Source organism: Artibeus jamaicensis, unplaced genomic scaffold (assembly GCF_021234435.1).
Source record: "Artibeus jamaicensis isolate MK-2021 breed Jamaican fruit bat unplaced genomic scaffold, CSHL_Jam_final contig_2259, whole genome shotgun sequence".
Taxonomy (NCBI): domain Eukaryota; kingdom Metazoa; phylum Chordata; class Mammalia; order Chiroptera; family Phyllostomidae; genus Artibeus; species Artibeus jamaicensis.
In genome coordinates this window covers 3,420,926-3,472,556 of record NW_026521468.1, presented here as the reverse complement: position 1 = coordinate 3,472,556, position 51,631 = coordinate 3,420,926, and the positions used below count along the sequence as shown (strand labels likewise).

The following is a 51,631-nucleotide window of genomic DNA, read 5'->3' as shown; positions in this document are numbered from 1 at the left end:
AGAGCTCATCAACCAGTGTCAGAAAGGCCCTAGTCACACAAACACAGGTATTATCTACAGATGACAATTGAAGGAACACAGAGATCTGTCACAGGTCAGGGTCTGTTGGTCACAGTGACTCCAGAGGGTCTTTTGGTTGTATTTCATGAGACAAGGAGTTTACTTCTTATGCCTTGAACTTAAACATCTGGTTGATATCACCAGGGCCATACAGAGCAAAGCAGAGCAAGCTTCAAAGGATACAATGTATTTATCAGGCTTGATTCCCGTGGGGACCCTCATGCTTCCCTCCCACGTTTTTACCTGGTTTTCCAGGGAGACTTACTAGCCCCTTTTGGGGCTTGCTCTCCAGGGGCCACAGTCTCAGAAACCAAACAGAATGATTCCCAACACTTACTCTTAGATGAGTCCCTTTAACAGTTCACAGGACGAGAGCTTGGTGATGATACACTGCTTTAACTTGACCTTATCTGGGAAGCACTTTACCTGCCCTTGGGAAATGCACTTTTGATTGAAGTTCTGTTTGCTCTTGATCAGGCCCCGGACTTTGTGAGATTACATGTGAACTTACCAATTTCGGTCAAGCACAGAGGCATGTGGTGTTTGTCCAGTAGAAAAGACAACCCAAAAGTTACAGTTATATTGTAATATTGGATATTAGTCGGTTTTTAACTAAGTTCCAGAATGCCATTCCCAACCAACTGTGTAAAGCTCTGTTCCTCGGATGGTCTTAGAATCAGTTTTATGGTTCCCTCACTAGTGGGTCAAGTACATCTTTCGTACACATTGTGTCCATCGGTAGTTGAATGAGTCATGTTTTTACCTTCTTAAAAATGATTTTCTGATGGCTCATTTTTAAATAAACCACAAATCCAAAGCCCACCAATTTCTACATTTTTTATTCTTCTTCCAGTTCAACCACAGTCAAATTGGGTACTTTTTATTGGTGCACAGTTTTTACAAGGAACAGAACATAATTGCTGCTTTAGACAAGAGAATTCAGGCCAAGAAACTCCCCAAAGGTGGGAGAGTGGAGGTGGGCTCGTGGCATCTAGTACAGCTTCTTCTCACCGACCGTTTTCTCGGTGTTGGCTGAGGCCAACTTCGTAATGCATTCCTGGACTCCCTCAGCACTGGGGTGGAAACAGACCTCCTGCCCACCCCTGGTTTTGAAACTGAGAAAGAAGCGGGAGAAAGATTATACAGTGAGGAGGGTTCTGCAAATAAGGATGAGGAGCCCCATCCTCCCAGCCCCTGGGCTTCCCTAGCTCAGTCCATCTTGTTCCCCCCTTTCTCTGCTGCAGGGTCTCAGGGGGTCTCCTCTGGGAGACCCTGCCTCTGGCACCCTCTCAGTGACTCAGGGGCGTGTCCCTGAGCAGCCTTGGTCCTGCTCTCTCCACCGCTCCATGGCCTCCCCCTTCACTGGGAGCATCTTATATCTGATGCTGTGCAGGATCCTAATGAGGACACGAACCTCTGCCGACTTCAAAGCATCCAGAGGGTGAGACTTTTCCGGACCTCCGTCCATCATCAGATCCCCAACCCAAAGACATGGCCTGTAGGCCTGGGACTTACATGACAGCAGCCTTGGAGCACCCACTGGTTGTTAGAAAATAATCCTTCATGATTTCACATCGGATACTTCGTGTGGTGTAGGAGGGGCAGCAGTCAGCGGGACGGTGCACACCTGTAGCAGGGGAAAGGTCCATGTAAGGACAGAGCCTCTTTCTGAGGAAACTACATCCTCCCCCCTTGTCTGCAGAGCACAGGGGAGGGTGTGAAGGGGAAGAGCTCCAGGGGTGCTTCCTCCTCTGCAGCACCTGCTGGCATGTCCTTGCTCCCCCCCCACCCCAGGGTTGAGCTGTGCACCCAGGCAGGGCCGGGACCCCTTCTCCCAGAAGGGGAAGGTGCGATGCTGCAGGAGGTGTCAGGGAGGCCCTTCTCCCCAAGGTGAGCAGACTCCAGGACAGCCAGGTGGGAGAGAGGTCGTGTGTGGGGAGGGACCCACAGTGCACCCTGGTCCCCCTTGGAGATGTCCCCTCCCCCTTTCCCCATGTCCTGTAAATGAGGAGGACTGAAGCCACTGAGCAGATCTGTACCCAACAGCCGCCTTTAAATACATGCACAATGAAACAACTCCTTGGTCTATTAAGGATTGATCCCAATCATATATGGCCAACTCGAGTTCTATTGGGAGACAGAGACAAGGAGGGAAGAGGAATCACTGGGAGGCGGCACCGTGTCCGTGTCTCCACCTGTGTCGCCCCCCAGCCCAGCCCTGGGGGAGGGGGCGACGCGGCTGCTGGACACTGGGCGCCCGTCTGTGTTCTGGGCTTGCCCCCTGGCCCGTTGTCTCATTGGTGCCCTGAGATTTCTGAGGGGACTTCTGAAAATGTTTGAGCCATGAAAACGTTCTATCCACTTCCTTTCTTTCCTGTTGACTTTAAATAGAGAGAGCAAACAACAAATGCCACATGGATAAATCAGTCACACAGCCACAGCAGGTGCCATAGCCCACAACATGCTCCCCACGCATTTCTGGAACCCACAGGGCCCTGGAGACCAAAAGGTGTTCTTCGTTAAGTGATTTGGTGGCACAGAGTCCCCCAAAGTGAAGTGAAACTATAGTCTTTGTCCCATTAGCATAAATATTTGTGTCTGTCTGTGGCAGAAATGTTACTATTTGATTCTAGTGTGCTTCCCAGAGTCAGCTAGGACTGTTAAGAATGTCCAGTTATATATGTTATCTCTTGAAAATGTTTATTTTTTTGAATGTGTGGTAAAATACACATAAGTATACAAATGTGACCTTGCTCTTCTGTCTCAGACTCTGACTCAGGGCCCTGCAGGGATCAAGACCCGAGAAGTGCATGCTGGGTGGGGCAGAAGTGGGTTCACAGGTGTTAGTGTGGGAATAGTTCAACAATAATTAACAAATTACTACACAAGAGTGAGCTCTGTGTTTCCCGTGTTCACAACTGTGAATACACTTTTATCACACCCCGTAGTTATCAGGGGAATGAATGGCAAAGAGACCTGGTGGGGACTGGAAGGGCTCAGGGATCAGATAGGACAAGGCGGAAATGCCATCAAAGCCATAAGAACAGTCACAATTCTTTGAGGCTCAGAGGGAGCACAGAGCTGTGTACTTTAGACCAGACTGAGCAAATGCTAACCATTTTCCAATGTGCACTTTAAAGCATGAAGGACATTCGTATCCTGTGCAACTGTAACCACAGACTATCCACGAGGCTTTATTCATCTCGTAAACTTGCACCTCTGTACCAGCTGGCAGTCACTCCCCACTTCCCTGTCCCCAGCCCTGGGCCACCACCACTCCACACTGTGTCTCTCTGACTTGGCTGCTTTGAGGGCCTCATGTCAGTGGAATCACAGGGTGTTCACCCTGCGTTATTGGCTCATCTCACTTATCATAACGTCGTGCTCAGTGTTCCTCCATGTGGTGGCACGTGTCCCAATTTCTATCCTTTTTGGCTGAATAATATTCTATTGTGTGCACAATATATCCCCCACTTTGAATCCATTCATTTGTTGATGGACACTTGGGGTGCTTCCCCCCGGGGTGTGTTAGGAATGGTGCGGCTGTTAGCACGGGTGCACCTGTGTCTCCCAGGTACCTGCTTCCTGTTCTTTCGGGTGTGTATCCGGAGGTGGAGTTGCTGGTGATATTGTATCACCTTTTCAAACCTCTGCCTTTCAAAGCCTCTGCCTTCCAAAGTGCACCCGGCCCCTGTGTTCTGGGAAGGGGACTGTAGGCCTGCGTTATGCTGGTTAGGCGAACGCGCTGAGCTGTTGGCTCACTTCCTATGCAGTTCCCCGTGAGTTATGTTTAATGAGGCACGTGGGTACCGTCCAGTGTGCTCGATATGATGTGTGTGGGGCTGGCAAAGTAAAGTCTTAAATGGGTTGGTTTACGTTTCATAACAGCTTTCTAGCTAAAGCGTATCGTAACTCTACCACTTACTGGCTGTGGGATCTGAGCATGTTATCCAAGGCCTCTGTGCGTCAGCTTCTCATGTGTAAAATGAGACTAATAATAATACCCCCAAACCACCCTGGCTGGAGTAGGTCAGTGGATTGAGCATGGGCTTGCAAACCAAAGGGTTGCTGGTTCGATTCCTACTCAGTCCTCCTGTCTGGATTAGGGGCCAGGTCCCAAGTAGAGGGTGCACAGTGGGCTACCACACATGTTGTTTCTCTCCCTCTCTTTCTCCTTCCCTTCCTCTCTCTAAAAATGAATAAATAAAATCTTTAAAAAATACTGAAAACCATGCCCCATGCTGGCCGTCTGCTCCACAGGGTTGTCAGGAGGGTTCGGTGCATCAGTGTCTGTGAGACAATGGCAGTGGTTTCTGCTTGTACAAGGCAGTGGAGGTTTTCCCTTGTTACTAAGTCAGTAGGACGGTTGGGGGACTCGGGTGAGTCACCAGCCCAGCTTGTCCCATCTCCTCTTCAAACTGATAGTCTGCACTGCACGGGATACACTAGTTCAACACTGGAGGCGACTGTGCTTTTTTGCCCAGTTCACAATCTGCTACAATTCTTTGGCTCAAGCTCATAATGGTCCCATATGAGCTAAGGGAAGGTATCAGATAATTGTGGCCATGAAAAGGGAGGAGAACTGTTTCCCGAGTGGTCTGTGCACTTTCCCCAGGGAACAAAGGCCACAGGGCAAGGTCCATACCCTGCAGCTGCTGCTGCCTTTAAGCAAGTGCCAAATCCACCTCCACGGCCCTCTGTCTCCTCCCTGGAATTTAGGTTACCACCAAATTGGTCACCAGTGCAAAGGCTCGCTGACTCACCATTGCTCAGGGATAGGGATCCACCCCGGCTGGCTCCACTGGCCGGGCTTCCAAGGGCAGCAGCGAGGACGAGGAAGGGGAGGGCAGCTGTGAAGACCTTCATCCTGCAGGTGTGAGGGCAGAGCTGGCCTGAGGACTCCGGGCTCTCTGCTCCCGACTCCCTGGGACCCCAGGCCTGCCCTGGTGTTTATAAGGGGAGGAGAATCAGGTAGTCACAGGGTAGATGTCAACAGGTTGCCCTTTGGCCATATAGTGGCAACACATTTCTCATAAGGGAACCAGTCTGGGAGTGCAACAGGAAGTTGAGGGCCACGATGACTTAGGGTTTTCTCAGCTGTGCAGTGGATGTAGGCAGAAGTGTGAAAATTTCAGAGAGTGGCCTCAGCCAGGACAGGAGTCAGAGGACCCTGTGCAAGGAGTTGTCCCATCCTGTGAGGGTCATGGAAGTGCCACAGGAAGAAGTACCTGTAGGGGTACCTGCCTACAGGCAGGGGTACCAGGGAGCTCTCTGGGTAACTTCTTCTTCCCCTTGTGAAGCATCTGCCTTCTTCTTCTTGCTCTGTTTGTAAATGTCATGTCTGCAAGCACCAGATTGCGATGCTTATTTTTACCCAAACGAATCCTTTTTGTGGAGGGAATACCCAGTCGGATTTTTGTTTATGGTAGACAAGAGTGACCATATGTTATTTTTTTAATCTCACCTGCAGATATATTTATAGATTTGCAAGAGGGTGAAAGAAAAGCATTCCCATGAGCAAGAAACTAAATGATTGCCTATCTCGCACATTTCGACTAAGAATGGACCACGCAGCTTTTTGATGTGTGGGTCAGCTCTCCAACCAACTGAGCCCTTGGCCAGGGCTGAACTCATTTTCTAACAATGGACATGTATGTGTGCTTGTTCTGATTCTGGTTTTCATCCCAATTATTATTGCTTTCATTAGTTTAGATTTTATATTCAAATTAGCAAACGTTTCTGGTTTCATCTCCCAGTGTTCCATGGCATTTATATTTTTTCTCTTAGCGTTTCTTGTTAGGTCATTTGTAAAGAGTTATAGCCTGTAGCAATGACTCAAACACTGGGCAGGGTCCGTGAACATTATTGTTCCAATAACATCAGATTCACTTCTCCTATGAGGTCGAAATTGCCAGTTTAAGGAGTTACTTTACTTCCAAAACGTATTTCTCGAAAGATCAGTGTGATTTGTATACAATAGGCTATATATACACACTCACTAACATTTACTGAGCAGCAGACGAGGCCACGAACATGGCAGAGGCTTCACGCGGATGGACCATGACCTCTTCCTTCCTGGGTCCTCCCGCCCTGAGTCCCCAAAAGGCCGATCTTAACTTTGACCTCCATGGGCGAAAAGTTTCCGGCTCTTGCTCTCGATGTCATTGGGTTCCTTTAAATCAGCACCATTTCTATGATGATTGTTAAACTTTAATTCCTCTAGAATTGGAACACATTTCCCTGTTTTCCCAGTTTTTCAATACAATTATCTTGAGAGTTGAGGTTTGGGAAAACATCTGATTTCCTAAGAAGCGCTGGGAAGGAATTCCCCCCGGAAGTGCTAGTGGATGCCCGGGGTTGGGGGTTGAGGGGTGGGGGGGTGGGACCACAATTCCCTTAAGGCCTCAGGGGAGGCTGGCGGGGTGCGGGGAGGCTGCCATGGCCAGAGGACCCGAGCCTCTGCCTAGGAAGCGGGAACGCTGGACTTGTCCTTGTTTCTGCCCCTGGAAGGTGCGTGACTCCAGACAGGACACTCCACAGCCTTTCTGAACCTCTGTCCCTAAAATGGCAAATAGCGTTGATGGGGCAAGTAGCGTGGACTCTGATCCGTGTACCCTTGATTGTTTTGTGCGATAAAGGCCTTGTTCCTCCAAGTGACAGATGAGGAAGCTGAGGCTCAGGAAGCCTGCACGGGGCATGGCCGAGGCCTCAGCTGACCGGTGCAGAGCCTCCAGGCAGCGGCTCCCCGGCAGCAGACGTCTGTGTTCTGATGCATCTCTAGATTCCAGGGCATTCACTGCAGGGGTGGTTCAAACTGGGCTTTTAATATACACATTTGTGGGATGAACGAATGTGAATTCAATTTGAACTTGCGTCTCTCTGACTGTAGAGCCAATGATTTCTCCATTTTGTTTTGCCGTTCTCTGGAGAAAAAATCAAAAGATTCCATGTTTTAAGTCTCTGCCATAGGCCTGGTACAAGGCTTTCTTCCCGACTTATCTGCGGTCCTCACGACAACCCCCTGAGATGGCATCCGTTACCCCGTTTGCAGGGGGAGAAGTTTCGCAGTGGTACCCAGAATTATGGGAAAGCACTGAGGAGCTGTGTGGCTTGGCCGAGGTCAAAATTTCTGGAAAATAGCTCTCATTCCTCGGAGCAGCAGGGATGCCCAATGAGAGGCCTGGGGCCCAGCAGGTTTCCATCTCTGAATTTGGTTGAGATTCAACTCAGGAGAGTTGAGATTCAGGAAATGTCCTCCCAGGACCCCCACCGGGCCTCTTTCTCCCCTGGCCCCAGCCTCCAGCAGAGAGGCAACCAGGCCTGGTTAGGGCGGGGAGGGCAGGGAGCTGGGCATCGGGCACCTGGGGTCACCTGGTGACTCCCCTTTCAGAGTCACCTGCTGCTTACTCTTCTTGTGTCCCACAGACGTTTATTGAGACTTTCTACCTGCCAGGAGGGGGAATGTGCCATAGTCACATCTGGACAGATCTTAGAGGGGAAGGAGAGAGGCTGACACAGGGGCCCCAGGCTCACATGCCCGCCAGGCCAGGAGGACAGCTGCGGGGTGTGGCCTGGCAGCAGGGGCTCCTGGGCCCTGGGGAGGGTGCCCCTGTCCACAGGGACAGCACTGTCCTCCTTAGTTAAAGGTTACCTCGTAGAAACTCTGGCTCAGGCCTGCTTGGCTTTTCATATTTGCAGAAGGAATTGTCACTGTAGACATTGTAAATGTTTCCAATCCTTAAAGGTTGGCAACTGAGTCGAGCTTGTAAAACCCCATCTGAGCCTCAAAGACACCTCCATCCTTTGCGGTTCCTTCTCCCCTAGTCACCCTTGGTGACAGGAGCTGACATGTGGCTCCTGTGTGTCCCCAGGAGGTGGCTGAGCAGATGTTCTGGAAGGCTCTGGATTAGCTTCTCTGTGGAGAGACCCCAAGGGCCAGCTCCACAGGGGGGCAGGTTTCCCTCTCCCTGGAGGAGAGAGAAGCGAGTCCTGCCCGGGAACGGGGTGAGGCTCCTGGCGAAGGTGCTCTATGTCCCCAGGGGCCCCCGGGCTAGGAGAGCCCGGCCGACCCTCATCCTTCTGGTGGGTGACCAGCTGCAGGAACGGAGCCGGGCCGAAGACTCCTGGGCTCTCTGACTCCTTGAAGTCTGGGCTCTGAGCCTCCTTTATGTGACAGGTTGCTGGTCAGGAAGTCACAAGATAGGAAAATCCACCAGGGTTTTGTTTGCTGAGCTGTGACTGTTGACACAACTAATACTGGTTTCATCAAAGAGAACCAGGAGGCAGAGAATGACCCTAGGTTTCACATTCCGTGTGCACCGTGAGGGTGGTAGTGGGGGAAGCCCAGAGACCAAGGGCTTTGTGGGGCAAGCGCCCTCCACTCCTGCCCCTCCCCAGAGAACATGGTTAGGCCTCTACAGTGAGCCCATCCTCAGGTGCTGACCATGGGTTCAGAGGCCTGGTCCACTGTGTCAGGCTTAGCAACTCCAGGCCTCAACAACATAGGCATATGGACTCAGGTCTGATGGGGGCTGGGAGCAGGGAGGAGGGTCTGCGGGGATCCTGGAATGGACGGGCCTCCCAGCCAGGATGGACTGGAACACCTCACCTAAGCTGACAGCCTCCGCCCCTGCCCAGCACCAGGAGCTCGGCCAGGTCCTTAGCAACCAAGAAAGGTGCACAGGGCTCTCTGCTCCATCAGGACTGCACGGGGGCTGAGGGACGAGTTCCTTCTGGGTCAGGCTAGAGGAGCCAGAGGCAGGACAGTGAGGCTGTGCCCTGTGGTTTATGCCGGGACAGGTCATAGGTGTTTTTCATCCCTTCCCTTCTCTGGAGGTGACTAAGGCCAGTACCCACGGACACAGCTCCCGGGGTGTCATTCACAGGCAGTGGTCAGATCTGTGCTGCCTGGAGCACAGTTCCATAGAATACAACTGTGTCTTGTCACCCTCCAGTTTGGGCTGCAGGGTCCCTGCACAGCGACACGATGGTTTGGTGACTGGGAGGTAGTGTGACCCACCATTCTCAGTTGCCTGGGATGAAGGCAGTTCCTGGAGTGTGGTGTTGCGGGAGAAACCTGGTTCTTCTTGCCAACACAGGACAGAATTATAGATCAGCAAGCCTATTAGCATGCAAGCAAAGTTCACTAGTACTATGTTCTCATGGAAGAGAATGGGCCTTGCCAACGCGGGTGGGGGCAGGGGCAAGAGCAGGGGTAGCAAGAGCAAGGGTGGTGAGAGGCCAGGGTGGCCAGAGGCCAGGTTTTTCCTGTCAACAGCAGGACTTTCAGTGCTGACATGGAGAGGAGTCGGTCGCCCCGCTGGGAAGTTGGGTAGATGTGACTATTTGCCTCCTCCACTCCCACCAAGTTCAGATTAAGCAATTGTGGGTTTCTTCTCCAAAAGCATCCATTGTGGTAAATACACATCATATAAAATTTATCGTTGTAATTATTTTTAAGTATACACTTCAGTGGCATTAAGTACATTTATCTATTATGCAATTATTATTGCCTAGCCACAGAACATTTTTCCTCTTGCAAGCTGAAACTCGATAGCCATTAAACCTAACTCCCCATTCCCCACTCCTCCCAGCCACTAGAAATCTCTGTTCCATTTTCCATCTCTAGGAACTTGACTATTCTAGGTACCTCATACACAAGTAGAGTCACACCGTATTTGTCTTTTGGTGACTGGCTGATTTCACTTAGCCTAATGCCCTCAAGTTTCATTCATTTTGTAGCATGTGTCATAATTTCTTTGCTTTTAAAGACGGAGTAATATTCTGTTGCACATATACCCTCTCGTATACCTGTTCTGCTTACCCATTCATCTGTCGATGGATGCTTGCGTTGCTTCCCCATTTGAGCTATTGTGAATAATGCTGTTATGAACAGGGATATACAAATATTTCTTTGAGACCCCTGTTTCCAGTTTTTTTGGGTACATATACCCAGAAGTGGGATTGCCTGGGTCATATGGTGAATCCGTTTTTAAGTTTTTGCCCATTTTCCACAGCAGTTGTACCATTTACATGTCCATGAAGAGTGCCCAAGAATTCTGATTTCTCCACATCCTTGCCAACACTTACTATTTTCTGGTTTATTTTTTAGTAGCTATGCTAATGAGTGTGAGGTAGTATCTCATTGTAATTTTGATTTAGGCCTCTGTGGTTTTTTTTCATCATTTTTATATAATGGGGTTTTAGGTAAGTTTATTTGCAAGGAGAATGTTTTTCCACAGAAAGAAAAATTGAAACCTATGTTTTAATGGAGAGAGCAGGAACTTTTGAGCTAGTGAGAGGCATGGTCTTTAGTTCTGAAATCCACCCCTTATAAGCCATGGGAACATTTGAGTACTGTGATTAAGCTTTTCAAGTGACGTGTGGTTACTGAAAGGAATATGTAACATAAATGCTCTAAGTGAGTGAAATCTTCCTTCTGTGTCCATATTGAGACCTCCCTTAGGGCAACATTCATTCATTCGATAGATGTTTATCGATCTTTTACTATATGCCAGGTACTTTCTGGGCCCTGGGGATACAGAGACAGACCAGAAGGGCAAGGTCCCTGCTCTTCAGGTGTTCAAATCCCAGTGGGGGGGGACAGACAAACAAGATAGTAGAAGATGGAGTTAAAAGCTAGGAAGAAAACAACCCAGGGCGATGTGATGGAAAGTGCCCGAGGGCTGGGTACGAGAGGGAAGTTGCTTAATGAGCCTGTCAGGGGAGCCCACTGGGAGAGGGTATCATCTCAGCTAGAATCTGAGTGTGGAGAAGGAGCCAGACTCGCACAGATCAGCAGAAGTTTGTCCGGGTAGAGGGAAGAGCAAGGGCAATGACCCGGAGGTGAAAACGGGCTCGGTGCATGCGAGGAACCGACGGAAGAGGAGGGAAGGGGGTGAGGGTGAGAGTGATGAGAACGAGGTCCGATGTCCGGGTCCTTTGGGTCTGGGACTGAACAGTTTGCCTGCCGTTTCACCACCGTCCCATTCACACGGGCACGGCAGCGGGGACAAAGCAAGCCGGCGTGGCTCACACTCCAGTGGGGCCCCAGGGAGTGTGTCCTGGAGAGTAGACGGGTGGATTTAACATGGACTTTTGTCCGTTGCTTTAAGGAAAAACAAGAAAGAAAAGAGCATGGATTCTGTCCTCCTGAGACTTCACTCTCCTTCCCCCCAGTGGGTAGAGAGGGGCTGAACTGCCTGCTTTCTCCCAACACATTAAGAGCATAAGAAGGGAGAGGAATTGACGGCTAGATGGATGCCTCTGTTAGCTGTCTCTCTCCTCCCTGCAGACTGTAGGCCACTGTGTGTGTACAAGGCGGGGGGGGGGGGTGGCAGACAGTAGCCTTTGTCTCCTTGGCTAGCTTAGCAGAACATCAGATGTGAGGGATGCGGGAGACACACATGGGCAGGAGGATGGAAGAAACTGACTCGTACCATTGCCTGGGGCTCTCTGGGTCCTGGAACCCAACTTACTGATGACAGTGAGTCATCTGGGTTCTGGAATCCAACTTACTGATGACAGTCAGTCATCTGGCTTCCAAGCTTTGGTAGGCAACATGCACCCTCCTTCTGGAGTGTCATTCTTTTTTTAAAATTATATTTTACTGATTATGCTGTTCTAGTTGTCCCGATTCTTCCCCCTTTGCTCCCCTCCACCCAGCACCCCTCACTCTCTCAGGCAGTCCCCCCACCCTTGTCCATGTCCATGGGTCATATGTGTAAGTTCTTTGGCTACTCCCTTTCCTGTGCTGGACTTTGCAGCCCCAGGGCCATTCTGCAACTACCAATTTGTACTTTTTAATCCCCTCACCCCTTCTCCCAGCTCGTTATCTTCAATCTTTGACATTTCGATCCGGATGTGTCTTGGGGTGGGCTTCCTTGTGTCTATCTTGTTTGGGATTCTCTGGGCTTCCTGGACTTGCATGTTTATTTCCCACCATTAAGTTAGGGAAGTTTTCTTTCATTATTTTTTCAAATAGGTCTCCAATTTCTTGCTCTTCCTTTTCTCCTTCTGGCACCCCTGCATGGACCTTCGTCTTATTTGCTTGACTCTACTTCCCCTATTCACAGGAGAAGGGGTGCAGTGGGGGAGGGCATCTTGGGGGAGATTAAGGCTCAAAGTTTGTTTCTGTTTTTGCACCCTGGCACGTACAACAGCGGTGCCAAATCATGACAGATTGTACAATGGTTTCCTGCGCGCCACTCTTTTTGTGTGCAGTCCCAGGGTGCTTTTATTAGGTGCTGAAGACCAGCTTGTTTGTCTATAGCTCATTCCAGTCCAGCTTTCCTCAGATGTTTATGCTGCCAGGAGGGAAGTGGGTCTGTCCATCCTGACACACCCTGGCTGTACCCGTGCTGACCTGTACCCGTGCTGACTTGCAGTGCACACTTCCTTTTTAAAGTGCCAACAAAGGGCTTCCTACCAAGAGTTGCATGGGTAGAGAATCTTGCCCAGAACAGAGGTGGCTGACCACTTTCAGGTGTATGGAATCTGTTTTCTTTTTTTCTTTTTTTTTTTTTTAAAGATTTTATTTATTTATCTTTAGAGGGGAAGGGAAGGAGAGAGGGAGAGAAACATCAATGTATGGTTGCCTTTCATGCATCCCCTGCTGGGAACTGGCCTGCAGGGAACCGGCCTGCAACCGGGTATGTGCCCTGACTGGGAATCGAACCGCGATTGTCTGGTTCGCAGGCCCGCACTCAATCCACTGAGCTACACCAGCCAGGGCTGGAATCTGTTTTCTTTCTCTCTCCCTTTTTTGCAGAGCTGGTTGCTCTGTGCTTGTCTTCGATATTCTGTGATCTCTCTGCCTCCCAAGCATCCAGGACTATCAGCCTCTACCTGTACATCATCTCAGTGGCTAGAAATGACTTGGTCCAAGCAAGGAGTGAGATGCCATACAATCTACCTTCCCACGTCGGGCTTCATTTTCTTCTGAACTATGGGGGTTACGCCCTTCGTACATTGTAAAGGACGGAGAAGAAACAAATTGGAGACCATGTGTTCTTCCACTTGTTCCATTAACACTCTGCTCACTCATTAATTCCCTCTTTACTCATTCATTTATTCCAATAATTAAAAATAAGCCTATGATGGCCCCTCCACCTCTCTTCCTGACTTGACATCCCAGGGTCTGTTGCTTTCTCAGAAATCAGAACCCATGTCAGAGGCCCCAGTTTCCCTGAATATCTTGCGGGGATCTCCTCATACAAGTTCCCGCCCGCTGCCACTTCCTCCCCCCTCTTCTGTACTTGGCCAGCTTCTCCTGACTCCTTGCTGGCTCAGAAGACACCTGAAGGTCTTTTCTGTACCTGTGATGGGTCCCCAGGTCTGGATATTCCCAGGATGGGGCCCATTCCACCTCCCTATACCCGTGGAGGTTGCTCCCCTCCCGGTGGTTTCCCAGTTCCTCATCCCGGAATGGGCAGGAGGAATGGCCTTCACACAACACGTGGCTTAGAGCACTGGCTGGGGCCTCATAAGAGTCTGCTAAAACATCCTGAGGGATCTTCCGGGGGGTGTGAGAGATGCAGCAAGAGGCTAGGAAGTCAACACCAACTGTAGGAGAAGGCATAACAAGATATGGAGCCATTCAAAGCCAAAGAAAAATCAACTTCTCTTTGCCCTCCAAAAGGTCAGAAGGACTTAGAAAGACATAGCATTTCTTAAAGTTGGGGAACTCAAATGAACTGGGACATGCACTATTTTCCTAGAAATCCTCTCTCTCTCTCTCCCCCTGATTTTATTCTTACTCTTTAAAGAACTTAACTCGATAAAATGCCTTATCTGGTCTCCCATCTTTTGGGGGAGGAAAATTCATCTACCCCATGATGTCACAACTCACCAGAGGTCAAGGTGGAATATCTCTTATGTCTCCAAAACAACAGGGATTTTGGAAATAGCTAAAATAAATCTAAACTTACCTGCAGTAATGGCAAATAAATAGACCAGAGTATGCCTCTTGCCGAATATTTTATGAATTAGGCCTCAATTGTCGTATCTATAAAGTGGAACCAACCTCTTTTGCTCTCTCTCTCTCTCTGGGCTATTTGGTAGAATGTGAGAGTCTAGACTCTTGGAGGAGAGACCTGAGCGATTCAAATCCCCACGTTGAGAGCTGTATTTTCACTCAGGTGATCTTTGTCATCGGGGCGTGTTTGATATAACTTCACCTGGGGCCAGAGAAGGTGACATCTGGGAAAGGCAGAATGGAGGACAGGCTCCCGTGGTGTTGAGGGGGGTCCGGGAGCAGGGGCACGTGGTGAGTCCGGTGCATTGGCAGAGCTAAGACATGACGTGGTCCCTGGCGGCTGGGCCCCCTGCCTGGGTTCGAGCCACTGCTTCTCCCCTTTACAGAAGGTCTCACAGTTTTGGAAGACAGAGACTGGAGGTGATGGTGTCATGCTGTGGCTGGCACACCCCAGGGACTGCCCACACCCTTTGGCCACTCGAGGGGTTTTGGAGTGGCATCTGCAAGAAGAGCTCAATTTCTCCATGGGTTCGGGGCCCTTATGAGGAAACCATCTCCTCAGCTCCTTGAGGTTGTTTTGAAGAAATCGTTTACCTTGCTACTGGGTGACCCAGAGTTGGTATTGCCGCGGGCCTCTTTGTAAGGACAGCTGCGTCTGAACTATGAGCTAGGGGCTGGCGGGTTCTCCCCACCGTAGAGCGGAAGGGGCTGATGTTTCTGCTCTGACCACACAGACGTGCCATAAATGATGTCACAGGCAGTTCAAGCCATGAACGTCGCCCTAGGGGCTGGAAGGGGCACCTCTAAGACGGCTTCCTCGGTCTCCTGTCTGGTGCCTGAGCCGGGGCGGTGGAAGGCAGGCTCGGCTGAAGCTGTCAGTGCAGTGGCCTACGTGCGGGCCTTCCAGGACGGCCGTCTTGGGGCTCAGTGACGAGTGTTGCTGCTGAGCCAGATGCAAGCTCCGCCCGCTTGCTCCGCTGCTCACTTGAGGGGACTGATCATGTGCAGAGGTTTTAGACAGTGAGAGGAGCTGTAAGTACGTGGAGAGATCTACAGATGAACGGTCCCTCCCACAGGGCCGATACGATGCTTGCTACAGCTCTTCTGACCACCTAGGGTAGCATCTGCGGTGATGCCACAGCAAGCCACACAAGTCACACTTAAACCACGCCCTGGGTGAAAAGGGCCGTTGCTTCATCATGAAGGGAGAGCTGCCACGGAAGTGATTCAGCAGCGAGGAGGAAGCCGGGGGTTGTCATCGCCAGGGTACCAAGCGTTGCTGGCTCCTTCCGCCATGAGCAGATCTATCTGTGAATTGTGCCTTTTCCCTTCCACACAGCACAGATGTCACGTGTTCGCCACCTGTGTGACACATGTAATGAGCTCACAGAGCTTCAGTAGCCTGAGCCATGTTCGATCCAGACCTGGATGGACAGGGTGGAGTTGGAGAAGCCTGGGCCATAGGCTGGGCAGGTGTGATGAGATCAGCCCTTTAATCGCTGCAACGTTCACCTGGCCTTCGTAAGTCCCTAGGATATACCAGCACCAGGTTCAACAGTTGGGAAAAGAGGGTGCACCAGATGGGGTGTCTGTAGAGGTTAGAAGCCTGCGTGTCCTTACTTTCTGACCCAGGAATTCTACAGTTAGGAAAATATACTATGGAAATAACATCACTCATGGAGAAAGTGTTATGTATATAGATGTTTGGTACAGTTTATTATAACAATTAAAAGTGGGAACCAGTCCAAATCCCTCAGTAGTGCGTGATAATACTAACACACTAGGCTTGTGACAGAATGAATTAGACAGCTCTTTAAAATGTTGGAATGACTTGGAAAAAGTCTTATGATGTCAAGTATAAATAAGAAAAATGCAAAATTACCTCCATATTGTGACTACAAAAGTGCCCCTCAACTCACAGTAAGAAGTGGAAAAAAAAAAACAAAAAACAAGAAAAGGAAGCAAGTATCATAGCCTAGAAAAAAATGCACTTGAAAGAAATAACCCAAAATTTTGTAGTGGTTAAGTTTTGGTAATAATTTTTTTTACCTTCAAAGAAAGAAATTTTACTCAGATTATGCCTCAATAAGACAGACTTCAGAGACACCACAATAAGATAGGAAAAAAGTAGAAGAAAAGCTCCCACATCCTTAGTTGTATGTACTTTATATATATATTTTTAATTGGCTTTTACCACTTTGGGGAACAATCTACAGTTCATATTTCAAATCATGTAAAAAAAACATTGAACTGAAAACACTAGTAACATTGCTTTTTCTCTGCTCCTAAGACATTCCCTTCTATGCCTGTTGGTGAGATTTTGTGAAGACGTGATGCCTGAGCAGTAGCAGCCATTTTGTAACTATGAGGTGACAAGCCCAAAGAAGAAAAGCCAACAAAATTAAAGGAGGGAAGGGGGTTGTCTTAAGAAATGAGTCTTTAATGATGTCATTGAACTTTCAGACAAACCCTGGGAATGCCATTGCGATTTTATAATAGAAAGCAAAATGTTCTAGGATATCTGAGAATCAGGGACTTTCTTTTAAAATTCATTTACTTTCTCAGTTTTTAAACACGAATTATTATTACAAGAGGCGAATGTACTACAACTTATTTCATTGTAGGCCACCTTTTGGTGGCCGGGGACTAACACCGTGATACATATGACTTTCTTCCTCTTTGTGTTCATGTCTCTAGGATAGATTCCTGGGAGGGGCTTTGGTGGGCAAAGGGTAAAACCATTTCTAGGCTCCTCATTCACATTAGCCCCCAGCGGGCCTGGCTAACCCAGGGTCCAGCCGTTCTGTGCCAGTCTTAGCCTCCATCCATAATGAGTCCACTGCACCCATAGACATGCCCTGGGACAGGGCACTCGTGTGTTTTCCAGACCTGAGCCCACCGTGGGCGGGATCAGCCTTTGTGGTTGTATAACGATCACGGGCCACACCTCAGTGACCACCTTCGAGGGGCTGTGAAAAGGTGAGGTGTGTGACTCCCAGGTCCTGGAGGGTGCACAGCAAGCCTGGGGCCCCACCCCAAGGGTGAGACCAAAGACAGCGCAGGCCTGGGGTTCTGCCTGTACTGGGGTCGAAGTGGGTGCCTCGGGTTTCGTGGATTCACTCTTCGTTGTTGAACTTTAAACACAGGAGTGGGAATAAAAGCTCAGAGAGGGAAAGCCAGGGTCAACCAAGTGGTCGCTATCTAGGCCACCCAGGGCCTGCCAAAAGGTGAAGCTCATCGGTGGGGCCGCCTGGGCCTTCATCTAGTTGTGTAGCTGGACGGTATGTGTATTCAGGATGGAGACCTTTGACATGGTACCTCAGCAATCAAAAAGCTAATGTCAGGCACCGGCATTACCATCAGACGCTCTCACTGTCAGGCACTTACACTGCTCCACCGACCGGCGGATGCCGCGGACTTTTGCTGAATGAGCTGAAAGGCCACCCCGTCTCCCCGCTTCTGTAGCCGAGGCTGCCCCAGTACTGCGGTCGCCGGCAGGGTGTGGTTTTAGCTTTTAGCTCGGATGGTGCTTCTCCAGACTCTGAGGCACTGTCATCTCCGTCGGGTCTGTGCCATTGGAACAGCTGGGGTGGAGGTCAGAGGGTCGGCTCTTTGGGGGGATTGCTCGAGCTGCAGACTGCCCTTGTGCGAAGGGCCAGCCGGCCTGTTCTCGGGGTCACGCCAGCATCTCCCCGCCTCTCACCGTGGAAACCATACCCTTATCGAGGGACCGACTCAACTGTCCCCCAAGTAGCCTGGACCCTGTGCTGACCCAGTGCTCTCCTGGCTCATGCAGCTCATGGCAGGACGACCAACACCGTGATGAAAAACCTCCCCCTCGACGCGGACAGTGCAGAGAAGACGTGGCTTAGACCCCAGTGAGGACAGGTCCCCCAGTGCCCACCCCTCGTGGCCTCCGCTGGAGCCCACGCTCTGCTGCCCAGCGTCAGGGAGCCCCCCGTGGCTGCCCTTGCTTGTCCGGCTCCTCAGACCTGCTGGGCCTCTGGCGGGTCTGCCCTCCCTTCTTCCTTTTGCCCGATGCCCCCCACTCTCTGGCTGTGACGGGAATCACAGGGCCCAAGTCTTGGGCCTGAGACCCTCTACGTAGAGAACTTCAGGGGGCTTCCGCGGTGATTTCCTGAGAAGACTTTTCCTTCCGAGGGGGTTTTAGCAACTCTGTTCTGCTCTGGGAGACAGAGTGGGGGTAAACCCCATTTTACAGGTGGGAGAATGGAGGCCCGGCTGGGGCTTGGACAAGAGGCAGGGCCTGTGCTAAGCCGGCTCCCAGCAGGGCGGCCTGGACCTCACGTGAATGCCCGACAGACGTCCCGTGAGAGATGGAGCAAAGGAGCACTTTGTTCAGAAAACTAAGTTCCCTGTGGAGACAGAGAGACCCAGCGCTGAAGCAGAGAATAGAAACACGAGAGAAAGAGGAACACAAATAAAAATATCAAGGAGAAGAAGAAATGCCAACTTCTCCTGGCTGCCTTTGTCCCCACCTCCCTGGGCCGGGCAGTGCTGTCCCCTCCCACTCCCCCCACCCCCAGCCCGTTGAGGAGCAGCTGGCTCGCCCTTCCTTCTGGACACGACTGAGGACCCTTCTTCCCTGTCTCGCGGTTCACTGACACTCTGACCTCCGGCTTCTCCTTTTCCATCTCCCGGCAGATTCCGCACAAATTTGCGGACAGCGACTGCAAGGCCACAGCTGGCGTGCCATGCCTGGTGTCCTGGTATCATGGAAGGGCCAGTCTTCCTGCCCCGCCCTGGGACAGTGCCTGGGGGGGTCTGGGGCTCCGGGACCTGTCAGAGAGCAGGTCACCTGCTGTGTTTTCTCATCTGCTCTGGGTCCTGTGCAGAGTCCGGGGGACCTGCCCCCGGGGCGAAGGGAAGAGAGGGGAGGAGGCATAGGCTCTGTGAGGGGGACCCCATGTGAGGTACAGGGAAGGTCTGTGCGGTGTCTGCGGCAGAGAAGGGTGGAGAGGCCTGGGGGGGGGGCAGGGCGCCCCTGCTGGGTCGCTCACCGTGTAACCCTTCCCCTCCTCTCCACAGTTTCTGAGCTGGAAGAGGCCGGCGGGTCAGTGGCGAGCCCGGGAGGCCTGGGTCCAGGAGCGTGTCACCGACCCGAGTGGCCTGGAAGCTGTAAGGAAGGTGTAACCTCTCTGGGTAGATGGAGGGGCAGGCACCGGGGCCAGGCAGTCACCCTGGGACTCATCTCTTCTGTGGGTCGCAGCCCCAGCCCCGCCAAGCTCTGGGGCCCTCCTTAACCTCAGTTTTAGTTTACGTATCCTGTTATTTCCTTCCTGGTGGAATCGTGTGATGGACCAAGGATCTCCCCTGACAGCTCACGGCACCCCCACCACGCCTCCCTCTTTATTCCTCCTCGTGCTCAGGAGGTGGACCAGCCAGTGTGGTCGGCTCTGTCCCCGCAGAGGTCGTATGCTCTCGATCAGACACCAGATGCGAGTCGGATGGTTTTGTCCAGCACGGTGTTTCCAAATATTGAAGGCGCTTACATAAATGGTAAACCAGCCTTTTCCTGGTGGTGACCTTATTGATTTTCTTTTCCCAACTGATCAGAATCACAGGGTGGGAAGGAATACAGGGGGGAAGAGCAGGGAAATAGGAAGAGGGGCAGAAAGTACAAGAGAGGTGAGTCCAGCGACCCTCAAGCTTTCCCTGGAGAGTCTGTCCTGGGACATCGAAACTGACACGTCCCCTTGTCACCAGTCATGATTGACACGGTCCAGGGAGCTTCTCTACCTAAACCAACACTAAGGTGGTGTACTCTGTGACACGTGTCTGTGTGCACAAGCTCATTTCTGCAAGGAAAGCTTTCGGCATTGACGGCGGCTGTTTGCTGAGGGCTTGCCCAGCAGGTGCAGCTGTGTGCAGATGCCTGCGTTGGTGACGGTCTGGCTAACTCTGCCTGGCAAGGGCCACCTGCCAGCTGGAGGGCTGGGAGCCTTGGTCACTGTCCCCGTTGTTCTGTCCTCTGTGTTCTCTGGGAATGTTTTTCATAGTTACACCTGAGGTGAGGTGGGGGGGCTAGAGTAGCCAGAGCCAGCAAATAAAAACACAGCATGAATCATTTTTAAATGAAAGTGTGTCCCATGCAATAGGTGAGACATACTTGTGCAAAAATGATGTCGTGTGTCTGAAACTCGAACGTAACTGGGGATCCTGTGTTTTATCTGGTAACCCTGATGGAGGTGACTACCCCTCACAAAGTATGTCTGTTCCCTGTGGGAGATGGAGATCAGTTAGAATCAACCTGGGGAGCGTTCAGACATTCCTGATACCAGGACGTCACTGCAAAGCTGCGATTCCTCTGGACTCGGGTGGGGTCTGGGCACCAGCAATTTAGAAACGCCCGAGGTGATGCTAACGCACAGCCAGTCTGAGAACCACTATTGGCTGTTTTGGACCAACCTGGGAGTTTCAGAGGCAAAACAACGCCCTTTCAGTTTTTCAAGGGCGTCTGGTCTGTGTTTGGTCAACCCCACTGCATGTTTCATTAGAATTCCAAAATCTGTCAGCCGGGGTCACTTCTCGAACCCCGTTTCAGAAAGCATCTGGCAGCTCAGCCCCAGGCTCCGGCCAGTCCTTTCCGGGCCCCGCCCCCATTTCACGGACTTCTAGCTCCTCACTGCCCTCTGCTGATTAGACAGTGATACAGCAGGGAGTCCCGCAGGACGAGCTCCCAGCCTCCGATGGCATCGCATCGGTGCGTCTGTAATGTGCCTGTTCATTTTCTTCACAGGATAAATATTTCAAAGAGGGATCTGAGGAGAGGGAGGGGCAGGCTACTTTATGGACCCCACTATTTTTGTCCTTCCTCGTTTCCCACTTTCCCTTCTCTGCTTACACTAACATTTAGTTTGGGGGGCAGAATTCTGCTCTTCCAGGTCAGGGATTCTCAATCAGTGGGGTTTGCCAGCAGCAAGCAGAAAGGGCCTCTGATAAGCAGTTTTTTTTCTCCTTCTCTGCTATCAGAAGTGCCAACTTCAAAGTGAGCAAATTTCCTTCTTAATGGGCTTTACTGATTTATGCAAGAAGTAACCAGTCTCCAACATCCTGAATTTTCCTTTTAGATGCAACCTGGTAGGCAGCTGGCCTTGGTAAGATTCCCAGTTGGGGCACATGCCTGGGTTGAAGGCCAGGTCCCCAGTAGAGAGTGCTCAAGAGGCAACTATACACTGATGTTTCTCTGCCTCCCTGTGTCCCTCCCTTCCCTGCGCTCTAAAAATAAATAAATAAATACAATTAAGAAAAAGAATTTTAACAGGCCTCGGGGTAAGCAGCGGTTGTGCTAGCTGGAGGTGTGTGTTCTCACTGACTCAGACCCCAGCTCCCGCCCCAGCCAATCCCACTTTTTGGAGTCTGCTACTTGCAGTGCTGTGGTCTGTATCAGTTAGGGGTGGTTTGAGTTAGAGGAGGAGAAGAGCTGACTCAGTGTGGCTTCAACACTAAAGGGAACTCATTCGCTCACATAACCGAAACCTCAAGAAGTAGCACTGGCCTCAAAGTCTGACCCAGTGAGACTTAAGTATCATCATAAACCACACTTCTCTCTGAGTTTCTGATCCCCTTTCGATCTGTCCTGAATCCTATGGCATCCAGCTGTAACATGAGTCCCTTTTGCTTGCAGACACTTCCGGTTTTTGCATTACCCTCTTGAGACCCTTTCACTGGGCTTCAAGAGGAGGACAAGTCACAGCCCCCCCCCCGCCCCCACAGACGTGGGGCGCACTAGGCTGGAGAGCCTGCCGTTCTTGTTTTTGGTTTTGTTTTTCTGTCTGTGCGTGAACTTGCTGATTCGTTGGGCTCCGCCAGGTAGAGTGAGGTCCCTGTTGGTCAGATGACCCTGTGAACAGCAGCTGCTCTTCAACCTTCTTCCCACTGCACACAGACTGGGGAGTCACATCCCCCCTCTTCTAGGGAAAATGGAGTTTGTATCAGCTGTGGCAGCATAATCACTAACAGTATCCCCTTTGCCTCTCAAAATGGGCTCTTCCTGCCAACAGGAGGTCCCTGCTTGGAGGGACTCGAACAGCAGGCGCTGGTGGGACAGTCTCAGGGCTGATGTCCACAGAGGTCCCTGGCTGTGGGGACACAGAGTGTTGACGTCCAGTCTGCCTGTCATCTGTAAGGTCTTGCACCTGGTACAGGGCTGAGTGCTCCAAGAGGGTGTCTTTTCGTAAAGAGCTAACAAATGTTATGATATAACTGTGGATATGATTAAAAACACACGTATGGAATGTGTATTTTATATACATGGTTCCACATTAATGTCATCTATACATACTTCATCCTGTTCAGTGGTTTCATAATTATGTGGCTATACTGTTTCAAATGATTCCTCTTTCTATGTATGTGTTTCTCTTTCATTGCTTTTACAAGCAGGGCCACAAAGAACATCGATGTGCCTGCACTTTTGTGTCTCTAGATAGTTTCTTGAAATACATTCCTAAGAAATAACATAGCTATTTTATTATTTGTTTGTAATGAAGAGTATGTAAATTAGAAAGTTTGCTAGAAAATGTGTCTTGCCTTTCAAAAACACTTACTACCAAAATTCCACTTTTTGTTACTGAAAAAATAGTTAAAGCAAAACAAAGGATGGTTTGTCAAAAATATTACCATATACACCTTATTAAGGAAAGAGTAGTAAATCCTTACCGGTTAATTCAGTGGGTTTTGGTCTTCTCTCGGCATGTAATTCACAGGGGGTGGGGGGTTGGTAAAAATCTAGATCCCCAGATCCAAACCCAAGACATTCTGTTGTGAGCATTTTAAACGAGCATCCCAGTTGCTCTGAGATATTCCTCAGGCGTCTGTAAGTTGCTCTTGCACATGATGCTCTGAGAAACAATGGGACAGGTTTGCATCTTAGTTACGTTACGTTTCAGCTGCACGACACCGGGCAAGTTGTTTTAACTCTCTGAGCCGACCTTTTCTCTCCTATCACACAGGGCTGATAATGGTACTTAGCCCTTGTGAAATTGTCGGGATTTAAAGGGCAAGGCCTAATTCGTAAGGAAGCTTGATTTATGAGAAAAATAAAAAGTGCATGAATATGTATCAAAAACATATTTACCTAGTACATACATATACATTATACACTAGATCTGTAATACTCTATAAAATAATCATTGTTTTATAAAATACTGTTTTATTTTTGACTTTCAGGAATATGTAGATACCGGTATTATTGTCATTTCCCCTTCTCAGATTTTCCTAATCTTTTCCCCTCATCATTTTTTTTCTGACCAGAGATCTTGACTTCATCACAAAAAAAAAACAATATAATCACTGTTGATGATTCTATAGAATCGCATAGACGGATAAAACGAAAAAAATTTTTTAATGGTTTATTTCCTAACAAACCTGGGAGTGGAGCCCACTGTTAGTCTGTCCAACTGTTACCATCCTACGGGACCCGGGAACTTAAGCCCTCCACTGCCCCCGGCCACTACAGCCAGCTGTTCAGGGGCCAGCCCCTGGGTGGCAGCGCAGAAACCAGGGCCCCAGAGGAGTGTGTCAAAGCGCTGCTCTGGGAGGTACTGCGGCCTGTGGTGGAGGGAGAGTGCAGAGACAGCGGAACCCTGTCCGGGAGACGGGCCCAGCAGGCCCTCGCCTTGGGCCCTCACCTTGGGCCCTCGCCTCAGGCCAAGGCTCAAGGGTCTGCGGGAGAATCCTTCCCAGTCCCGCTGCTTCTGCACTGAGCCCTCGGGGTCCGGGGGGCGTGGCCCATTGGTCGTCAAAGCTGGTGTCTGAGGAGGTTGTCACTCTGCTGCATGTCCCCGCCCTTCACTCCCCAGGGAGAAGCCCTGGGGCTGTGAGTTCCCTCTCGATTATGGATGTGGGACCTCCTCTCAGCCACCCCTAACAAGGCTGTTAGGAGAGGCTTTTTGTTTTCCTCGTTTGCTCATCTAATTTTCAGGAGGTTTTGCCCCCAGTCCCCACCCTCCACCCCAAAGGCCACTGTTCCGTGTGGAGCTGTAGGTCAGGTGCATCCACAGGGAGGTAACTTCAGAGTCGTTTTATGTCACAGCCTTGCGTGGCCTCCTCTGTGTTTTATGTTTGGTCTAGTCCTAGCCGTGGTCCCCATCTCTCTCTCCGCAGGGGAAGGCAGATGATGGGACAGATGGCCTCTTGTTCCAGTTCTAGTTGGAAAACTTAATCTGGTCTCGAAGAGATGTTTCCAGCAGGAGACTGTCTTTGGGGGTTGCCTATAAAGCGGGATGGAGGTGAGTTTATTTCTCAGCCGTTCCCTGCGAAGCCCGTGACACTGGATTCTGCCTCTTGGTGAAGCCACTCGGTTGAACCATTCCCCAGGTGAGACAAGCCCCACCCTGCCTGCCGGGCATACAGAACAGAAAGCTAAAGTGCCTTTGGGAAGAAAACCCCCCTGAACATATAGTCCGGGGAAGTTTGAAAACCCCTTGGGTAGTTCTTGATTTCGCTTGGGTGCCCCTATTGGTAGGACTTGGGTGACCTGGTCTGACCTGAGCCAGAAAATGGAGGGACAAATGGCAGCAGGAGGACACTTAGCAGAGGAGGTCTGGAAACAAAGGGCCACTGTGAGGGGGACAGTGATGGCCAGAGACTCGCGGATGCCAGCCTCCTTCTGGGGTCCAAGCCGTGTCCCCTACTCTTAACAGGTAAGCCCTGGGCCACAGGGAGGTGGAAATGGGGTGATGAGAAAGGAAGTTTTTAAGTTCAGTGGTGCGTGTTGACTCCTACATGCAAGAGGGGTCTCGGGTAACCACAGGACTCGGGGTATTTGCAAGAACAGTTCCAAGCACTCGCTCGCCCGGGCCGTTCGTGGGGAGGTGGTTTCCGCAGTGAGAGGGGGTGAGGTGTCGATGTCACCCCCGGACCACACTTAGCTGGTTTCTTCTCACGGACGCTCTCTAGTCAGAGTTTCCCTCGGTGGTGCAGAAACTTCCCTGTCATTCCACAGCGATTTGGACTGCAGAGATGTGCCAATGCAGTGACGCTGGGAGTTTTGCGCAGCCCGGCCCCGCTGAAACCGCAGCCAGGGACGCAGCCGCGTCTGCGGAGCCCAGGTTTCGGGAGCCGTGGGTGCAGGCAGCCGCTCAGGCACCTGCCCGCTCCAGAGAGACCCTCCAGGGCCCAGCACACACAGAGCAAAGGGCACAAAGACGCGTTCGATGTGGGTACTAACGTGCACAGCAACCTTCAGATGGTCTCTGAAGGTCGACCAAGGTCATCTGTGTTTAGGACTCTATTTCCTGTGTAAATAACTTCAACCGTGGAACAAAGGTGTATGCATAAGAATATTTGTTCCCCGGCTCACGGAGAGCAGTTTAAAGCTGGCCACAATGTAACCCATCTACCGTATGGAAAAGGCGAGGAAACCATGGCACCTTCACTGGGTCGGCTCCTGTGGAGCCTCTGCAAACAGCGCAGCAACACAGGAAATGCTCACGCTGCGATGGGAAGTTTGAACAAACCCAAGGTGCAATTGGCTTATTTTGGTTTTGTTTGCTCATTTATTTTTGTGTTTTTAGGTGTTGCTGACATGGTATTTTTTCAGAATTACTTTTAATTATCTCTTTATTTTTCATGAAATTCATTGGGGTGACCCTGGTTGGTGAGATTGCATAGGTTTCTGGCGTACGGTTTTGCGTATTGTATTGTGGGTTTGCCACTCCAAGTTTCCTTCCATCTCCATTTGTCCCGCTTCACCCCTGTCTACCTCCCGAACACCCCTTTCCCTCTGGTCACCCTCACACTGTTGTCTGTGCCTGTCATTTTTCCCCCCAAAATCCCTTCACCTTTTCCACCCACCCCCACCCTCCCCCTCTGGCAGCTGTGTGTCTTCCTCTGCACCTATGAGCCTCTTTCTGTTACAAACTGGCTTATTTTCACCACGACCTGCCCAGGCCATGTGGTCAGCTGCACACAACATCGCTTTGTGTATGTGGGTCCCAGGAAAGAAGGAGACCAAGAGTCAGCTACCCCTTGGACCACCGAGTAGGGAAGGAGTCTCCTCTCTTCCTGAGTGTGGGTGAGCTCAGCAGTGATGACTCATTCTTCTGCGAGTTCTTCTCTCCCCCCACACCCCCCCCCATCCCTGGTCTTCTGCTTCTGTGGAGCAGGGTGGGTGGGGGCCACAGCCGGGCCAGCGCCACCCTAATTGGCGCACCCTGGAGCCGACACAGTTTCATTTTCTGGTGGTTCCTTTGGCACCACAAAGAGTGTGGTGTCTTTTTTAGCCTTAGATTTGGGCAAGAGTCCTTTATAGGACGACAGGAAATTCACAAGCCAGCGTTTCTGTCAAAATAATTGCAGATGGTGGAAGAGTGAGAGTTTCTAACTGAGCTAGCAGAGAAGAAGAAATGTCCATCCCATGCAGAGTGTGAGCGTCCTTCACACGTCAAGGGGAAAACCCACAGGGAAACACACAGCGGAGCAGATGATTTTTTTCTGACCGGCATCTATCCTACGTCCTTCCTGATGCCAGGAACCCCTAGTTCTTTGAGGAGCTACTCTTCCTCAGACTTCGAGTTCATGGGAAATTCACCCAACCCGTACTCTGGGAATGTGCCTTAATTCGTTTAAGCAAATCATCTGCACAGCCACAGTGATTGGTTGAAACTTGGTAGGAATTGGGATTCTGACCTTGAGTCAGTCAAATCCAAGAGAACCGGGTGATTTTTTCCAGTGAGGACCCAGTCTCTCTGTTCTCTGGAAAAAAAGACTGACGAGGATTCGTGTAACTTTGTGAGGCCGCTGGACCCCCCCACAGAGGAGGGGCCAGAAGGACAATGACAGCATCTGTGGGCCGGGCCTGGACCCTTTTGTCTTGGAGCCACAAGGTTTGTTTATCCGAGCTTCTTGGAGTTGGGTTTGTTGGCTTGTTCGTTGTCCTCCTTGAAACCACCAGGATCCTGAGAAGTATCTCCTGTGCAGAGGAGACACAGGGTCTATGGAAAGCCACGGCCCCAAGCTGAAAGGCAGGGCTGGCTTCACTGGAAGAGGAGGAGGGAATTTGACAAACAGCCTGTGGAATGAGAGTGGTTTTTAGACTCTGTTGTGCATGGAAACGCTGGGGGTTGGTTAAAACACAGCCGGCTGTGCCCCACCCTCCAGAGGAGGGAGGGGCGCTGGGAATTTGCATTTCCCACAAGCTCCCAGGAGCTGCTGGTGCTGAGCTCCGGCACCACCGCCTTTGGGAGCTGCTCTTCTGCGGCACCACGGTTGTGGGCTGTTGTCTGGTTGGTGCCCAGGTCCTGTGCCAAACACGGAGGAGGCAGCATTAAAGAAATTGGTAGGTGAGACCTTGAACATCGGATATAAAAGCTGCATCTTGCATCTATCAGTAAGGTCCTTCTAGAAGGAATTTAGGCTATTTTGACTGGGCTCACCTAAAATCAGGAAAGGGGGAAAAATCAGCTTTGCTAAGAGAGGCCTCTCCAACCTGTAGGCTATCGCCAGTAATACCGAGTCTGGAAGGACTGTAAATGCAGGCATTTCTGCTCCAAGCTGAAGGTAGTGTGAGCTGAGGCAGCAAGGTGGGAGACCATGGGAGAGAAGCTGGGGCCCATCTGGGGCCCTCACTTCCCCTCCCCTCATCCCACCATGAAATATTTGTCTTACTTAAACTGGACAGCAAGCTCCTTGCCAAGGGGGGTGCATATTTCTGCTGGGCATCAAATACTTATCACTTCCGCACATTGCCCAGCTCTGCAGGGGCCAAGGTGAAGGTCGGGGTCTCTCACCTGAGGGCTAGGAGGTAGGGCCTGAGGGCTGACTGTGGTCCTGGGCCTGTGCTGGGAAGCACACATTCCCAACCCCAGTTAAAACGCAGGACAGATGCCTGGACGAGCTCTCTGCTCCTGGTTGTTTAGCCCGTAGAATGGATCAGAAGCAAAGAGATCAGAATCCTACTGTATTAGAAGGGTGTCGCATTGCCAAAGAAACCCCAGGACCCGCCAGAAATGGCCGTTGATTGCTCAACACCAAAGGCAGACCCCAGGCTCCTAACGCGCAGCCCCCAGAGAAGGGCTCTTCCCCACCCCACGCGTGTGTCCACGGGGGACATTCCTCAGGGAGGCCAACCAGGAGGCGGACCAAGGACGGCACTCACACCTCAGACTCTGAAAGGCCCTGCGGACACGCTAACAGTGCAGTCCCCACTCCTCCTTCCATGGCACGGCGGTCTCTGTTCTGTCACTCTGTTCACACTTGTATCAGGGAGCGGCGAGCTGGTCAAGCTTCTCGTTTGGTTTTGGGGTGTGGGGACTTAAGGAACAGGTCGGTGTGAGTGAGCAGGTTCTGTGTGTCCCGCGGTGCTGGAAGCTGAGGAAGAAGAAGGGGGGTCACCTGCGCTGCTTCTTCGGAGAAAGGGTGCGTTGCTCCTGTTTTCCTGAGAGCACCTTGACACTTGTCACAGGTGTGGGTGGCAAAGTTGGTAGGGGAATGGGGCCCTTCTGACAGATGGGGATTGTGCAGTGTTGCCAGGGAGAGGCTGGTGTGTGTGTGTGTGTGTGTGTGTGTGAGAGAGAGAGACACGAAAGCCAAGGGCGAAAGGGCTTCTTCCGCCTCATTGCCCTCATTACCTAATTGTACTCCAAAGAGTTTGATCATTACAATCCCAAACTAATTTGGGGTATAAAAAGTAGATTATTTTAAACAAAATGAAATAATCAACATGGCTTATAAAAATGAACACGTTTGAGTCTCCCACAGGTCTTCTGAATTTCTCCTTCTTTAGCAGAAAGGACCCTGGCTCAGTGTACATTTCTTACAGTTATAATGGTAACTCAGGCAACGAGCCCAGTAAACAGCTCGGCTTCCTCAGCAAAACCTCTGAATGGGATCCTGCCCCACGCGCAGGCCAGCCAGCCTTCTCTTCAACATCAGCCGTGCATTGCGTGGGGCAGGGTTCACGGGAAGCGGGTGACGGCACCACATGCAGACAAGCACAGCTCTGATGAACCCTGTTCGACCATCTCAGGGACTCTCGGCTGTTGACCTGCATGTGGAAAAGCTGATAAGCCTAATAGAAACACCACTTTTCAGTTCCACATCTAAAAATTCCGGTATGAGTGGTTTAAACAGTCACTGCTTGGGGTTTGAGTACAGCTGGATGGAGCTTTGGGAAATCACTTGGCCACTGGTTACGAAGATAGTCTGTAGTTATGTCAAAGTCTAGTTCAGGAACTCAGTGGCGCCATTCTCTGTGTGACCTTGGCCAGGCTGCTTAATCTCTCTGAGCCCCAGCCCCAGGCCACCCTTCTGTCCAGTGAGGGTATTAATCGTCCCTAAGCTACACCATCTCCCTGTGAGGATGGCATAGACACTTCGTAAAAAGCGCTTGGCCTGGACTAAGTCTCAAAGATGTTAGTAATCGCTATTTAAAAAGCTTGATTTATCTAAAGATGCACTATGAATAGCCTCCTTAATGCTATCCATTCAGGAGTGGATTCTCCGAGAGCGTGTATATTATAATTTGATTTATGGAGCATGCGTCGTCTCAGTGCCCCGGAAGTGTGGCCCCAGCGCACGGCAGCCTCGTGGTGGCTCCCCTTCCATCTCCCGGTTTCCCTCCAGTTCGCATCTTCCTGCCCTTTTCTATTATTCCTTTCAACCAGCGGTTCTGACTTGCCAAATGCATAAAGCCAAACTCAACCCCAGTTTCCCTTTTAGAAGAGCATCTTTATTTCTTCTGCAGGCTGAACCCAGCACTGGACAGAAACATTTCACACGTGTGGGTCCAGCCACATGGTGGCTTTGGCGTCACTTCCGCCCAGGACAAACTGATGACCGTCACGCAAACTTGCCAGTCACAGTGCAAGTGAAGGGGCAGGGGAGGGTGGTGACAGGTGCCCTGAGATCTGCTGGAGCAAATAGTCCCAAACACAGTGTGACATTGAAAATATGCTAGAAAAATTAAATAGTATAAATAAGTTGAAATTTCAGTTGGGAAGTGTCCTGGAGTGCGGGTGTTTGCCGCTGCCAGCCCCCAGGAGAGGTGGCTGTGGGGAAAGCAGGGCTGTTTCCAGGGCTCGGGCCTGTGCGTCCCGTTGGCCCCCTGAGGTCCCTGGGCTCCTCGAAGCTTCCGGGCCGTCAGGCGTTCAGCTCCAGGTCCGTGATGTACTCCTGGACCCAGGCCTCCCTGGGGTCGGCACAGACCTGCCGGCTTCTTTTGGTTAGGAAGCTGTGGAGAGGAGGGGATGGGTCACACACCCAGCGACCCGGCAGGGGGGCCTGGGCCCCGCCGAGGCCCCTGCACCCCACGCTCTGCCCTGCTCGCTCTCTCAGGGATCCTTTGGCCATCTCAGACCAGGGGGCTGCTCTCACTGACGCAGGGAGCCCTTCCCAGGACCCTGCTGCTGCTGCTGCCTCCTTCTCCCCACTCCTTCCCTCTGGGCTGCGCCGGCCCCCACCCTGACTCGGCAAGTCCCCCCCTTCAGGTCAGGTCACCCCCGGGAGACCAGGGTCTGGCATAGCCGAGAGGGTGTCCTGGAGGGCGGGCCTTCCCAGGACGCCACCCCTGGCCTGCTGTGCCCTTGGGCACTGCCTCCACTCCACACTCTCCCCATCTCCCCAGGGCTGGACAGGACTGGCACTTACATGACCCCGGCCTTGGAGCACTGGCTGCTGGTCTCGAAGTAGTCGGCTATGAATTTACGCGGAACCTGCCGGGAGGTGTAGGAGAAGCAGCAGGCGGTCGGGGTGTCAGAGCCAACTGTGGAGGAAGGGACAGAAGGAGCCTGAGTCACGGTGCAGGAGAAGAGGCAGGTCTGAGGTCTGATCCGGAGAGGGTGAGGAGACACGGAACAGCACGGCCCTGCTCAGTGTGTGGGCTGGGTGTTTCTGCCAAAACTTTCCCTGTCTCGGTCCTTGTTTCTCTCTGTATCCACCTGCCTCTTTGAGTCTTCATCGTGGGCGCTGTCTTTCTCTCGGTGCTACAAACACCCAAGCAGACTGTTTTCTAATCTCCCTTCAAGAAGCGGTCCCGGGCAAGAGAAGCCTCGGACATACCTCCTAAGACACCCAAGGGACGGAGCTCTCTCGGGGACCTAGGATGACTTAGTGGAAGAACAATACCACTGGGCTTGCCTCTGGCAAACTCATTTGCTTAGGCCCCTATTTTGCCATCTGTAAAATGGGACCGAGACTCCCCTGCCCCACCCTGGCTCTCAGATGCGGGGACCAAGCTAGCTAACACCCCTTTGTAAGATGAAAATGAGTCTTGCAGGACAAAAGCGAAGAGGCTTTATAACCCTTTAAGAAGTTCTCTATTTCCCCTCATGGGCTCTCCAGACCACAAGAAAAGATGGCTGTGGTCTGAGTGTGGCCGGAGCGTCGGGTCACCCACAGAAACAACACAGAGACTCACATGGTGCCGAGGAGACCTGGCCGCAGAGGGCCGCGGCGCAGAGCAGGACGGCCAGCGCAGCCCCAGAGACCTTCATGATGCCGAGCCGCGGGTGTGTGGGCTTGAGTGTCGGGAGAGCAGAGGTGGGAGTGGGCACTCGCTGCTGGCTGCGTCCCTCTGCAGTGCAGGGCCATCTCCCCTGCCCTTTATAGGCCCCCCGGGCGGATGGGGAAATGGAATCCGGGCGCGAGAGGGGAAAGTTTTAAGCATCGTGGTGCTGTCAGGCCGAGTGTTGCACAACGCGGTCCTGGGAGACCGCAGGGGCTTGGGACACCCAAGAATAGCCTCTCTGAGCTGTGAGTCGGAGCCCACAACTCGTGACTTGTTCTGGTTTCTCATGAGGAAATGGTTTCCCCCGAGAGCAGGATGAGAGAGGTGTTTCTAGATTCAGGCTATTCTTAGCCGGCCACTTATTCCCTAGAAACCGATGCAGGCGCGAACGCTCCAGCTCCGGCCTTCGGGTGGGGCTGGAACTTCTGTGCTTCCCCGGCGGCTCAGGCACGTGGACGGGGTGGGCGGGATGATGCAGTGGAAGGTTCCAGCCTCCTCCGATTGCAAAGCACTGAATTAAGAAATCCCCACTAGAGGACTAGGAAGCATGAGGTCATGTTTCTGTCATTTGTCTATTCATCTCACGGTCACTGAATGACTAGGTCACTGGGTGAAACACAAGTTCAGGATCGTGAAGATACATTAGGCGTGGGTGTTAATATGTCAGGAGCCTAAAAATATTTATACCTGGTAACCTAAAGGACACATTTTATGGAAGGAGCTCTAAAGAAAGAAACCCAAATGGAGAAGCAACATCAAACATAAAGATATTTCTGGCCCAGCATCTAAAATAAGGAACCCTATTCTCCTCTCTCAGGAGTGGTAAAGTGAGTTACCATATGCCCCCGTGGTTATTATTGAACCCTCACACTGAATGAAGTGTAGTAGGAGAAATAGAATATCACTTGTAGAAAAGATGAAAAATTGTACAAATTGTATAAGATGAAGAGTTGCACGAACGTATATGCACCAATGACAAATACTGTAACTCTATCTATGTACCTATGTGGTTTACATGTATGAAGTCCAGGCATGGAAGGGACAGAAGGCATTGCAGATGTATGGACATTGCGTTCTGTCCCGAGGAAGGCCCTGGCGTAGCAACAGTGCTGACGTATGTGGGGAAGAGCTCTGGGTGGATAATCGTCTTGTTTTTCCCTTTCTCTGGAGTTCTCTGTTTTTTTGTTTTTGTTTTTTGAAGTGAGACTGCATTGCCTTCTTCATCAGCTCACACATTTACAAACACGTCTTGTTTTAAAATAGCTACAAGGACCCGCATCAGAAAGGAGGTTGTTGTCAGCTGTTGAACTTTAATCTGAAAGACATTTTCGAGAAATGCGCCCAAGTTCCTGTCCAATGGCCTTTGCTAAAATAGAGCCTTGATTTCCATTTCTCCAAACTATTTTAAGGAACCTGTAGATATTTATGTAAATCATGCCAAGTTTAAAGCAGTTGAATTTTTTCTTATTCTTTTTCACTCCTAATTTCAGTGGTCTGAGAGGGCCTGCCGCCTCAGGTCTGTGTGTGTCCTCCTCCATTCTTTCTTATGTTATTGTTACTTAATGAATAAGCATAAATCACATTTGATAATGAGGAATAGACTTAGTTCTTGGTAATGGTCTTTGTCCTGTGCATCCCCGAGGTGCAGGAGGAGCAGGAAGCGTCCATAACCAGGCAACCCCAGCACTCAGCAGAAAGTGCTCCGATTCCCTGGAGAAAGATAAACCAAAGCAGTCCCCTGTGTGTGTGTGTGTGGGGGGGGGTCTTGAAGAAGTCTTCACAGAACGGATGGAACTCTGGTTGTGTCTGGGAAGCCATGGAGGATTCGGACACGCGTCGCTGGGGAGGCGCCGGTGGAAACTGCCGGCTCGGGAGGCGGAGAGAGCGGCGTCTGCGCAGCTTCGGACGGTGGAGCCAAGGTGGGCGCTGAAGCTAAACCGGGGCCAGACCACAGGGCTTCGATCTCCCCCGAAAGAGGCTAGAACAACGGCGGAAACCAGACGTGAGCGGAGGGCGGCCACGCCCGAGGGATTCTCTCCTTCCTGTCTCCCGAGCATCTGCCTCTGAAGTCGCACGGGCTGTTTCCATCCCACCCCTACAATGGCCAACGCCGGCTCTGAGGGGTCAAAGCAAAGACCAGATCCGGGGCCGCAGCGGGTCCCACGGAGGCCTTGGCATCCAGGTGTCTTCCCTTATGGCTGTCGGTTCTGCAAGTGCAGCCCGTCACTTGTGTCATTGGAAACTCCAGCTCACAGGCCACACCACCTCCTCCTTGAGCACCTCCTCTGCCCGGACTCAGCGGGCTCCCTGAACTGCAGTTATCCCCTCATCTGCTTCGCGCCCACGACGCAGGTTCCGAGGGCTGGCGCCTCAGAGTGGGGGGGGAGGACAAGAAGAAGGAAATGGAAACTGCTGAGCCAGCCTCTTTCTGGTTAGAGAGTTATTACTTCCCTCCCCGATGACAGCACTTACCACGAGCTGTTACAATGTGCAACTGATCCGATTTCCCCTCAAAACATGTAGCCCGGGTCCTGTTGTTGGCTTTGCACCAACTTCACACCATGTCTTGTTGGTGCCTTTAATAAAGGCGGCTTCTTGGGTATAAAATTTCTAACCCTGCAGTGTGTGGAGGGCAGTACTGTCTGAGGTTTTACGCACTCTCTGGGGGTCTTGGAACGTATCCCCCGAGACAAGGGGGAACTGCTATGTTCAATCACTGACTGTGTCGCATTTCAAACGAAGTGTGTCTGCTTCCCACCAACTCCCGCTGCCACTGTCCAAGGTCCGGTGTCACCATTTCCTACCACGACAAGGGGCTGTAGGAGTGTCCTAGCAATCGGTTTTTCTTCCAGTTTGCCTCCCTCACCTCTGTCCTGCCTTGTCGCAGCAGCTAAAGCAAGTTTGCAAAAGTGCAAGTCAGTCTCTGCCCCTGCCTGTTAAAAACCCTTCCGACACTTGGCGTTGTTTCTGGCTTGAAATGGGGGGTCTCTCCCTCTGTGGCTGCGTCTCCCGTTACCTTAAAACTCCCAGGAAACCAAGACTCAGCCCTGTGACCCGACGTGTTTCCTCGAAATTGCAGGTCTCTCTTCTGCTTCCTACCAGTGAGCTGTCAGCCCGGCGGGGGGCAACTTCCCCTTCTTGTAGGTCACAGGGCAGGGAGAAGCACCACAAACACACAGGCGTGTGCCCCTCGGCAGCCGCAGAGATGAACGTTTTAGCACAAATAGGGAAAACCGCTTTTAATTCTCTTAGTTTGCTAAGGAAAAGAGAGAAACCCATGGATTCCACTGTTTAAAGATAGGCAATATGTAAACCTAAAAGACATTTTACATCATAATTACAACACTTTGGCCATTAACTTTTAACACACATTTATAAGAAGCACATTTTCCTTTTCTGATTGACTTACACTCCGGAAACACACCTCTTTGGTGTCATTTCCAAATCTACCACGGTTGGCTGTGTGTTCTTCCGTAGGTTACGGATCTGTGCCTCAGCTTCCTAATGTCCGACAGGGATGATCATAGTAGAATTAAATGCATTAGCATCTGTATGCCGTGGCTGGTGTGGCTCGGTGGATTGAGTGCCAGCCTGAGAACCAAGAGTGTCGCCAGTTCGATTCCCAGTCAGGGCACATGCCTGGGTTGCAGGCCAGGTCCCCAGTGGGGGGCACGCAAGGGGCAACCACACGTTGACCTTTCTCTTCCTCTCTTTCTCCCCCCATTCCCTTTGCTCTAAAAATAAATTAATTAAATATTTAAAAAAATAAAGTAAAGAGACTAGCATCTGTAATAGAATTGGAACATCGCTGGCTCATAGTAAGTGTCCTCGCCGCCATCAGCAATTTAGCAAGACAAGAGGAATGAAGGGGACCAGACATTGGACTGAAGAAACTGGGGAGCAGAGCCTGCTGGGAAGCTACAGCCCCCCACCCCCCGGGGACCACAGCAGCGTGCTCCCCCAGGGGACTAACACTCCTCCCTTTGCCCCTCCACTACTGGATTGTTGGGGGGGACACTGGGGGAGGGGCTGGACCACAGACGCCTGTCAGTGTAGCTGGGGTGGGGGGTGTAAACCCATCCAAAGCCTAGGAAAGCCTGGGAAGTTGAATGGAAATCTTGAAAAGCACCTGGTCCTTTCCAAACCCCAGCTCCTGGTTATAATCCCAGGGGAACGAAGCACCCGCTCGCTCTCACTCAACCGCTGATGCACTCACGCCCTGTTCATCCGTGCACGCCTCTGTCCGGGAGCCCACGACCAGGGGGTTCAGTGGCTTCGGCTCCAGAAGGACTAACCTCTCTCTCTCTCTATCTCTGCCTCTATGACCTGCACTCGCATGGGGCACACACCTGTTGTCTCCATGGCCTTGTGGCCCTAGCAACCACACGGCCCATGGCCACGGTGGAGACTCCACACGCAGGCCCGAGGAGAGAGCCTGAATACGGCAGCTGAGCTGGCCGGGTGCTGCGCTGGACCGTACTTCAGTATGGAGCAGAAACTCCGGACATTGGCTATCAACTCGTCCTTGCTGAGGCACAGCTGGACTCTCCATGGTGAGATGGACAGAGATGGAACGTTGGGAAGTCAGGTGGGGAACCCGCTCCATTTTACACCGTCGATGAAGTTCCCCGCAGAGCCACACCCTCCCATGCAGGTCCGAGGAAGTTCTTCCCCTCGAAACACCGCGAGGACTCATTCTCCACCAACGATGCTGTCAGTTACTATTACTATTGCTGAATATTTCCATTCATCTATTTCATGTATTTCAAAGAGGGCAGGCTTCTTGTTCTTTGCCTGAGTAACCCTACCCACACCCTCTTTCCCTGGCTGATCACCCTTCAGGTCTCAGCTCAATTTATGATAGAGGAAAATCAGAGCAACCTGAGTGACTGACCTAAGCAACACAATGGTTAAAGATAAATTTTGGCATAAAATGTAGGTATGTCCATGCAATAAAATATGGCGCATGCTAATTTTTGAATAACTTTTGAGTTTTTAATGAAAGGGAAGAACATATAGTAACAGTAATAAGATAGACTAGCTCAAGAAAGACTGTGAAGTAACAAGAGTAAAATGCAAAACTTTGTGCAGAACACCGGGTAAGTTTTGTTTGCTAATTCGTGATTTCTGTATTTTTCTGAATTTTACATGGTGACCATGTATATTTGCTATGGAAAAGAATATTACACAAATACAGATTTTTACAAAAGTCAGACATCATATTTTGGGGAGGCCTTTTTAGACGCTTCGCTACCACTTTCCAAAACACGTGCCCCCTGGGCCCATCTCCGGGCCTGTCCTGCAGTCGGTACTGTTACTGAACGTTTCCTCTCTTGCTGGACACTCCAGCCGGGCAAGAGCTGGGAACAGGGAGAAAAGCTCCGGTGGAGGGAAGGAAGGTGCCCTGTGAAGAACGCCGAAGGCCTTCTTGAACCCCTCAAATCCTGGTGAGCCCTGAAGCTTCTCTCAGGAACTTAACACCCCCCGACGTCGCTGCACCCGCCTCCCGCATGGCTGCGGAAGGGCAGGCTGCGGCCGGAGCCCGAGGCTCTTTCCGCTGGAAGAAGAGCGAGGCAGGCAGCCTGTGGGGCACAGGGTGGCTTCCCCGATGAACAGCTGCCACCAGCTCACTCTCCTCCAGACTCCGAGCCCTGAGTCCTGAGCTTTGGATAATCGTGGGCTTGTTTCTTCAGTCCGCAATCCCATCTCTCCCGAGTGACTTGGCTCCCATACTGGCAACACTGAAGGACTTACTTCTCCTTGATTTGCTCTCTGGGCAAAATGACCGTGTGTTCCAGCTCACCTTGGATTTCCAGTTCAGGAGCTGCTTGCAAGCAGGTCCCCAGCATTCCGCCTCCTTGTGGCCAGTGCTCTCGGCCCCAACGCCCCGTGGTCTCCCGACCCTCATGCACCTCAGCACTCTCATTCTGGGGAAACACAGAACACCGAGATTGGCCACCTCCGTGTCCTGCTCCTCAGCCGCTTTGTGACCTCCCTGAGGGTCTGGCGCCTTCGGAGACCCCCACGCATGTGTCTCAGAGGGGCCAGGCCTGTGAAGGAAGCCTGGTCATCTTTGGACCAGGAGTTGGAAGACCCTGGGTCTTACCACACATCCTGTGTGACCTTGACCAAGTCTTTTTTTTTATTTATTTATTTATTTCTTTCTTCCTTCCTTCCTTCCTTCCTTCCTTCCTTCCTTCCTTCTTCCTTCCTTCCTTCCTTCCTTCCTTCTTCCTTCCTTCCTTCCTTCCTTCCTTCCTTCCTTCCTTCCTTCCTTCCTTCCTTCCTTCCTTCCTTCCTTCCTTTCTTTATTTATTTATCTTTAGAGGGGAAGGGAAGGAAAGGAGAGAGGGAAACATCAATGTATGATTGCCTCTAGTGTGTTCCCTGCTGCAAACTGGCCTGCAGGGAACTGGCTTGCAACCCAGGCATGTGCCCTGACTGGGAATTGAACTGCGATCCTGTGGTTCGCAGACCCGTGCTCAATCCACTGAGCTACACCAGTCAGGGCTTTGACCAGGTCTTTTAATTTCTCTAGGCTTTGCTACAGTAGCAAAGCAGACTGGGATCAGATAAAACCTTGGACGTGGATGTGTTGGAGGAAATCAAACGTACCAGGGCCTGTGCAAGGCCCGTGACTGCTGGGTTCCAGTCCTGTGTGCAGATGACAGAGGCTGGGAGGGTGAAAGGACGAAGTAGATGTGAAAGTGTCCCGAGTGGAGTTGTGAGCACAGGGCCAGGGAAGGGTGTGGAAGGGGAAACTCTATGTCACCCCAAGCGAGGGGAAGTGAAAGGTTTCCCCGGAGCGAGGGGGAAGGGGCACGCAGAGGCCCCCGGAGTGGCCTGAGACCGCGGTGACTTCTGCTCTCGCTTCTTGCACTCCGGAGCTGCAAAGATCCAGTCCTAAAATAGTATCCCTTACCACGAAACCACTGAGTCTGTGGGCTGAGGGGAGGGGGAGGAAGGGAATTATTAACTCATCAGGGCTGGGAATTACCTTTCAAAGAGAGTGTGAGAATGTCCAGTTCGTTCTTACCTCACTCAGCTAAATGGAGTTTGCACGCGGGGTCCATGTTACCTTCATACCCGCTTCCCTGAACACTGGTGGTTTGGCTGCCTCTGGACACTTATCAAACAAGCATTTACTGAACACCTACTGTGTACACAGAGGTGGGCATAACACACTTTCTGCATCAAGGAGCTCGCTGTCCACTGGGGGAGGCGATCGAAGAGGCGAGATGCTCCGGGTGACGTGCTGGGGACAGCCCAGGATCTGTGGGGACACAGAGGGACACGCAGCGTCCAGCGGAGAAGAGGTTGGGGAAGCTTCCCTAGAGAAGACGAGCACTTTTTTTTTTTGCTGTGTATTTGAGAGGCATTTGTTATCATTCCCCACTACCTGTTACTTAGAAACAGCCTCAGTGTGTACATCTTAGAGGGCACTGGTTTAGCTAAACATGTTGGCACAAGCCCTTTGTACTCTTGGTGTCGAACTTCACTAATGCAAACACAACATCACTGTTGGGACCTCCGTGAGCCAAAGATGAAACCAAGGCTGGGAAGCAACGGCCAGACTCTCACGATGTGGCTCCATGTGGGCTCATCACCCATTCCTGTCCGTCGTCATCCTCCTAACGCCCCAGAGCAGGGCTCTTCGAATCCTCCATGGCGGGAAGTGCGGCACAGCCCGCTCACTCAGATGGAGGTCTCCGTGTCAGGGGCTCCTCCTGGGTGCACAGTGGGCCTTAGACTTGACCTGGAGCTATCTGTCTACGGTGAGGGATGTGCTGATGTTCTGTTCCTGCCTTTATTCCACCCCATGGGATAGTTATTTCTTTTTTAAAATAAGATTTTATTTATTTATTTTTAGAGAGGAGGGAAGGGAGGGACAAAGAGAGGGAGAGAAACATCAGTGTGTGGTTGCCTCTCTCGAGCCCCCTACTGGGGACCTGCCCTGCCACCAGGCACGTGCCCTGACTGGGAATCAAACCAGCAACCTATTGGTTCGTAGGCTGGTGCTCAATCCACTGAGCCACACCAGCCAGGGCTAGAATAGTTATTTCTGTTGCTGTCAACACCATCACTGCGGGGAGGAATGGGGCTTCATTCTGTTCCGCCTTCCCTGACAAAAAGCAGACGGCTTCTGCATTGGGTTGTGCATGAACGGCATGGGTAACAGAGTCTGGTAAAGTCCAGGGAACACAGACACGTCCTTTGTCCCCTAGAGCCAGGTCCTCCTCCAGCTAGGAGAGACCGTGAGAGATGCTGGGGGGGGGGGAGGGTGGAGCAGAGAAGTACAATTTGTGTGTGTGTGGGGGGCAGTAATATGAGGTAGGATGACATTGAACTGTATTTAGTGACCCTGCAGTACCCCAAGATGCCGCTGTGCCCCCTTCAATCCCACTTCGCTACAGCACCCAGGGTGCATGGTTTCCTGTTTTCACACTTTATTTGTTTTTTCTCAGGGTAGAGGCAGGTGGCGATGGGGCCGGGGTGGGCAGGTGGGGGTGGGCAGGTAGGTGGTGGTGGGCAGGTGGAGCTGAAGGTGGACAGAGATCTCAATCTGATCATCCCAGTCGTCCTCACTGGCCCAGGCAGGTGCTCCTGTCAGCCTGGCTTTCATGGGGTTCACCGAGTCACCTTCAAGTTGGCTGCAGGTCTCAGGGCTGAGGCCTCCCACAAAGCAGCCACCAAGCCAGGCAGGGCTTTATGGGAACGTGAGGAATTCCCCGTCGGCGGCTGGGAAACAGCCATGTGTGTGGAATACATGTTTGATCCATGACACAGGCAAACTCCTTGCTGAGTCTATTTAATCCCATTTTTGTACCAGAGAGACATTCTCTATTTTCTTTTTTAATTAAAGTTGACCTTCAACATCATCGTATATTAGTTTTAGGGGCACAGCATAATGGTAGACACATAACTTACGAAGGTAAAAACGGCGAAGGGATTGAGAGGCACAAACTGGCGTTTACAGAATAGTCCCAGGGACGTAAGTGCAGCAGAGCGAATACCGTCAATAATATTGTGGCAACTGCACGTGGGGTCCGACGGGGGCTGGACCTGCTGGGGGGACCCCTTTGCAAGTTGCAGGTGAATGACGGGGAGGCCTGCTCCATCTGGGCCTTCCACACCGGATCCTCGCTGATCTCTCCCTCCTTTTCTATTACGGCTCCAAGGGAACGAACGGGAGCCTTTCTGTCTTTTCCCTGCTGCTCCCTCCTTGTTCTAGAACCGACTGACCCATCCTCTTCCTCCTCCTGAGTTCGGCCCTCGTAAGCTGGCTCTCTGTGCGTGCCCAGGCCCCTGGCGGGCAACCGCTTCTCTCCGCGTGGTCACATTGCACATTGGAGGCAACAGGGCGGAGAGAATGGATTTTAGAGTCGGGAGACTCTGGCTCCCAATCTGGGCACTGCCACTTAAGACTGTAGCCGTGAGGTTATCAGTGGGCCCCCCCATCCATGATCTTCATGCCCGCCCCCCGAACAGCAATTGCACCCCTCTAAAGGTGGTGGTGGGGTTTGGCGTCACAGTCTCGGGCAGCCAGCCCGGGGCCTGGCACACAGTAGACAATTCAGTAAGTGGATTATTGTCCTGCCGGGCTCTCCTGCACACTCAGTGCGGGACTCTTTATGCCCGAGGAAGATGCAGGGCACTAAGGTCACTCAGCCCAGCAGAGGGAGGCCCAGGAACGTGACCTCTGGTCCCAGCTCCCCCTTCCTTCTTGAGGCCGGGCCTGTGGCAACTCTGGAAACAGTGACGAGAAGCCTCCGGCTTCTGGAGGTGCCAACCGCCGAGAGCAGCATGGTTCTCGTCTGCACGCCTCACCCAGGAGGTGTGAAGGTTTCATCCTTCCTCTCGGGTTTACGGTCGCCGCCTCAGTCCCGGCCACTGCCTTTGGCGTACCACTTCCCTCTTCGGCACAGCCCCCTTCGCCCTTCCTCCTCCTCCTCCTCCTTTCCTGCCTGATAACATCACCCTGGGGGGAACGTGATGAGCTCCTGGGTGTCAGCCAGCTTCACTTTCCTTCTGGACACCATGACATCATCTCTGGCCTGGAAGTTCCATTGGCCTCCAGTGCCCCCGCCTCTGTCCCAGCCCTCAGAGGTCCTATAAAGAGGGGATCCCAACTCAGCATCAGCACAGAACACAGCAGGGTTCTGGAGCTTCTGGGGTCTGCAGTCTCAGCTCCGAGAAAGCCTCTTCTCCGCCGAGACCATGAAGCTCTGCGTGACTGTCCTCTCACTCCTCGTGCTCGGGGCCGCCTTCTGCTCTCCCGCGCTCTCAGCACCGAGTAAGTGTGGCCTTTCAGCTGCTACTTCCAGAGCCACAACCAGGCTTTCCAGCTGGGGCTGGTCCAACCGTGGCCTCTGGGGATGGGACGAGGGAGAGCTGGGAAGATTTATAAGTAGCCTGACATTACGTGTTGTGTCTACTAGACATTCAGTAATGTTCGAGTTCCTGTTTTCTTAAGAAACAGTAACCAGCAGACTTGTGTAAGAAAGGGCCCGTCTTTCTGTGTGTCTTGGTTTCCTCATCAGTTAAACAGAGTTAGACACGTGCCCTGGGACCCAAGCCAGGTCCACGATCTTCCCTTAGGATCCTGCGTTCAGGAAAAGACTCCTACGCAGCGTGGCTGGGGTTGGATACAAGGGACCGTATTTGGGGGTCTGTTAGCTCCCCAGAGATACTGCTTGAATATCTGTAACTAGAAGCCAGAGGGACAGCTCCCTGCGGGGCCTTGACCTCACCTGGGCCTTTCTTTCCAGTGGGCTCAGACCCCCCCACCGCCTGCTGCTTCTCCTACACCACGCGGCAACTTCCTCGAGACTTTGTGGTGGATTACTACGAGACCAGCAGCCTGTGCTCCCAGCCAGCTGTGGTGTAAGTACCGGCTTCTGGGCCGCTGTGGGAGGCCAGGACGAGGGCCGCAGAGACAAGGGGCCCACTTTGGGCAGGGACAGGACCTAACAGTGGGGTGGCAGTTCTCAGGGCTGACGCCCTCCCGGAAAGCGGTAAAGAACAGAGTCGTGAAGTCACCTGTGGAGTCCTGGAGGGGGCCAGGAAGGAGTAAAGGGACAAGACACTGGGGTTCTGGGAAGGAAATGAGCCAGAGGCTAGGAAACCAGGAACTGTGGGCTGATTGCTTCAACCACACTTAGAAGAGCACGTGGAGAACTTATTGCTAGGAGCGCCAGGGGAGGAATGGGAAGATATAGCCGTGCTGATTGTAAAACTGATCGGTTCCTGATGTGGGCAACCCTGAGGCCACGGCTAAATCCAGGGGGGAAGTTACAAGGAGTCCACTTCCAGTGTGACCCCGGGAAAGGCCCTGCCACCCACCGGAGCTGTCCGACATACGGGCTGTGGTCAAGCAGACAAGGGCCCCTGAGATTCTCATCTCTCTTCTCCTTCCCCCACAGATTCCAGACCAAGAGGGGCAGACAAGTCTGTGCCAACCCCAGTGAGCCCTGGGCCCAGGAGTACATCAACGACCTGGAGCTGAGCTGAGCTGAGCCGCCCCGGGCGCAGGGCCGGGTCTCCAGGGGAGGCTGCCGGAGCCTGGCGCTTCTCAAGCCAGATGCACTTTCTCCTCGTTCACCACCCCTCCCAGTGGTCCCCGTCCCTTCTCGTAATTTAATCTTTATGATGTGCTGTGTTGTCGTGTTTGGCGTTGTTTCCATAATTTATGTTGGTTTTACCGAAGGACACATGTCCCCCTCGGTGACGGTCCATCCGCACTGTTTGTCTGCTCTTGCACCTACGCAGGTAATGCAGGCGCTTCTGTGTTTTCATAATAAAGCTGAAAAAATACAGACAGTTTCTCTGTGTTTTCCTTTGATCTGGTATGAAGGGGACTGCCTGGTTTATGAATAGGGACCAACCAGCATTTCCAGACGCAGTAAGAATGTACCATTTCTGAGGACTCCTGACGGGCTAAATGCTCTAAAGCCAAGACCTCGCTTAGTACTTTCGACAGGATTTTAACACCCTTACGAAGTGGGGACTCTTACCTCCAACGCTGCAGGTGAAGAAACAGTTGCGGGGGTGACGTGACTTGCTCAGCTTGTGGGTCTGCCTGGACAGCCCCTCGAAAGGGTGATCCAGGACAGCGTGAGGCTACGCTTGTCACTTCACGTCTCGTACAGACGTAAATAGCAGCAGCAACACAACACAGAGGGAAGACAAGGCAGTTCAGAGCCAGGAAAGTGGGCCCCCACCCCTTCTTACTGGTGTATCTTTAGGAAAGTCAGCCTGCCTTGCCGGTCCTCGGTTTTCACATCTGTAAAGTGAGGGGAGTACTGTCCCCTGGGAAGGGCTGAAGATTCTCTTTCCCTCTCTGAGCCTTGGCCTTTTCACTGAAAATGGACCTAGTGTCTGTGTCCCTAACACTGTCACATGGACGAAGTTAGTCCGTGGATCAGGTCTCTACGGCCCAAAGCACAGGTGGAGTGTTATCACGAGGACAGAAGAAATGTCGAGTTTGGCCTGGAGCGCAGTGGGAGCGACCCAGAGCCAGGTCCCCCCTCTCCCCCCCGCCCCTGCCCCGTGCCCGCCGTCTGAATGCCCCCTCCCATGCGTCAGAACAGGGCTCTGAGGCGGAATGAGCGCACCACCAGGCGTGGTCTGCAGGACGCAGGACCGGGTCTGTTACTGCCAGGAAGGACCCATCGACCTCCTGGTCCAGCCCTCTCGTGTTATGAGGGCCAAGGGCTGAGAAAGGACTTGCACTACAGGCCGCCTTGCAAGTGTGTGGCGGAGCAGGGCTCCAGCCGGTGCTGAGCCCCAGGTTAGTCCCCTTTCCTGTGCCCCTTGTGACCTGCCTCTGTGGTGCCAAGAAGGACAACCCATTCTTACCTTTTTGTTATTTTATTACTCATGTTATACTTTCTCTTTATTAGATATACAATCTTTCCGATTTCATTTGTGTGATCCGTCTCCCTGTCTCTCTCTTACTATGTGTTTCGTGTTTGGAAACGTCGGACTTTTGTGCTGCTGGTCATTTTATACCAAGCCCCCTCGGTACTACCCTTGCTCCTTCCTTTTTTGGATTATTATCTATGTCCTCCTGTAAGTAACAGTCGTAATAAAATTAGCTGATCTCTTCTTTTTCTTCCTCCCCCGCCCCACCCCAAGACCCTAACCACTTTGTTGTCGATTGTCTTGATCCTGGTGAACACGTTGTACATTCCGTACATGTTCAGTCAGCGTGTTGTGTGTCTGAAACTAATTAATATTGGATGTCGACTGTAATTTTAAAAAACGGGGAAAAAAGATTGTCTTGATTATCTTGATTTTTTTAAAACTTTCCTGTAAGGTTTAGAATCAGTTTGTAACTCTTCATTGAAAATCCTTAAGATTTTAATTGGAATCATATTAAATTTTAGTTTGGGGTAACTGACATCTTCATGATTGTGAATCTTCTGATGCATGGACTTCACATATCACTCTGTGTTTTTTATTTTTTTAATTTAATCTGTACTGTATTTTTTCCATTACCATTTAGTCCCCCAATACCCCCTCCTCCCAGTAATCACCAATCACTGTTTATTAAGCTATTTTTAAAGCGCTTCTTGGTAATAACATGTAGTTTTCTAAGTCTAATTTGTTAGATTTATACTTAGGTAATTGATGGTTTTGATAATACCACAAAGGCATGCTTAAAGTTTATTCTTTAATTGTAAGACTTAAAAGCACTTAACAAGTTTTCTTGTCCTCTGGCTTCTGTGAGGACCGGGGCAGAGCAGGCCGGGACTGCGGGCAGGGAAGGGCTGTGGTCCCGTCTACTCCTCGACTGTTCAAATGGGTAGGTGAGTCTTTCCTTTTTTATTTTAAATTGACTTCTTTTTTTAAAAAAAATTTTATCTATTTATTTTTAGAGAGAGGAGAAGGGAGAGAGAAAGAGAGGGAGTGAAACATCAACATGTGGTTGCCTCTCGTGTACCCCGAATTGGGGACCCAGCCTGTAACTCGGGCCTGGCAGGGAATGGAACCGGTGGCCCTTTGGTTCGCAGGCTGGCACTCAATCCACTGAGCCACACCAGCCAGGGCAAAATTGGCTTTTTAAATAATTTTTCAATACAGTTTACTTTCAGTATTATTTTGTATTGGTTTCAAGTGTGTGGCATAGTGATTAGACAACCGTGCCTTTTACAAGGTGTTTCCCCCGATATTTCCAGAAACCACTTGGCACCATACATAGTCACTGCAGTATTACCGACTGTTTTTCCTGTGCTGTACTTTACATCCCTGTGTTTATTCTGTAACTACCAATTTGTACTTAATCCCTTTACCTCTCTGACGGGGTCCCCACACCCCGTTCCCCTGGTAGGTAAGTCTCGACTCCCTTCCACTCTTCCAGGGACAGTGAGGAGACTGGTGCCCCCTGAACTTTCACAGCTGTGTGTTCGCCCAGGAATGTGGCAGAAATGCACCCATGTGCCCAGGCCCCTCCTGAGGGAAAGGCTGGCCTCCAGGCCTTTACCCCAGCATTTTCAAGTGTGAGACTCCTGAAAAAAATGTTTCCTCTTTTCAGAGAAATATGTACTCATTTTAGAAAAGTCAGAAACTACAGAACAAATTGATGGCAAAAGGTGCCCAGAATCTCATCACCGGAAGATAAACATAATTACATACATGTTTATGTGTGTGTATATATATCTATAAATACAGATACATATGCCTATCTTCAGGGGGTGTGGTACAAAATAATCACTGCATCACACTCCACACACATTTTTAAGCTTTTCTTTTACACTCAGTAATAAATAGCGAAGAGCTTCCCATGACAATGTATGTGCTGCTACAACCCCATTGTTTTTTCCAAAGGCTTCGAAGCATTGTCATTGTGCACATACCACATTTTACTTACTCATTCTTGACCAATGGACATTTAAGTATCTCTAATATTTTGCTATAAAAGGATTCCCTCGGAACTAAGTATTTCCATTCACCCTTGATTATTTCCTCAGGAAATGTTCTGAGAAATGTCACTGCTGGCGCAAAGGTTATGCTTTTTTTTTATCCAAAGATATATTGACAGTTTGCTGAGAATTGCCAATTTCATGGGAATACACTTTATATACAAAAAGTTCGACAAACCTCAAAATGCTGAATATATTTTCATTTTTTAATTATTTGACAATGATATAATTTTATATGAGTTTTTTGCTTTTAAATCACATACTTTTTCTTTTTTCCTTTTTTTTGGTTTATTTTTATTTTAAATCATATATTTTTAAAGCAATTTCAATTGTGTTTATGGAACATTTACTTGTTTTTAGGGAATGCTTCAGTAGTCCTTTGTGATCAGTCGGCACCCCCCAGGAAGGGCGGCGAGTGGAAAGCACGTTTTGGCGGCCTCTCTGTGCTGGGCCTTTTCAAAGACATTATTTCATTTAACCTCATAGCTTCCGTTATGGGACCTCTATCTTACAGATGAGAAAGCTGAGGAGCGAGTCAAATGCTTCCTTTCCTTTTGCTCACGGTGCTCTGATTCCTTTCTACCGTCTTTCTTAAGTCACGTGGATCACACTGTAAATAGTGACAGCAGGAGGCTGTCATACCTAACGCTGTCTCCAGTTTGCACTTAAACATGGGTGTCCTCTCCCTCCCTCCAGGGACAGCGGAGCCCGAGCTCCTGGTGCAGGAGCAAAGCCCCGGTGCGCCCCCTGCTGGCGGTTACTGCCCAGTGCATGACCTACAAGGCAGGCGGAGCTGAGGTGAGGTGGACTTCTCTGCAAAGCTCACACTTTTGCATTCAGTCTCCGTAAGGTCTTTTTGTAAACATTATCACTCCTACTCCAAGGGCTTGGAAACTGGGTTTCAAAGAGCTTATTTGCTTATCACACATCAGGCAGCTATTAAATGACTAGTCTCTTGACCTCCAAGGAACGCTTTCTAGTGCACCATTACTTCTAATTACTTCACCTCCCACACTGCTGTGTGGTTTCCTGCAAACCACGCAAACTATAATAATAGTAGTAGTAGTAGTAATAGTAGTAGTAATAATAATAATAATAATAATAATACCACCCCGCAGCATCTTTGTATAGAGTGGCTACAAGTGTGTGCCATGCTGTAACAGCTACTGGCTATACTCGGACTTGTTCACGGCCACCCTTCCCATTTGGGACCACTTCTTCCTGCCTCGACCCACCTTTTCCTGTTCTCTGAGAGGTCCCATGGGGCGAGTAAGCTCTGCCCTGGAGGGGTCTCCCTGATCCTGGCTGGCTGGCTGGCGGACGGCTTCCTCCCGAACCTTCCTCCCTGGCCCTCATCAGGACTCAGCCTGTCCCCAGGGGCTGAGACAGGAGTCCTTGGGAGCTTCCGGTGGGGACAGCAATTCCTAGGGCTGTCATTGTTGTCCTGGTTCCTGGGTGGGCACGGCTGCTACTTCCACGGAGATCTGACAGCAGAGTGAGGTTTGAAGTCGCCCAGAACCGACCGGAACCCAGCCCAGGGCCTGGCGCTTGGCAAGTGCTCAGTAACTGGTAGCCGAGAAACAGGTGGGGGGTGGGTGCTGGATACGAGGCTTCCCTGGCGTTGCCTGGTTAGTAGGGAGCATTGGTTTCGCATGGCAGTGAAGACCCCAAGGCCTAGCATCAGGCAGACACCGCTGTGGCTTTAGGCTTCGCCACTTCTTGGCAGCAGATGGCGTGGTTACCTTGCGTATTCTCTCCGTATGGCCGGGACTCCTTATTACAGCCCAGGGTCCTGCCTGTTTTTAAAACTTTTAGATGCGTATTTCCTACTGGCTCAGAACGGCCCTTCTCAAGTGTCAAGAACTTTAAGATACTGATAAGACAGCTGAACCATCCGTATCTGGCATGCTTAATGACAGTGTGCCTGGTGGATTCAGGAATGCCAGTAAATGGAAGTCTGTGTTGGTATTCACGGCACTCTGCCCTTGCGTTTGAAGAGACTGTTGCATTATTTGCTCGTTTTGCGGACACCGTATGGGTTGCGTATGGACCAGCTCACCACGTGGGTTGACCTTGCAGTCTAATGTTGCCCAGCATGTCCAAGGCTTCGGAAATCAGCCTCCAACAGCCAGGGCTGCTGCCTGGCTCTCTAGCGCTGGGTCCCTAGCTCTGGCTTCCCTGGGTGCTTGTGATATGGACTGGAGTTTGAGGGTCAGCCTGGGAGGGGACCTTCCAAATCTGTCATCCTCTAAAGTCTCAGTTGCAGCCCAGAACTCAGAAAAGATCAAGACTCCAGTTTTCCAAGAACCTCGTCTCTTAAAGGGATAGATCAAAGGCTTCTTTCCTTTTCCTTGTTCCGGCCAGGGTTTATTCCACTCTATTCCCAGAGTAAACAGAGTCCCAATAGATGTTCATGCCTGTAATTGGCCCCCAATTTGTACTAAGGTTGATTCCAGACAGGGAAGCCGTGGCCTCAGACCTACGGAAGGTGAGAACTGTGTGCCGGAGCAGCCTGTGTTGGAACGCAGAAAGCCGTGACAGGCCGGACAGAGGTCACCAGGACTCCTCCGTGAGAATTAGGAAAAGGCCCTCTTCAGGGGCGCAGAGTGCAGTGTGAGCTCAGTGTGGTAAACAGGCAGCACCTTTCCCCTGTTTAGGAAAAGTGTCCTTCCCTCTGTGCGGAGGCGGAGCCAGGTGCGGGACTGTGGGAAGGAGGTCGGGGGGTGGATTACACTCCCGCTCACCCGTCACCACGCACAATTGTGTGGTACACAACCTACTAGACCCTCCGTGGTCGCCCTGGTTACCGTGAAGCCTACAGCTCCGCCTGCATTACTCCTCACTGCATTTCTTTGAAGTCATGACATCATGCTCATTTCACAGACATGGAAATTGAGCATCAAGAGGCCACGTGGTCCGGTCATAAAGGGCTGAGGTGGTCTCTTTCCCTCGAAACCAGAACTCGCTCTCCCACACCAGACCGCCTCCTTGCATGAGGTCGCTTTTAAAAGCCATCCTCTGTCCACTTCCCCACCTTCCTTCGTTCGTTTTCTCGGTGCACACAAACTTGAACAGCAAACGGCCCAACATCTTTGCAGCCACTGGCCAAGCCATGACTCACAGAACCTCATGGCCAAGCTCCCCGCTTGTGGCCACTCCTTCCTGCTCAGACCCATCTGAGCTCAGCTGGGACAAGCAGCTCTGCCCCAGGTCCCAGTGGGGTTCCCCCGACTCTGGCTGGCTGACTGGGCTTTCTCCACCACTCCCCCTACCCTCCCTGAGTCAGGACCCACAGAGCCCCATCATGAGGGGGCCACGGGGGCTCCAAGGGGGGCCGCTCTTGCTGGGGCTGTTGTCATTGTCCTGGTTTGTGCGTGAGTCGGCTGTTGGCCCCACAGGGACTTGGCAGGGGCAGTGAGCAGACATCATTTCAAATCTGTCTTTGGAAATCAGACTGCGTTTAGATTCTATGGCTACCTTTTCCTGGCTCTGGAGTCCTGTGTCAATTACTGGAGTTCCCAGAGCCTCTGTCTCTGTAAATTGGGATTAAGAATACTGACCTCACAGGGACCTCTGACAGATCAATGAGACGAAGGTCTGAGTCACTTGCCTAGAACTGGCGCCATCACCAGCCTTCACTCAATGGCAGGAAAGACGCCTGGGAGCTCAGGAGCCAGATGTACCCTGTTTCTGAAGATGAGCAAGCACCCCCTCGTGTGAAGATGAGAGACCAGGATGGTTGGAGTTCCCCAAATCCCAAACCGAACCCCTGGCTGTAAACTGAATCCTGTGATTACCCTGATCTCCGTTTGGAGACGCACTGTTGAGCTTCCATTCACGCCCACGGCCGTGCACAACTGTACGTGTCTTGATTCACACTTTCAAATGGGCCCCTGAGGGCCGTTCTAACGTAAACATGTAAGACTCCCCACACAATTGTGGTAGTATCCTGTCCACCCACGGATGCTGCCAAGCTGCTCTGTATTTTATTTCCCCACATGTTCAAAAAATAGTACTTCATGCTTATTCTGTATAGGGAGACTGGGAGGACTTACCAACCTCATGCATGAACTGCTTCTCTGAAAGACAAACGGCCACGGTGAGAGAAGCACCAAGTTCTGAGCTCCTGCCGTTTGTCAGGCAGGTAGGGTTACTGCTTTTAAATCTCTGAGTTCCCCGAGTGAAGAAGCTAAGGCCGCAGCAGGTAAAAGACTCGCCCACAGCCATATAGAGAGCACTGGGGAGCCCGGGTCTGTCTGCGAGGCACGGTGAACTTGGCGCAGGCCCTCTGCCGTGGCGTCCATGGGCACCCGCCAGCACACGGCACATTTCCTCACATAGAGCACCCTACTGAGCATCACCTATCTTACCATTTCACAGTAGTTGTGGGCGTCTTTCCATGTCCGCACAGTAGACCTTTTTTTTTTTGGATTGTGTGATTATTAATGAATGAATTTACTATCATTCATTTAACCAATGCCCATTTCTTGGCTGTTTATTAACTTGACAGTTCGTGCTGTTGTGCCCTTTGCTAGAAGGAAGGAGGTTTCACGTTTTTGTCCACTGAGGAGATGTTTCCTGCAGAATAAATTCCTAGGAGTGAAACTGTAAGGGGTAAGGTTATACATAGTTGTTTTTGTAAATACCCTCTCTCCCTTCCCCTCAGTCTCTCTTCCTCTTCCTCTTCCTCTCCTCCTTCTCTCCCTCCCTCTCCCCCCAGTTGTCTACCCCCCTCTTCCTCACTCACCACGAGGACTTTCCCCGTTTTTCGTCCTGAATCTTCTGCACATTCCCATCTCTAAGCCTCGTTCTTATATGTAAAGGGGCACTTCTGAGATTTATGAAACATGCTTCTCTCTCAGCAGGGCCCATTGCTGTCTAATTCAACAGAGCCTAATTTGAAACTAGCTGCCAGGCCCTGGGCCCTTTACCCCAGGCTGGCGTGCCCTCCCCACCAAACAGGGGTGGCCGGGACTCAGTGAGTGGGAGCCTCGTGGGCAGCCAGGAATGGGGAGAATCAGGAACCAAAGGTGCACTGGATGGACACCTCAAAACAATATCAGCTCTGTTTTTGCAGTAGTAAGCATTTAAATGATTACAGAATTTCAGTAAAGTGGCAAATTACAGACACTACATCTTAGGAAGGGTGACGTTCATCCTTTGCCTCAGCCCCTCCCTGGCACCCTCTTCCGAGACTTAAGTTTT

General features: G+C 51.2%; 3 protein-coding genes across 3 annotated transcripts; 1 reads left to right on the top strand and 2 right to left on the bottom strand.

Moving 5' to 3' along the window:
• Positions 1 to 883: 883 nt before the first annotated feature.
• On the bottom strand, positions 884 to 5,082 carry LOC128626777 (C-C motif chemokine 15-like). The gene is made up of 3 exons (XM_053661305.1): positions 4,824 to 5,082; positions 1,576 to 1,687; positions 884 to 1,175 (listed from the first exon to the last, which is right to left on the bottom strand). Exons 1-3 carry the CDS (start codon positions 4,924 to 4,926, stop codon positions 1,052 to 1,054), a joined length of 339 nt encoding a protein of 112 aa, XP_053517280.1. The 5' UTR covers positions 4,927 to 5,082; the 3' UTR covers positions 884 to 1,051.
• Positions 5,083 to 30,136: 25,054 nt separating this feature from the next.
• LOC119061590 (C-C motif chemokine 3-like) lies at positions 30,137 to 31,496 on the bottom strand. Its single transcript, XM_037162189.2, has 3 exons — positions 31,413 to 31,496; positions 30,644 to 30,758; positions 30,137 to 30,227 (listed from the first exon to the last, which is right to left on the bottom strand). The coding sequence occupies exons 1-3, from the start codon at positions 31,486 to 31,488 to the stop codon at positions 30,137 to 30,139; spliced, it is 282 nt and encodes a 93-aa protein (XP_037018084.2). The 5' UTR covers positions 31,489 to 31,496.
• A 9,950-nt stretch (positions 31,497 to 41,446) lies between these two features.
• LOC119061574 (C-C motif chemokine 4) lies at positions 41,447 to 43,316 on the top strand. Its single transcript, XM_037162160.2, has 3 exons — positions 41,447 to 41,796; positions 42,272 to 42,386; positions 42,926 to 43,316. Exons 1-3 carry the CDS (start codon positions 41,721 to 41,723, stop codon positions 43,011 to 43,013), a joined length of 279 nt encoding a protein of 92 aa, XP_037018055.2. The 5' UTR covers positions 41,447 to 41,720; the 3' UTR covers positions 43,014 to 43,316.
• The last annotated feature ends 8,315 nt before the right edge of the window (positions 43,317 to 51,631 follow it).

What these genes read in the sequence shown, in the direction of transcription:
- LOC128626777 (XM_053661305.1), bottom strand. Translation starts at nt 4,926, where the DNA reads ATGAAGGTCTTCACAGCTGCCCTCCCCTTCCTCGTCCTCGCTGCTGCC. An exon ending in ATCCCTATCCCTGAGCAATG is followed by an intron (nt 1,688 to 4,823) that starts GTGAGTCAGCGA and finishes CCCCTGCTACAG; the next exon opens with GTGTGCACCGTCCCGCTGAC. An exon ending in TGCTCCAAGGCTGCTGTCAT is followed by an intron (nt 1,176 to 1,575) that starts GTAAGTCCCAGG and finishes CTTCTTTCTCAG; the next exon opens with TTTCAAAACCAGGGGTGGGC.
- LOC119061590 (XM_037162189.2), bottom strand. Translation starts at nt 31,488, where the DNA reads ATGAAGGTCTCTGGGGCTGCGCTGGCCGTCCTGCTCTGCGCCGCGGCC. An exon ending in CCAGGTCTCCTCGGCACCAT is followed by an intron (nt 30,759 to 31,412) that starts GTGAGTCTCTGT and finishes CTTCCTCCACAG; the next exon opens with TTGGCTCTGACACCCCGACC. An exon ending in TGCTCCAAGGCCGGGGTCAT is followed by an intron (nt 30,228 to 30,643) that starts GTAAGTGCCAGT and finishes TCCTCTCCACAG; the next exon opens with CTTCCTAACCAAAAGAAGCC.
- LOC119061574 (XM_037162160.2), top strand. Translation starts at nt 41,721, where the DNA reads ATGAAGCTCTGCGTGACTGTCCTCTCACTCCTCGTGCTCGGGGCCGCC. An exon ending in TCCCGCGCTCTCAGCACCGA is followed by an intron (nt 41,797 to 42,271) that starts GTAAGTGTGGCC and finishes CTTTCTTTCCAG; the next exon opens with TGGGCTCAGACCCCCCCACC. An exon ending in TGCTCCCAGCCAGCTGTGGT is followed by an intron (nt 42,387 to 42,925) that starts GTAAGTACCGGC and finishes CTTCCCCCACAG; the next exon opens with ATTCCAGACCAAGAGGGGCA.